General features: G+C 41.6%; 1 protein-coding gene across 1 annotated transcript; it reads left to right on the top strand.

The window, feature by feature from the left end:
• Nucleotides 1–37,059: 37,059 nt before the first annotated feature.
• On the top strand, nt 37,060–37,998 carry LOC146772585 (olfactory receptor 1L1-like). Its single transcript, XM_085639063.1, has one exon. It carries the CDS (start codon nt 37,060–37,062, stop codon nt 37,996–37,998), a length of 939 nt encoding a protein of 312 aa, XP_085495189.1.
• The last annotated feature ends 34,091 nt before the right edge of the window (nt 37,999–72,089 follow it).

Raw genomic sequence — 72,089 nt, 5'->3', positions numbered from 1 at the left:
GTGGGCGGGTGGAAGGCCAGCTGGTGTAGCGCACGGACTCCTGGGAACTGGAGTCCCGTGCTGAGGCCCGTCTCCCAACAGCAACTGCTCCGGCCGAAAACGAAACGGACACAGCCCCTCCTGGGACAGCAGCAACACGAAGCACCTGAAGCAACCAAGTACGAAGTGGGATCCGCGCCAGCGGGTTCCGCGAGGTCCTTTATACAAAGAATGTAATTGATGGCAGGTGGGCGGGTGGAAGGCCAGCTGGTGTAGCGCACGGACTCCTGGGAACTGGAGTCCCGTGCTGAGGCCCGTCTCCCAACAGCAACTGCTCCGGCCGAAAACGAAATGGACACAGCCCCTCCTGGTACAGCAGCAACACGAAGCACCTGAAGCAACCAAGTACGAAGCGGGACCCGCGCCAGCGGGTTCCGCGAGGTCCTTTATACAAAGAATGTAATTGATGGCAGGTGGGCGGGTGGAAGGCCAGCTGGTGTAGCGCACGGACTCCTGGGAACTGGAGTCCCGTGCTGAGGCCCGTCTCCCAACAGCAACTGCTCCGCCCGAAAACGAAATGGACACAGACCCTCCTGGGACAGCAGCAACACGAAGCACCTGAAGCAACCAAGTACAAAGCGGGACCAAGATACAGGCGATTTCCTGAGGAAATTGGAAGGGGTTTGTTGGGATTCCGCCTATTGGTTGATCACATTGGATGTAACATCCCTCCATACTAGTATTTACCATCAAGATGGCCTAAAAGCTATCAACCATTACCTGGGAAAGAGGTCCATCCATCTGTTTAACCACAACAAAATGTTGTCTGTAATGATTGCTACATGTCTTAACAACAATTTCTTCATGTTTTCAAATCAATTTTATCAACAGGTCAGAGGAGTTGCCATGGGGGCTTGCTTCTCTCCAAGTTATGCCTGCCTTCATATGGGCAGGTGGGAGGAGCAAGTCCTCTATGGCACACATCACGCAACTTTTACTAGACATGTATTTCGATGGTATCGCTACATTGATGATATCTTCTTAATTTGGCAAGGTACCAAACAACAGGCCTTGGATTTTATTTCCTTGATTAATGTAAACAACCTCAATCTTCAGTTTACAGCCAATCTAAGTCAGGAATCTGTATGTTTTTTAGATGTAGAGATCTTTGTCAAAAATGATAAAATTGAGACTTTGCTGTTTGGAAACCTACGGCGGGTAACACAGTCTTGCATGCTGCAAGCCACCATCCGGCACATCTTATACGCAGCATCCCATAAGGGGAGATGTTGCGCATTAGACGCGTCTGCAGCACTGACTTTGAGTGTAGCCTGGCACAGGAAGCCAGCAAAGTTAGATTTCTGGCCAGAGGTTACACATCTACAATGATTGACAAAGCCATCGCCAAAGCCAATTGTGTTCCCAGGATAATGGCCTTGCAAAATAAAACATCTATCACTAACTCAGTACAAACTAGGGAGCCTGCCAGACTTATCCTGACCTATAATCGCCAGCATCAGGCCCTTCGTAAGATCTTTAAGAAAAATTGGAGTCTGATACGGAATGATCCTGTCATTGGGGATCTAATGACAGTCAGTCCTGAGATTACATTCAGGAAAGCACGCTCTTTGAGCAATGCTCTGGTGAAAACCAGTCCAGACCTACTCAATAATAAATCATGGCTCCATTCTAGCAAGGGTTTTAGAAGATGCACTAGCTGCAAAGCTTGCAGACATGGTGTGAATAAAACAGAATATAATACCCCTTTCTGTGTAATTCCTAAACCCATTTTTAGGATGTTTACATGTAAAACTGAGTTTGCCATCTATGTGCTGGAGTGTCCATGTGGCCTGCAATATGTTGGGAGTACCAAGTTGCAGGAACACAAACGGATACTCCAGCACATTAGGGCAATCAATGGCAATGACACATCTTATCCAGTTGCTCGTCATTTTAAGGAATGCCATGAGAACAAAAGTGAGCTTCTCAAATATTTTGTCATAGACTCAGTTTTACCCCTTAAACGTGGAGGTAATCGAGAGGCCCTTTTACGAGCCCTTGAGACAAAATACATCCTGGAACTTGACACCAAGACGCCACGGGGTTTAAACTCGAGTGAAGATTTTTACACATATCTTTAACCGGGCTTGTTCTGTCATACAACTGCACTTACATTACATGTCCTTTAATTGTGGCCTAGCCCTCTAAATCTATGTTATTTTAACGTTGTTGATACTGCAATATTTTTCTTAGCACTTTTGGCACTTTATTAGGGACTGACATTGGCTATCTGGGCATAGCTTAATTATTGTCCATTAGGGCACTTATTAGCTCGACATGACTTTAGCACCTACATATGTTTTTAACAGTTTTTTTTCAGATATTTTTATTAACATTTTAGGAGATTCTGCACTTGGCACAGATATATTGGTTGATCGAATGGCCTTATTGTGTACCTGTAAAATTGAGGTACATGTCCCCTCCTTTGGGTACGACAAACTTTAGACTAATATTTGGGGTCTTAGTGTTGAGGCATCATGCACAAAATTCAATAGAACCAAGCCAAAGTTTCCTGCGCAATTTCAACCCACTTGGGTCATATTTATTGCATATTTTGCACGGTTATCTCCACTATGCGTTTGGATCCAATATTTATATCTAAATGCCCCTTTCTTTAAAAACTGTTTTTACCTTAAAAATGCAGATTAATTGTACAAAACAATTGTCTTCTAATGAAAATGTATTTTTTTAGGTATTTAAGAATGTGCTGTTTGTCATTCATGTGTTTACTTTTGATATGGAGAAAACCTCAGTTGTATTTTTTCTATGTCCATGATAGGCAACCAATCATGTCAGTTGTTACTATGCACTTTTCACTTTAAATACAAGCATACTACCCACAAGGCGCTATGTGAACAAGGCCTCCAGTAGGCTGAAACGCGTCATGGCAGGCATGCTGAACTTTTAATAAATGTTTCACCTGCACCAACTACGTGGTCTGTTATCGTCTGTTCTGGTCTTCGAATTACTTTGAGGATTTCTGGGACTGTGGTGGCGAAGTTTTCAACATATATATTAATGGAGATTTGAGTTTAAAAGCATTCAGACAACTGTCATCAGTGGCAAATCCTAGTGTAGATACACTATTAGGTACAAGATCAGGATATCTATATATATATATATATATATATATATATATATATATATATATATATATATATATATATATATATATATAATCCAAACAGGCTGTCTTCCACTTCCAGTCGGCGAGGAAGAAGCACACGGACACCAGCTCGTGCTTCAAGGTCTTTAATAAAAGTCAGCACCCACACAGCACGCCATTACGCGTTTCGGCCACCAGATGGCCTTGATCTTATATATTTGCTACTGATGACAGTTGTCTGAATGCTTTTAAACTCAAATCTACATTAAATCCCACACACCCTCCGTGTGCAATTGATACTTTTGAGGCACTGATGGTAAAGGATTTGAAATCTTTAGCTAGAAAATCAAGTTGGAAAAACGACAAATCTGACTATAAAAGAAAGGCTAGCTGTAAAAAATCTACAGGATGATCATGGGATCGTACTTTGTCAGTCAGATAAAGGAGGTAATGTACTGGTCCAGAATATTGGGGATTACATTAATGAGGGTAGGCAACACTTGAGCAATTCGGACTGTTATGTGGTGGTTTCTAAACAATTGATTGAAAGTTCCGATACTATATATAATGAGATGCTATCCAGGTGGGAGAAGAAAGGTCTCCTTGAATGGGCCGTATATGCGTTTATCCTGAACAGGTTTCTGAAAATTGCAGTGTTGTATCTGCTTCCTAAACTCCACATAAACGCTCTTAAACCTTCTGGGAGACCGATTGTCTCCAGTATAGGGTCCTTGTTAGAACATACTTCTAAATTTGTAGATTACTTTCTACGTCCGTATGTACAAACATTACCTTCATACATACGAGACAGCAAGGACTTTCTGCACAGAATCAGAAATGCAGAATGGGAAAATGACCTCTTACTTATGACTCTGGATGTTTGTAGTTTATATATTTCTATCAGACATTCGGATGGGTTAGAGGCATGTAGACATTTTCTGAATTCACAGTAAATTTCTTATTTCCAACATACTGAAATGATATTAACTATGATCAAGTTTTGCCTCGAAAATAACAGCTTTATTTTTAATGAGCAATTCTTTAGACAAATACAAGGCACTGCAATGGGCACCTGTTTTGCTCCCAGTTATGCTAATTTGATTATAGGGTGGTGGAAGCAGCAGGTGCCCAACCACTACTTGCAATATGGCGACCATGTGAAAATGTGGGTGCGCTATATAGATGACCTCTTTATTATCTAGAGGGCTAGTGAGTCTCAAGCTAGGGAATTCATTGCCAATTTGAACCCTAATGACTGTAATCTCAGATTTGAGGGTAAACTCAGTGATAGCCAGATTGATTTCCTTGATATACAGATCCAAATCCGAAATAACAAATTAACATCTAAAATGTTCCGGAAGGAAACAGCAGACAATACTCTTTTGCATGCGGACAGTCATCATGCTAGAAATGTAATTAAGAGCATCCCTTATGGGGACTTTCTACTGGCTCGTAGGAATTGTACATCTGAGAATGATTTCTTAGAAGAATATGACTGCATGTCATCTAGATTAATTGGACGGGCTATAAAAAAGCAGACATAGCAAACGCACTGAAAAAGGTTTCCAAAGTGAGCCGGGAAGTAGCACTTGCTCCTAAGGAACCTAATGAAACAACAGTAACTACTGCGGACACTTGCATTAGGTACATTACTACATACAATGCAGGGTCAAAGGATATGCAGAAAAGCTTGTCTAAGCATTGGGATGTGTTACATACAGAACCTAGTTTGACTGATGCTCTGGGCCTTCATCCCAATGTAACATTCAGAAAAAGTAATTCCCTCAGTGATAAGATTTGTCGGAATTAAATTACTCATATGAAAGCAAAGAGTATACAATATAAGGTTTTTATACACGTACGACTTGTAAAGCCTGTAAATATAGTTCGAACATCAAAAACATTTTCTCTCCTGTTATGAAATCTACTAGATTGATTGATAAACATTTGACGTGTGTTACGGATTATTGTGTGTATGTACTTACCTGCCCATGCCAAAAATCCTATGTAGGAAGCACTGTTTCCAGCTGAAAAGCGTATTCTGGAGCATACGCATGCTATTCAGAACAGGAATAAACAATATCCGGTAGCACGATATTTCGAAGAGCTACATAAAAGCAATAGAAACCTGCTTTGGTTATATGTAATTGATTGTGTTCCCCAGACAGTGAGAGGTGGAGACAGAATACGCAAATTGAGGCAATTGGAATGCAGGTATATACTTGATCTTGACACAAAAATGCCAAATGGTTTGAATTCTGATGAGGAGTTAGCCTGCTGTTTAGGAGAATGAAGCATTATACAAGGTTGTTAGTAATTTGATAGCTGTTTATTGTACGGGTAATGAATGAAATATTAACTGTGTTGCTTCTGACATTGTTTTTAAATTAACTTTTTCTTTTTAGGCACTACACACTTAGAGTTTGATTTTAGCATTATTTTTTTCTCTGTGTTTTTTGTATTTATACAGGGTGATCTATTACACATTCCATTTGACAAGAACTCTGTAATTAATCAAGGACTTATTGATTCGAGATTACATGGCAGATAAAGGCCCACTTTTGCAGAATTGGATGCTGTATTCTATTATGGAGGGCATAAATTGTTATAATCTACATCTTGAATATTGGTATTTTTCTGATTGGGGGTATGAATTGCCTGTGGAATTCATTGCATTAGTCTCATAAACATGATTAAGAGAAATCATATGGGAACTGCTAAAAATTATTTTTTTTGTCAACTTACCTTTGCAGCCATTTAGGATCTAAAGGAGTTAAAAGTGATATATGCATGTCATGGAATACACAAACATGAATTTGAAAGCATGGTGTATAGTAAGTATATCTCTATAACATGCTTATGGGATTGAATATTTAAAGGAATTGCTAACTAGGTATGTCTGATTGTATGTTATAAGATAACTGCCACGCACATATAAACCTTTTATTGATATAACATTTATTGATAAATCTTTATTGGTAAGTTGTTATCGACAATATGTATTGATGGGGTTTTTTTTGTTTTTGTTTTATACAGCGCGAACTAGACCCGCGACATCGGGTATCAGACCGCTTTACATGAGCACCAGTTTAGTTCCAGAAGGACACATTCAAGGTTTTAACATGATATAAGCCTCCTAATGAGAAGAAAATGTTCTGTGATTGCTGGCGCTTTCATCGTGATGTGATGCTGCAATGGTGCCAATTGTTTTGTTACATAGGAACTGGGAGATGTAAAAACATGTGTTAAGATGGCTGCCACCATGGGCGTTGTAACGAAAAGCTTTTGAGAGTCCATTTTTTATGTCAATATGTGTATTTGCACTTAAGTATGGCCGATAATCTTTGTCTGTTACCTGTGACCAAGGCGTGTAAATGCCGAAACCCGTTGGGTTAGTTGGCCATGAAAGAAACCCCACTAAAGGAACTACGTTGTAGTTTTAAATTCCTTTCAGGATGGAGTGCGTGTTGCGCAGGGCTCTGCGACTTGGTGAATTTATATGCATTGGGGTTTTCCTCTAACCCCGACTGACACGCACCAGGCTGTTGGTCGTTGGTGTTCTGAGGATGGTGGAACTTGTGAAATCTATATATATATATATTCACTTAAAAAACCATAGGTTTCACACATGTTATAGTTAGGTGGATATTTCATTCGTAAAAAACCAATGAAATTCCCCCGTTATAGTTAGTTCAGATAACTATAACTCGCACTCTGCAATCCTGCTCATGACGTCACATATTACATTGCTCATGATATGGTCAGTGGCATCACTCATGACATCACTGATGACATCATCCTTGTGATAGAGTGGCGGTCGCGCGAGTTATAGTTATCTGAACTAACTATAACGGGGGAATTTCATTGGTTTTTTACGAGTGAAATATCCACCTAACTATAACATGTGTGAAACCTATGGTTTTTTAAGTGAATTTGCAAGGTTTTTTAAATGCTAATTCCTAACTATAACGTGTGTGAAACCTATGGTTTTTTCAGTGAATTTGTACGGTTTTTTAAATGCTAAGTTATGTATGTATTATTTTTTTTTATATATATTTATTTTACAATAAACTACGTATTAATTTTTTTAATTTTTTTTTAATGGTTTTTCACCGTGCGCCCAAGGTGCGCGCACCCCCGCGATTTAAAAAAAAAAAATTAAAATGTTTTTTTCTGCCTTCGGGGTCCTTCAGGGACCCCCTGACAAAGGCTAGGGGGTCAGGAACTCTCTACCCTGCCCCCTTTTCACGTTCGCCACCTTCCTTTTTCACTCTCGCACTGAAAACAAACAAAATGGCGGCCGACACTTCCTGATTTCGACCGATTCGAACGTTGACTGACATGTAACCACCAATCAGAATTATGCTCGCGCACGTTAGGGTGCGCGTACCGTGCGCGCACGGTCCGCACACGGTGCGCGGCTATAGATATTTATGTGCTTTAACTGCAATTTTCTCAGGAACTACTGAACAGATTGACTCCATATATGCAAAAGGCACATCCCTGACCTGAGGACTACCTCTCTGCCAAATTTCAAGTAATTCTGTCCAGCCGTTCGGGCTGTACCTTCGACTAAGGGTCCTATGGGAAAATGCATAGGGAAAACACGTTTTGGGACCCACCTTTTTTCTCGGCCCCCGCTTGACGAATCCCCCCGAGACTTTCAGGGTAGGAGCTGAGCCGAGCGCCCCATTAGTTTTGAAAATTTCGCGAAGATTCGTCAACCGGCCCCAAAGTTATTCAAAAAAGAATTTTGAGATCTCCTATGGAAATATATATATATATATATATATATATATATATATATATATATATGTAGAAAAACCACCGCTCGCGCAGCAAGAATCCAGCACTCCGTGAGGCTAATTTTACTCAATTTTTGTTTAATGTAACAGCATCATCTACGCGTTTTGACAGCTGACTGCTGTCATAAACAGCAACAGAGGACAAAAACTGGCACAATCACTTCTTGTCAGTTCATTACACTATTTAGGTGCCATCTTTTAGCATGTGTTCTACACCAAACTTAGGTATATGTTTTTACTCATTTTGCAAGTATAATCATTCTCCTTTGCAAGTGCAAATATAGATAACTCAATTCGTGATTATTGTCACATTTCTCAGTGATTTGCTTGGCAAATCTACTAAAATTACGTGAATGCCTTTTTGTTAACATGCTTGTTTTTATAGCTGCCTTTTCTAGTAATGGCCAACAATTCATATCAGAGATCATTCTCCGAAAAATGCACATGCATAGCATTTTAACTAACTTTCTTTATCTTTTTATGACTCTACAGTACTTCGATTAATAAAGTGCTAGTGCTTCTCTATATGAAAATTCATATATATACAGTACTAAAATACTAAAATATAACAAGTGAAAGAATTTTTTTCTCCCTCACAAGGTGTAAGTGCTTAATAAATATATACATATTCTCCCACGGTGTTCTCCCCCTGAACCACCATACAGAGGCACATACAGATCCTCGGCAGCCAGGTATTGTGAAATTAGCTTTATTAAGTGAATACACATTTTCTCACGATATATATACATTTACTGTATACACCCAATCGTAGGGAGGCCAGCTGATTTTAAAAGGTGGACTTTTCAAGCATTTCTAAATCTTTTGGGCATTTGAAAAAGTCATTAGACGAAACGTGTCTAATGACTGGAATGCTGAATAAAGTGCGTTTTTGATTTGTTGGACTGGTGTGGCTCGTTCTTTTCCTTTCGAGGGGAACTCTATATATATATATATATATATATATATATATATATATATATATATATATATATATATATTCCTCTTCCAAGTGCTCCGGTATGCCTGTCACCTCCTAAGCAGAGGGCGCGTCGGCAAACGGACCGCCAAAGCCCGGCCCGAAAATATCAGGAAACAATTCCTTTTGAAAAAAGGAAAGCCGACGACTTGTCTGTTGCGCTCAGTTTTTTATTGTCAGCACAAACGTTAGACGCGTTTCGCCTGTGAAACAGGCTTGTTCACTAACAGTTCACATAAAGTTTTCTCCCATTTTTAAACACAACAGTGATAACGTGACACGTGATGAACTACACCACAATGAATAGTGAAAACAGACTAGTAGTTTTTTACGAAAATTTCTCGCGCGTCAGTTCTCATAATAATATTACAACAATGAGTGTACCATCCAGATTATTACGTGTCTCGAAACCAATTTAAATTAAATACGGTCATTAAGTAACGATTTTAGAATTTAAACAGACACTTCAAATTCTTAAATAAAATTTGCTAATATATCCGGATGTAAACAATGGTCAAGTGTATCAACAATCTTACTCAGGCCAGCCCCTGTGGGCTAACCTATTGCCATAATAGACTAATTGGTATGCATAATTTTTGATTAAACCATGGTTATAAACAATCTAGCCCAAGTGGGCAACCCTGACATTGCGCTAAAACCATGAGCAAGTTCATCAAAACCACCTTTGATTTACATTAATCTGTGTAAAGTGCATGTGCTAAAAAAAATTTTGTAGAAGGTTCACCAAATTTAATCTTTAAAAAGTTACTTTACAGATAATAGGGCTGGAGAGGAAGCGGAACCATATTCATAGGTGAGTATGGAAGTCTTCTTCCATATTAAGACCCTCAGGTATCTTAGTGTTTAGACGAATAATGTAGCTTGACTCTAGTTTTCTCAGTTTTTTCAAACGATCGCCTCCCCTAACACTCATGGGGACTGCATCAATAACACAATATTCAAAGCCCACAGTACTTCTATTGTGGTATTGGTCAAAATGTCTGGCCACGGGATAGGTCTTATCTCCGTTCTGCAACATTTAAGGGCCATCAAGAACGGAGATAAGACCTATCCCGTGGCCAGACATTTTGACCAATACCACAATAGAAGTACAGCACAAACGCGTCTAACGTTTGTGCTGACAATAAAAAACTGAGCGCAACAGACAAGTCGTCGGCTTTCCTTTTTTCAAAAGGAATTGTTTCCTGATATATATATATATATATATATATATATATATATATATATATATATATATATATATATATATAAGGAAAAACAAGAAAAAACAAGAAAAACAAGAAAAAAGAAAAAAGGAAAAAGAAAAAAAAAAAAGAAAAACGATATATAAATTAAGGATACTAATGCCAAATAAGGCAAATAAGGACCTATGTGGAGCCGAGGTTGAAATTTGCATACTAGTGCATTCTGGGAATAGTGGTCTAAAGGAAAGGCCACGTGACCACTGGGATTTAAAATCAACTCACCTGTGATCAAGGCGCGAGGCGCTGAAACGCGTAAGGACGTAAATGAGTTGTTAAGCTGCATGTATTTCAGACACAATAAAGCTGTCATCCTGAAAGGACGCCGAAGCTGTGGGTTCTTCTTTTTTCTTGTGTTTAACTAAACAGGATTCTCCATTCCTGCTCTGAACCCGCCCTGCAGAGTTGGGGGCCCCGGCAAAGTGGAGATTTGTGGATGCGATGTGATATATATATATATATATATATATCCAACTACCACTCCAAAAGCGCTTCTCGGCACCATGAACAGAGAGACGGACACCTTCTTCTTCGTAGAAAACTGCAGCCGCAGTATCGTCTTTATTATTCAAATCATAGATCAGTGCAATGAAACGGAACGACGCGTTTCGGCCAACTGTGTGGCCTTGCTCACATGAATGCGTTGCAAATAGGTAACATTTTTATACTCAATAGTAAGAAAGGGGAGGTGACATAACTTTCCTTGCTATTGGTTGACTACCCAATACACAATCATAGACATAGAAGAAATATGCATAAGTGTTACAAAAATGTGGTCATAGGCTTAGTACAGGAACCAAATTGTTAGCCACAATATAAATAAATGTGTTAACCAAAACGTAACCTCTATGAAATTCATGAATAATCAGTCTTTTGTGATTTTTAAAGTCGGAAGAACAGAAAAAAATGCCGTAACTGAATAAAGGCAATGGGGAGCCACTGGTTTCGTATTATAACAGGTACAAATACTGGGAGGCAACAGTTAATAATCCACGACCAATGAAAAATTCATGTAATTCATAGGTAGCTCACTGAAATATATATATATATATATATATATATATATATATACATACACACACTTACTTGTTCGGTGTAAAGCCATGCATGGTAAAAGCCTATTTGTGGTAAAGAAAAAGGGGGGGGAGGGGGGACAAGGAGCTCAATCCAGGTCCAGTGACTCGTGCTCCTGAAAATTAGAATCGTTACTTGAGGAGTCACAGTTACTATGTAAAGAGTGTGGGGAAGAGTTGTTCTCTTAGAATAATGTCTGGGGACAGTGTGTCCTTTTCTTGGTGCCCTCACATACCCTGAAGGATGTCATGCTTCATCATCGGGCTGTGCTCCTCATTGGGCCGGCACTGCAATGCCCCTGAAGGATCACTTTATCAGAGATCTTTTGATAAAGTTGTAGAGGTGTGTGTGAGTCAGAGTGTAGGTGATGTCCTAGTGTGAATTAAAAAATGGCTGGAGGGGGAGCTAGTGAATGTAATAGATAATAACCCCTCGGTCATTAGTAAAAAACAAAAAGGTTGTGCTGCTTGAGGGATGTTAATGGCCCCCCGTATCTAGACGGGTGTCATGTCCATCTTGGGCATGATGAAGGTCAGGTCAACATGTTTTGCGCTTCGTGGTCTCAGGAGGAGATCCTATGCGCTTCTTCAGGATCAGTGTTGTGAGTGATAGTGTGGTGTGGTGGCCTGTCAAAGTGTCACTGCTAAAGTAGTATACTCTAAATAGAGAGGGCATAGTGTCTCATGAGGTGCAGTTGAGGTAATCCTCGAAATAGTTTCATAATGAATTGCAGGTCTATTAACCTACCCGACCTCTCGCTGCGCATATACAATTACTGTATATATATATATATATATATACTTGTTTGTGTGTAAAGACATGCATGTTAAAGGCATATTTGTGGTAAAAACGTGCATGGTAAAGGCTTGTAAAGTCACTGCGTGGTAATGGACGCATGGTAAGGGCCTTGCCTTGTAATGCCTGCATGGTAAAGGGTGTTTCCCATGCAAGACACCATCCAGCTCATTATGCAGCATAAAGCTACCTAAGGTCCGCTTTCATTTCAGCATCATTTTGGTGTATACATATATATATATATATATATATATATATATATATATATATATATATATATATATATATATCCAGTTGAAGGCACAGCGCCGAAACGCGTAGACCGTCCATGTTTTCTGCATGAAATGGTGGTTAAATAAATATTTGAAATTACCTGCTCAGATTCTTCTTCATAGTGCCGTGAAGTCCGTGCTGGTGGAGGCTTGGAGAATGTGAAAATATTTATATATATTCTTATATATGTATATATATATATATATTTATCATATCGAAGAGCAATCCTAATGTAGTGTCTAAAGTATATAGTGCCCTCTCTCCTGGAGTGGTATATTTTGGAACTTAGGTAATGGACATGTCCAGATCCTCTAGTAACATACAGGACTATAAAAGAAACTGACGTGTTTTATGGAGCTGAACTTTGGGCTAAATTAAATAACTTGTTACCACCAAGGAAGAATTCCAGAGAAGAATTTGTTGCTAGCCGAAGTTCACCCCAAAAAAGCAATTTCAACTTTATTAGGTGTCAAAAGAATGATACACCCAGCCTCTGTTGAAACTATCTTATTAAGCACCAAGCAATAGAATAATTCCAGAAATTCACATTATCAATTCCCTTCTTTTAAAATGCAACTGTGTTTTTAAATTCCATGGATCACAATTGTCTGAAGAATGCTTCTGAAAATTCACGAACACAAATTGATGCAGAAGAACCTTCTGCTATTAACAAAGATAACCATCAACTTATAAATACTCCAATTTTGGAATACTGCCTTTTGAAGGATGTAAATGCAATATATAAGATTGTCCAGGGCCCCAGTTATTAATGTCTCAATCAGTCAACAGGCTAGGAAATATGTGGACAATATGATTTAAGCTACTATTCATCCTTTATGTTTCAGATTACCATCAAGATGGTATTCAAAAATCTATAGTAACTGAATCTACTCCATGGAAGCCCTTCAAATGAAAAATATTTTCTTTTCATCTGTCCTTTGTTTTTTTAATATACAAAAGACTGAAAAATCCTTTTTAATACCTTTAAAGTCAGATGCTCTGTATTTGTGTTGTTTGTTGTCATTCAGTCTGTTTTACCCACTATACAGAGTAGGTGTTGGATCAGCAGTGAAAAACTATTTTGAACTCATTTTTTTTTTTTCCACTCTGTGATTTCCCTGTTCTCCTAGGATCACAGGCTTGGCTCTGAGAAGCATTTCCACTTTGTCCAGAGATGTTGTGAAATGTTTTGGTTATTGCAATGCATTTTTAAATGGTATAGATTATTTGTATTGAAGCTTGTGATTATCTGTATTGTATTTTTTATGGAATTTTTTTTTTCCTGAAATTAATGGCTACTGGCTGACCAAAAGGAACAAAGGCAGAAATATTGTCTCATTTATATGGTAATCTGAAATGAAATGAAGCCACGACCAATGGATGGGTGCTAACAAAAAAAATCTTATTGCAGTTAAACACACTATATGCTCATGCATGTAGAGAGCCTGTATCTCACTCACCCTCAGAGTGATGTTCGGAAACAAGCAGGCTACCTTACTGTGAACGCCCTGCAGCTCTAAAGTGGTTCCCCCATTAAATCTGGCACTATATTCAGGGTCATTGGAATTATACCGCAGGGTTGTATAAATTATGCAGCAAAAAAGGCAAAATATGCAGTGTAATGAGTCAATCAATCAATCGAACTTTATTTCACATTTGAATAAATGCATAAAAAGTTTATAAAATCATAAATTGCATACATCATATAAAAATCATTGTTTTAGGCAGAGCAGGTTAAAAAACAGGATTTTAAACAACAGTATTCAATTCATAAAGGTGACAATTTAAGTAAGGTGAGAGGTCGGTAAAATCAATAGCAAAATCAAAACATTGCAGCCACAGATAATTAGTATTACAAATTCCAAAGGTATGCCCCCTATGGTGTAATGTTAACCTGTCTGATCTTTAAGACGGCGAGTAAAAAAGTAGCGATCATATAATGAGGGGTTTCTAATGATCGGAAGATCTCAAGGTCCTGATTATGCGATCGTAAGCTAAGTTTTTCAAGCAGGGGGATAGTAAATTTTTTCCTCTTTTCCTTATAAAATGTGCAGAAAAATAAAAGGTGCAAGATGAATTGACTGGAGGAGCCGTCACAAGGACATAAAGACAAATGATTTACCGAATAAACTTGGGCTGGATATCCAGCCAATAGCGGAATGTAATTCAGTCTGAATCTAATCAATGCAAATCGATGTCTACTATTTGTAACAAATGAAAGATAAGATGATTGCCCAATACTCACAGTAGGTGTTGCTATATATGTGATAACTGTGGTTTTAGTTAGATTTGTTTTCCACCTGTCTTGAGTGCATTTGGCAATAAAAAGATCTTTTAGTCTGGATTTAGAGAAAGATATGCACTCAGATGGTGAAATGAACAAAAACTCTAAGTCTAGTTCAATGAAAGACTCTTTCACATAAGCTAGTCAGGTAATTGAGGAAGCTCTTTCCGGGGATATAATATCCTTTAGCACTATTTGATTAAAGGGACCGATTCCCTTTTCCGGATTGAGAGCCAGGCTAGAAGTCGGCCATTTTCAAAATGTCAAATATAAACGGAAAGCCTAGTTCCTTATGAACTAAAATGTTTGGGCAAGCACTGGGAATGAACAATAATCTCTTTAAGAATTTGTCTTCTATTGCTTGTAAAGAGTCAATGTGTGCTGTTCCCAGATTGCTGCACCATAAGACGCTATGGATATAGTTTTTGCAGAGTGGATTTCTAACATTTCTTTCACTGGTTTATTCCCTATTTTGGTTGCAAACTTCTAGATGCCGGCCATACTTAAGTTACCCCGCATATATATGGGTCAGTATGGTTGCAAATATGAGTATTAAAATCACCAGCCCATATAATGAATGGCGGAATAGTACAGTGGGAAAGCAAACCCTCCACTGTGTGCCCCAGTTCTTCTACCACTTCTGCTGGATTTATGAAATTATTGTTATAAAAATGTATTACCAGTAGGTCCGGGCTCTTCCGTCCCCTGGCGACTATAATATGGAAGTAGGAGGAGCTATTCACAAAGTTTATCTTATCAAAATGAAAGAGTATTAGCAACCAATGTTATTGCCCTGCCTGCAGTAGATGGAGTGGCTGGGGTAAAAAAAAGAGCGATAGCCAATTAGAAAGAAAGGATTCTGTGCCCAGGTCTCCTGTATACAGATAATGCTGGCATCCAGCAGCTCAGAACCCCATGCCAAGCTACCTTTTTCATTTTTGAAGCCGGCTATATTCCATGAGAGGAGAGAAATTGCTCCTCAGGATTAGACGGGGCCTCCCCCCTGCGGGTAATAGATGGTGTGCTAGATGGATCCAAAATCATAATAGCCAAGCCACCCATCCAGGCTGGGCCCCTGGCCCCAAGTTGGTCTCCCTCAGCTCCGGGCTCTAATGTACTAGGTGGAAATAATACGTTTGGGGGGATTGAGTCAGTCACAACTGTCCAGGTCCTCAAGTACAGCATATCTATTTTCATGGAGTGTGTTGTTTTTACTACATACCAAAAAATCCTAGGGTCTAATCACATGTCACTAGTATATGTGAAACAGAAATACTCCTTAATTAAGGATATATCTAAACCAACAACTAGGATGTGCTCATGAGATTATCTAAGGGCAGATCCCTTTAAAGGACGTAATCCCTCACTCACCATAGGTGACATGCTGCATCATAGGGACTCTCCTCCCAAAGGAAACACATAATGCTGCTGCTCTCAAAAAGTGAAAAACACAAAAGTAAATTTAACGTCAATGGATATTAGACCAAGAACCAATCTCTGGTCTATTCAGTGAATAGATTTCGCCATACCTGCATTTGCTGGGTGTGAAATCTCACCTCTACCTCCGGCAGCAGGCTCACTCTGCCAAGAGTACCGACGGACAGAGCGGTGCTCCCTTCCTGAGCGGTATGCAGAATCACAACGCGGTCATTGTAACGACCGCGTTCTGATTCCATGCGGGAAAAAAGACCTTTATTCACTCTAAGTGGATGAACATTTACCATGATTATCAAAAAGGGGCATGCCACAGGTGGTAAATGCAGGGTAAAGGGGTCACTACTCTTCATAGATTTAGGAGGCTGTACACTAGCTATATTAGCATTAGAGTTAAGAGCTGTGTGTGCGCAGGGGATAATAGGCATGGGGTCCACCCGGGGTATGCCTCTAATGGGTCCAAAGGGATCTACATTCAGCAGCGATGTAGCTCGAGAGGTCTCAATATTCTCAGGGTGTCAAGCTATGATTAGCTGTGGCCAGATTTACCTTCTCTTGAAACTGAAACAGATTATGATTTATTTAGCGTGAGAGGATGTAGCCTAACGGCTAGTGTGGTCGACCTCGAAGCTGGAGAACCGGGTTCAAGTCGAGGCAATGACACTCAACATCCCGTGATTCTGGGCAAATCACTTAATCTCCCTGTGCCTAACAAAAAATGAATGTGTCCTTGTGTAACGCAACTGGTGCTCATGTAAAGCGCTCTGATACCTGATATCTTCGAGTCAAGTTTGCGCTATATAAAACTCTAAAAAAAAAAAGAAATGTCATGACTCAAATTAACATGTGTTGGTACGTGTGCTGGTACTGCTAAAGCCCCAGCCCTAGCCTATGGCACGGGCTGTGTCCTCCAATTTGTTGCTACAAGGTTGGCAAGAGTTTGTTCAATGGTATCCAAGTGAGTGACATTAAGTTCTAGTAGCTTTTTGAGATTTACTGCAATGCCCTGCCAGCTTAAGGTAGATCTGGCATTATTCTGTTGAGGGGGCCGGGATACTTGTTTTGCCCTGTGCGGGATTGCCCTTTCTTGGTTTCTTGGCTGTGGTAACTTGGGCAACCTAAATGGGCCGTTTTTCCTTTTTGGCAGTGGTGACAGCTGCCTTGGATGATGTCTGGGATACAGCAATACTGCCTGGAGAAGGTGGCAGAGTATGGGGAGGCTCACAGACAGTGATCTGGACAGCTGTGAGGGGTGTGACAGTCCGACTGGGCAAGGGTAAGAGGTCAGTTGAGTGCCCCTGCTCCCAGAGAGATCCTCCTCTCTGCAAGCGCAATTTCTTTGTCCAGGGCAGTAGTGGCTTTTGCCCAAAAATTATCTAATGAAGTGATTGTTACCTCAGCCATGGCCGACTGGTTCGCTTTCTTCCTACCCATTCTGCTGGTGTTGGCAAAGTAGGGACGTTAGAGGGGGCCCAGCCCAGCCTCCTCCTGGCTCTGATGGGTGCAGGACGGGCCCGCCTTCGACCCAGGCTTCACCTGGGCCTGTCCAGTGCCGCGGGGCCGTGGTGATGAATTTGAGCGCCTCCGGACGCGGAGCTGTTGTCACTGGGGACTGGGGATTCTCCTGACCCGGTCCCTGATTTGTGATGCGGGCCAAAGTGCTGAGGCAAGTCTGCTGGGTTTTGAGGCACATTTTGCAATAGTATTACTTCTTTATCTTGTCATTTTTACATTAGTTAGCACTGTGTGGGCAAAGACTTCACCTTATTAGTACCTGTCAAACTCACAAATACACAATAAGCAACACAAAGTGAACCAGTGAATCTTTGCAAAGGCCTTACGCTTTGCATCAACACGTGTCAGTGTGGCTTAAGTAAATATAGCTCTAAATAAGCTAGAAACAAAATTGTTTTTGTTGAAATCTGCAGTATCATGGTTACACTGGATAAGAACTCTAAGGTGCCGATTTCGATGTCGGGTGGACAGAAGTCTGTCTGACATCGATTCGGTTGTGAGACCGACCAACCTTCTGTCGGCGGTCCCAAACCAGCAATTAGGATGCAACCGTACACTGTTTGGTCGCAATCCTATTTTTTTACAATAGGAGCATGCATTATGGCCATAATGCATGCTCTCAGTGTAAAGAGACGAGGTGAAGTTCATCCCTGCACCCCATGGCAGGCACCTCAAGGGTGCAGGGATCAAACATGGGGTGCCCCCTCGGCCTCCAGCCCATCGTAAGCCATTCGGATATCCAGTTCAGATTCCTTTCCGACCAACTCCATCCAAATGGGTCGGTCAGAAATGAATTCGAAAAGGAGATTACAATGCCGTAGGGTCAGAGCCGTTTCTCACGGCATCGTAATCGGCCCCAATGATGGAATAATTGACAAGCTGTTGAAATGCAGTTAAGATCTACCCATCTAACTAGACAGAACGTGATACACCCAGGTTACTATGTGCACAGTGACTCTTATGAAGTTCTATAATTATTCATGAACTTTGGGGGAATATCTTTTTTCGAGAGTGGAGACACTTTAAAACGTTATATTACATATGAAAATGAGTATTAGAACATTGGAATGTTGGGAGCTCCATTGAAGACAATGGAGGGCTCCCTGCTTCTACGGGCCGGTAAAGGCCCGCAGAGCAACATTCCAATGTTTTACAAAGGCCTCTCGGAGCTCAAGGGGATTTAAACCCCCTCGAGCTTCCAGAAGCCTTTGTTTGAACATTCTGCCCTCTAGTGGCAGAATGTTCTAATAGCCTTATAGCCCTTCGTAGCAGGGCTATACCGGCTATTAAAGTCTCGTCCCTTGTTAAAGTCCCGCGCGAGCGGGCCTTTAGTAGCCATTATAGCCCACTACGGCGGGCTATAAGGCTATATTATGGCACTATTGCCAGTGCATACAGTTGTTTGCACAGGTATCTTAAATTACCGGGCAACTTACAAACCTGCCGACAGTGTTAGTCGAAGACAAAGGAGGTGCTGTGTGTAATTACGTCATGTTCCATTCACTCTAATGAATAACACTTAATATAGTAGAAGACTGTGTTACAGAATTTACCTTGTCTGTTTAAATCACAACACAGACCAATTATGAGAACGACAATTACTTTTTAAAATTTTTCTAATGAATGGGCAGACAGCAAGATTGTTTACATTTGTTAAAAAAAAATATGTCTTTTGTTTCTAGGTATCTTACACTTTGTTGTCAATTAATCACCACAAATGAGTTAATGATTCTGGGCTTGCACCTGCTGGTACCCCAGGGGTGAGTTCCCAGGGGGAGGATCATTCTTTTAAATATTTGGACTGACAGAGGGGCACTGAAACAGAAGCATTCCAGGGCTGCTGTGATCATCAGCTTTACATCTAAAATCAGCTGTGCTTCAGCTGTGCTTCATCAGATCCTCAGCTGTGCTTCAGCTGTGCTTCATCAGATCCTCAGCTGTGCTTCAGCTGTGCTTCATCAGATCCTCAGCTGTGCTTCATCAGATCCTCAGCTGTGGTTCATCAGGGGCTAAGGACCAGCAGGTGAGTGGGAACCATCTCTTGAAAGCCCTTCATGGAGCGAGGGTGAGCATCGAAGCCACAGTGCTGTAAAGGGGAAAGAACTTTAGGTCACCTGCCAGAGCAGCACTGAGCTTGAGGGATATATCTGGGGAGTCGATGACCAGAGATGGCTGACCAAGGACTAGGGGATTGGAGGATGGACTAAAAGTTTGATTGAAAGACATGTCATTTTAGTTAGCGTCATTGTAAATAATTTATTGGGAAATAAACACGAATTTCCAACACACTCGCTGAATACATTTGAAACAATTGCAATATCAATAGAAGAGAAACAAAGTAGCAGCGTAAAGCATAAGTTATTATGCTTTACTCTGCTACTTTGTTTATCTTATACTAATATTGTAATTGTCATTTGTTCCCAATGTCATTGAGTTACAGATACGCAATCTCGCTGATTTCATAGGGGCATATCAACAACAACCGCTGAGATAGCGTGCTATTAGCAACGCTTATCTCATCAGCGATAAAAATCCTAGCGCTAACTGGCTAACGTGAGATTATCGCTGGAAACCCAGCGATAATCTCACGTTAGCTAGTTGATAGGGACTCACAAACTTAGCCATGATATCCTCCTTCCAAAGGATATCATGGCTAAGTCAGTCCTGAAGCAGGTGTTAGGAAAGTAGCGATAACAGGTGTTATCGCTACTTTTCCTGACGCTATGCTTCATAGCGTGGGGCTTGATGATAGGAGAAATGTCGCTTAGCGACATTTCTTCTGTCATGTCAGGTCAGGAACGCCCACTTTGCATCTCATTAGAGATGCAAAGCTGGGCATTAGAAATCCCCACGCTAAAGCAAGGTTTCACGCGTTAGCGTGGGCTTGCTAATATAGCGATAAAATTATCGCCGCTTTTCGGCCAAAAACGGCAGCTAAAGCGGCGATCATTTTTTATCGCCTTGTTGTAAATATGCCCCATAGTTTGTTGGCTTATAAACATGGCTTCTACCATGCACGAGGCTTCTTGGTGCTAAGAAACTGAAGCACAAAACACACAAGAGGAAAGAACAATAGGCCAAGGAGAAATTAGGCATGGACTACAGTGCTATCAAGTGCTTTCCAAAAGGCGATCTGATGTTCCTTCACCCTGACATCCAGAGGGATCGTCTTTCGGGCTTTGCCATCCTGGACAGAGAACACAGGATATCAAACCTTGCTTTTTAAAACGTTAGGTTTAACCTGGGTGCTCTTAAATCCACTTATGGGACCTAATATGCACCCAAGGCCTCACCGGATCGTTGATGAAAACCAGACACTGAGCACCACCTGCTGTATTTTGTAGGTAAGTTTAGATATAGGGGCATAATGATGATAAAATGACGGAGCGTGGAGCTGCACAAAATTTGGCAGGGCCCGGCTCCAACATTTTCAAAATGCAGGGATACGCCGTATTCACAAGAATGGCGCACCCCTGTGTTCTCCATAGCGCTGGCGCTAGAATTAGCTGCCTAGCGCCAACGCAGGCTTGCTTGCGCCATGGTGCAAGGATGCCTGCTTTGCAGGGGATGATTGTTTATGATGTGCAGGAAGGTGTTCCTTCCTGCCCATAAACAATCACTAATGGCGATATGTTACTTCTATGTGTGCTGCAGACCTTCCTGCACTTCATAAACAATCATTAATGGCATTTTGCTCTTTCTCTGTGTGCTGCAGGATGCAATACACAGAGAAAGGCAAAAACGAGGAGAAATAAAAGTATTTCTCTTTGTTTCGTCATTCTAACACATGCTCTTGCATGGCGTTAGTTTTTAGTGCTGCCTTAGATTTACACATCCTTGTAAATCTGGGGCAGCATCAAAAAGCAATGGGTGTTGTGGTGTAACGCTCACAGCAACACCCATTGCACGTCCCTTTCATGCTAAGTGATGCACGTAAAAGGGACGTATTTACAAGGCAACATTAAGTCACAAAACGTGGCTTAACGCCGCTTTGTAAATATGGAGAACGGCATATCACCACCAGAATGTTGCTTAAAGAGAAGTTCTGGTGGCTCAATCCCCTTGTAAATATACCCCCTAGTTTGTTGTGAACTGGAAGCCAACTAGGGTGTCTGGTACCAGATATGCTCGCATTATTATGATCTGAGCAGCACACAGCCTGCTCCTTCCTACTGTCTCTGTAACAGATCTATGGGATAGTGAGGTGATATCATAAAAGCACTCCTGGAACACAGAAACCTGGACCATCTGAGTCTATTCATCAATAAGCTGCCAATACACATAAGACAAGTAACCTGACATTGACACAGTATTTACTACCACGTAGATGCATGCCAACCATCATGTGTTGCGTCACCTCTGCGTCAGAGGTAAGGCAAGATCAAGGGGCGGAGTGTCACCTATTTCTAGCATCACAGATCTTAAACTTATGATCACAGTAGTCAGGTAGGATAAAAAGGGTTCAGAGGGCACAGACAGTTCTAGGTGTGTGGCCTTGATCATGTAGTGTGGATATGCAAAGCCCACAGTTGTGTAAAACCTTTGCATGTACAAGGTGAGTAGGATCCATCATTGGTGCTTTTTCTGTCCCCCCCACACAGGTGCCAAGTCTCACTCATTCTGCCTTCTCGACTCTTTTTTATCTCCCATGAATGTCCTGAAAGGATTTCAGGTCTGCACAGAAGACCCACCTGCGTGAACTTTAATCCGTAGAGCATGTAGATCCCTCGCCCTCTTGTTTTTTAATCCATGCTTGTGTAGCTGATGCACTTTGAACTGCATGTTTCTCTTTCGAGAGGCTCTTTTATCTGTTTTTCATCCAGTCTGTTCACGCGTTTACCACGCTCTACAACCCTGATTTTTGTTGATCCTCTAGAAACCTTTCAAATGTAGAATGCGCTCTTCTGATGATAACAATCTAAGATCATTTCTGATAGGAAAGCTTGAGTTTTTCAATGTGCCAGCAAAAAAAAGTTTAGATGTCTTCGCTAATGCTATGCTGCACTGTCCAGGTGGGATGTCCGCATGCTGACCCAGTGATGCACATGTTGCAGGAAGTACGCACTGCACACTTCCGTGAATGTGTTTGTCCTGCAGAAATCAATGTTTCCTTCGGTCAACTAATTGAAGCACATGTGCCCTCTGTACACCCCCCCCCCACCCCCGTAAGGCACGCGAGCAGCATTTAGTCTGTGACCATGTGCCCTGTGCATAACAATCAGACATAAATTAGTACACTGGGGAGAAGAGATACTTCAAACTCATTAGTGCCTAATCACCACCTGCTGTGTGGGGGTGATTATTACGAAGCAAAGAATAATTCCGACCCCTTTGTTAGGACAGGGTTTGGCAATACAAATTCTATACATTTTAGTGCACTCCGGGCAATAACACCACACCCTTGTAATTTCCCCGGGTACAACTCAGCAGGTCAAACCTGGTAAAACATATCACTGGAAAAAAAATCCCATAACATAACTGGACATGCAGATTTTGTGAGAAAGTACCAAAAGCTACCTGTTTTCTACCATTTTTAGGGCATCACGTGTAATATGCGGTGTTTATCACACCTGGTACATCCCAGGCCATGTGCGCTAGACAGAAGATGAGAACCACTCACGCACGCTTGGTGCACATTGCACACCACTGTCACAAAGCTTTTAGGGCCAGTAGTGCAAGAAATATCAGGAAACATGACACGCACTGCAGGCGCAGCAATGAAAGAGGGCAATCAATAAAATATAAGTGTGAGATGATGAAATACAATTAGTAATAGGAAACTTTGTCTGAAAACCATGCACTACGTTACAACCCTTATGAATAACATATAATATGCTCATTATCAGATGAGGTATGCAAAATGCGGTTTGTATGTTGATGGTCACTCTTTTGTATTTATTGGATACACCCCGCCGCTAGCCATGACATTTAACAACAAAAAATACAGAGTTGTCTTTTACACGTAAAATAGCGAGCTGTGTTGAGTAAAAGTGTCTACAAAGGAGAAGTCCACTGGAAACAAAGTAACCCTTTCTTAACAAAGACAACAGTGCACTCCAAGACCCACATTTGGAGATGTAGAGAAACAGACCCTCGAAGACGATGTGACCCTGAGAATATAGTGGGCATTCTTACTTTATTTATTGAACAGGAGTTGGGAGCCCGACTGATGGGTAAAAAGGGGGAAACTGTGGGAGGAACTCTTGGACATGAGGACTCTGCCTCACCACTTACACTTGATTAGATTACTGCAAAAGGGGGATTTTGCCAAAGTAAGGTGTGGAGTAAAAGGAGAACTAACAAATGCCTTCCCTATCAACCAAGGTGTCCCCCAGGGATGTGTCCTTGCCCCTACCCTCTTCCTTCTTTATATTAACAGCTGCATTGCCTACTTATCAAACTGTGCCATTGATTCCCCCACCTTGGCGAGAGTAAATATACCGGCCCTCATCTTCGCGGACGACACGCTGTTGCTGTCCAGAACTAGGAGCGGGTCTTCAAAAGCTGGTTGACAGCTTTAACCAGTTTTGCAGTGATTTCGATCTTGTAACCAACACCTCTAAGACCGAAAATATGGCATGCACTAAGAAGGGCAGGGTGAGCGGGGTCGTTAAGGTGGGGCCTGAAGTACGCGTAAGGGTCCAGGAGTTTGATTACTTGGGCATCAGGCTAGATGAGTCTGGATGCTGGGACCCGCAAATCTCAAAAAATACCCTAATTGTACAGCAGCGGGCTGGAGCTATACTCAAGACGGCTAAGAAAGCAGCCTGGTCAGCCGTACGGCCAGCCGTGGAAATGTATAAGTCCCAAGCTAGGGGGGCTGCGCTCTATGGGGTGGAACTATGGGACCATCATAACACCAGTCCCCTGAGCATAGCAGAAAATAACTTCCTTAGGAGCCTGGTGAGCTTAGGGGCGGGTACGCTGTTGGTCCCGCTCTGTTTGGATCTGGGGATCCATGGGATCTCGGTCATTGTTGGTGTTGAGACCCCTATTGTGTTGGATTTGAATTTGGGGCACTGATGAATTGCGCCACCTCAAGGAGGGCCTGTACGATGTTATTTTGGCCAATGGGGCAGGGAATATCAGATGGCTAGGGGCACTCAAGAAGGGTTGGTTTGAGTTGAGTCTGGGGAAGTTCTGGAGTGAGCATCAATTCATCCAGAGAGGGGATGCCGCCCTAGTCATAAAACAATGAAAGAGAAAGACATCAGATGTAGGGACCCCTCAGCCTCACAAGGGAGTCTGGCGAGTGCCCTTCTCCTACAGAAATCACTGTGCAAGGCCGAGGATGTCCGGCTCGTGCTCGGTCCCTGTACCTCCAGTTTAGGTTTGGGTCCCTTCTCGTAGCATCCTTTACCGTCAATTGGAGGCAGACAAACCAGGGATCTGATTGTTGCTTTTAATGCACATACAAGCGAAGAGCATGCCTTGTTTTTTTGCCCTCTTTATGCACAACCAAGGTTTAAATGGATTGCACCAATGTGCAGGGCCCTGAGTTTAACTAATAGAGGAGAAGCATACACACAGAATGCAAAAGCAACACCTCCTCGATTGTGGTCGTGGCTGTTTCTAAATGTTTGCACCTAGCTTGGTTAATTAGGCGTAAAACATTAGATACTGTATGAATTATGTTCCAGATATGCTTTCCTCTTATCTGATTTTAATGGTCTGAGGGTGGAGGCTGTGTCCAGATTTTTGAAGATTGATTGGTCAATTGGATGTAAAGCGGCTGCGTCACTAACGCACAAAATCATGCACTAGAATGTATTCTTTTTTACCTGTTCTTAACTGTCTGCGGTAATTTTAATCATGTTAATAGATATCTAATGTTGTTTTATCTTAAAGAGTGCAATTGTTTTAAATGTTTTATTCTTGTACTATCCTTTGACGATGTAACTATCAATAAACGACAAATGCATGTTTTTAAAGGTTAACAGAATCTTGCACAAACACCTAGATTTTTATCTTGTGGATACAAAGGCAATTTATTAAATTGGGTGTGCACAGAAAATGCAAGAAAATTGTCTTCATAAACATAGAACTAAGAGCGGTAGTGACCCTTGCGTTGTGTGGGTGCTCGTCACGTGGTAGGACCACAGGGCATGATGGCAACTTAGAATGCTACCTTTAGTCTTGTAATGAGTCCCCAACCAAAGCTGCTCCTTCTACTGTTGAGATTGCTTGTCTCTCACCGTGTTAACCTTCACTTTCTCCCAATCTTCTTAGTTTTTTCCCTGTGGCCAGCACTGTGTTAATATACTGTAATAATAAATGGGGTCAACCCAATAACCCTAAGAACCAGGGGAATATCAGTATATCAAATCATGGATTCACTCGGGAAAATTAGAGCAAAGATAAACAAAGTAGGTAAGCCAAAATGTGATAAATACACTTACCTAATAAATAATTAGATGCACACTGCAAAAGTTCAAAGATGAGTAGTGCAGGCCAAATTATGAATAATAGTCAACGTTTCAGGCCTTATGGTTAAATTGACCAGGGCCATCATCAGGACAGATTGTCAGAAGGGCATTTAGAAGAAAGCAACCTACAAAAAACAGAAAAGAGAGAAATAAGGGTCACCACGAGTGTGCATACAAAGACAAAAGTGTGGCAACCAGCGAGTACCACACCCATCAAAATAGGCTTACCTAAAGGGTTTAGCAAAAAAATACAAGGCCATAGCAATGAATATATGTCATGACCAAATTGGACCTAAAGAAATTCAACAAAATAAATGAATTAAGTCGATTCAAAGAGCACCAAAGCTCAAATAGCAAAGCAATCAATAAAGCCAGGGCAGAATTTTATTTCAAAGAATGACAGGGAACCAAGGTGAAGAAATTCGCAGTAGAAAGCAACCATCCAAGGCAGGGAAAACCAATCTGAATACAACCAGAGTGAAAGAGGAATTAGATCACTGTAGTAAAAATCCAAACAGAACAGCCCGACTAAGGTCAAGTGACCAGCTTACTATGTACTGCTTGGAGGCTTGCTGATTATCTAACTCAGAGAAGCTGGTACACATGCAGCATGTTTCATGGTAGCTATGGTACTTTGTTTTTTATCGTTTTCTTTATAATATCTATATGTAATTGAGATATATTATACTTATTGTACATGCTGTTTTTTTCTTCTATTATCTTTTTTGCTTAATAAACTCAAACTTAAAAAAAAAGAGAAGCTGGTACACGGAACCCAAGCCGGCACGTAAGCAGAAGAAAGCAGCGACAGAAAAATGTGCCAAAAAATCAAGTCTTGCAATCATATGTAAATATATAACATAACAGCTATTTAATTAATAGGAATAGGAATTATTTAATTAAGACACCTATCGGCTCACTCATGAGTGGATCGGATGGTTGCAGGTGGAAGACCAGGGTGCACTAGTTTACCCCAGAGGGGAGGGGACCACTAATGGTAAGCGGCATACCAAGATCCATGATTCTGATCCTTCTGGTGCATCAGTGGTCCTGGCAGTCCTTGTGGCTGAATGATAATCAGCTCACAAAGATGCTCCTGGGTCCTGTATGGGTATAACATATCTTTCATGCAGAGATATGCAATCTACCAAGGCTTTGTAGAACCTATTGTAAGATCTTGAGGTCTCACGAGATCAAAAGAATCTGCGGCGTAAATCTTTGGCATTATTCTATTTAAGCCATGCATAAATGCTTGTGCAGTGTAACATTGCTTTACTTTGAAGGTCCCAGCCTGTCACTATCTCAGTTAGTGAGCGCCAGCCCTGAACAGAACCCATTTTTCCCACCTTGGTTTCTAAGCACCTAATTCATCACCAACTATCTTTTAGGTTGGCTCCTTTCCTGGAAAAAAAGAGCAAGCAGATTTTTTGTGAATCATAGAGCTATGAGTTACCGGCATCACATCTAAACAATAATAATCCACATTTGTAAAGCGCGAACAATCACCCGTAAGGGTCTTTAGGCGCTGGGGGCCATTGGGAAGATTAAGCAAGCTTTTGCCCAGAGTCACATGGTGCTGGGCTAATCTGCCGCCAGCACCAGGGATTGAACCGTGATCCCCAGATTCCAGAGTCAGTCGCCCTGGCCGCGGAGCCACACCTCTTCCCAAACAACAAATGCACAGGGCTGTAACATGATTAACTCTACTTCTTACAAATCAAGATTAACTTTTAACCAAGTCCAAACCAACCACACAAAACAAAAATAAACTCAGCACACACTTCTAAGTCTATAAAAGAGATTAAACTACAGTTCTGCAAGGCTTGAAAATAAAATATCTTCCAGAAACACAAGTACTACTAAGGGGCCGCTTCCGATCTGGGTGGGAAAGCTCTCCAACCGAGCTGGATCCGGAGTGTTTTCTGACCAAGCCGGACCCCTGCAGTCCGACTGAGCGAGTACGATACGGCCGGACTCGGTTCGGTCGGGCTACCATAGAAGTAAATGGGAGCCGGTCGTACGACACGTACATGGGCTCCCATTGACTGAATGGGTATGTCTCGCACAAGGGCCCCCCCTACAGTGGGTATGCATCGGTGCCATCCGCACCATACATGCCTGTGTTGGGGAGACCCTTGGGTCTCCCCCTGTGTCCGAGTCGTAAGGCTGCGGGGGATGGGGGGTCCGACACGGACCCCCAAAGACAGCTTCCCGGACGTTTTGCGAGCCGGAAACTTCGGCTCGATCCGGCCATCTGACGTGTACATCGTACTCGCTCAGTAGTGAAACGTCTCCATTGCGCGGTGTGAATCGTGTCCGTACGAGTCAGTTGGAGCGGCTCGGATCTGGAAACGGTTCAGTCAGAACACACGCGTACAGTCGCATCGTACTTGCTCACTCGTACAGGTGTCCGAGACGGTCAGGAAACATGCGTCTGACGCATACCTTTTTCTCGCCGGGTCCCGTTCGGAGCCCTTCCGACCGAGATCAGAATCGACCCCTAAGAAAAGGATTTGCCCTCTGAAGCAAGCCGTTATCCAGCATGGAGATTTGTAAAGGACACTGCTGAGTTGTCATTATATTAGAAAACATATTCGATTGCTCTACCTGACGCACAATAATTACCTTATGTACTTTTTTTATTTGTATTTCAACAGAACATTAACCAAACTTTAATTTCTGAGATTTGCATTGCTTTTGATGTAGAAAAAAAGTGATATGGTGTACTTAGTACCCTGATATATGAAAATTATGCTAGCAAGTTCTTTGTTGAGTGTCAGTTATTGCTCTGAGCTCGGCTACGTCTGAGCCAAGGGTTTTTGGGGGGGTTCATGTGACTTTTACCAGCCCTGAGGTTAATGCATGTGAACATTTGCAGTTTGTTATACCAAATCAAAGGGCAGAGGGTGAGACCACAGAGTATCCTAAGGAAGGGCAGACAAGAGTTTCTTTGGAAGACAGTAGAAGAGAGGGATCAATCAAGATTGGACCACAGGATATAGGAGGGCAGGTAGTCTTTTTAAGGACTCCGCATGTGCCCGCTAGAAACCAAAGCCATAAGTGTGTGAAACATGGATAAACATATTTACTGCATAAAAAAACACTGCACGCAAGACCTACACAATCCAAGGAATAACTTTGTGACACCAGAGGGACAATGACGGGATCTAAAATCAACAAAAGGCATGGGTCATGTTTGTGAAAGATCAAGCCAATTCACACCACAACATCATGATGTGTCACACAAAATATGCTGAGGCTTTTCACTAGGTAAGTGATGCTGAAATTCCTACTTCCCCATCAAAGGACACACATTTGGCTGCTATTTGTGTAGCAGTGCTCGCATACAGTGGATTCTGTGCGCAGAGAAAGACATTGACTTCTTGGAATGATGTGAAGACTCATACTTTAGCTTCTTGACTGTGTATGACTTGTACAGACCTCTTGCAGGACAATTAGGCACAAAAATAAGGATTCGCTAATAAGGAACTGCAAATGCCTATGCATGTAGGAATCGCTGAGAAAATAGCGATTCCTACAAATTCCTTAATCGCGACTCGCAAATTGCAAGTCGCAATTAAGGAATGGCTCCCCATTCATTCCTAAGGGCCTCCAGGCCCATAGGAATGAATGGGAGATTGCATGCGCAATTTGCGAGTACCATTAGGTACTCGCAAATAGCGCATGCAATTTCAAGGGTGCAAGGGTGTCAAAATGACACCCTGTTGCACCCTTGAAATAGTGATGTGCACTCATGTTGCGCACACACATGCCCCAAGGGCATGTGTGTGCGCAACATGAAACTTTGAAAAATGCACTGAAGTGCATTTTTAAAAAGTTTTTGCAAATTATCATCAAGTTCAACTTCATGGTAATTTGCGCCCCCTATTAGCGAAATTGCTATTCTAAAGTGGTTCTTGCATTGCATTTAAGGAATCGCAAATTGCGATTCCTTTAATACATTCGCAACTTGAGAAATCGCAAATAATTGCGAATTCTCAAATTTCGAGTGCCTTGAACCTTGATGCATCGCAAATGGCCTTTATGTGGGCGCAAACTGCCGATTTTTGCGAATCGCACCATTTGTGCTCGCAAAAATGGTTGATGCATGTGCCTGAATGTCTTTTGAGATTATGTTTAGTGGCATACATACAAGTAAGGCTATGCAAAGATTTCTTTCTGTGTGAAGTGTGATGATTTCACTATCAGGCAAATGGCAAGGAATCACAGGGTAGATTCCTGGTTCAACAGAGGGACCTGGAAGTGGAAATCAAATTTCATATTTTTTTGGGTAAGCATGAAGTGGAAACTTGGGAATTGCAGATTCATGATATATATCCCTGGGGCTACAGAAAAGTCTGGTGAAGTGAGTTTTCTTTTCTCACCCACTTGCTTGCTTAGAAAGGGGCGCAATATTTTTTAACGCTCCTAATTGCGCACTAGCAGGTACCATGAGGAAAAGCCTCTTGTGATGCGTGGTTACTTCTTCTGAGGCACTGAGCAGGGAATAGCCTGGAGTCTGCAAAGTGGGACAATTAAATCCTTGTTAAGGATGCTGCCCTTGTGATGCTTGCATGCTAGGTTTCACTCAACAGCACGCACAAGAAGCCTGCAGCACGCACAACCTAGGCGCTAAGGAATGAAACAGCAATGCTCCAGTAATCTGGAGAAGTGCTGCTTGAGGTTGTCTGTTACCCCAAAGGAAATGTCAGTGATTAAAGTTGGCTAACTCTGCCCTAGCCCTATCAACACCAGCAGCTGTTCCAGGAACCTTCTTAGGAGGACATGACTCTGGACAGGAAACAACCCACTTACCCTACTGTTGCACTCACTGGAGTGGGAATATCATTTTTACCCCTACACTATCCAACCCTTACCCTGCTGTTGCCCTAAAAGTAATATGCGTTGTAATGGTATGCGTTGTAATGGTATGCGTTTTAATGGAATGCGTTGTAAATGCAGTTTCTAAAAATGCGTTGTGATGGTATGTGATGTAAAATCATGCGTTGTAATGGATGTTGCAATGTAAAAACTGTGTTGTAAAGGCATGAATTGTAAATGTTTGCGTTGTTACATCATACATTCCTCCGGACCTATTGGGATGCGAATGGTGAAGAAGCTAGATGCCCAGTTATGTGCTGGCCAAAGGGGTATGGTACCAGAATATCGCTGTCAGAATACCATCAGATAGAAATATTGTCAGTGGTTAATTTGTGCCACTGTTTGCCAGAGCTTGGCACTCGTACTGTGTCCCAAAAGTGACACTTTCTGACAATGAGTCACAAGTTGGCACTGTCTGTGTATTTTTTAGCATAAGCAGAATGTTTAAAAATTCTATATACATTAAAATTAAAATTAAATTCTCATTGAGGCCATTCTTACAGCTTTGGGGGAAGCAGTCCAAATTGTCACATTTGTTGGAGTGTAATGGTTAGCAGCTAACTGTGGCACTGGCATTTGGCTGCACTGGCAGGGGCAGAGGGTAGTGAAAACTACCAAACTAGTCGTTACTGAATATGTGGCTGTGGGCTTGACTGGAAGTGGGGAAAGGGCATTTTCTTCTTTGAACTAGTGTTTTGTTGTTTAAGAAGCTTTCAAAAGTTTGGGATCTTCAGGAGCATCAGGAAAGACATTATAGAACTTTTAAGAAAATATGTAAGATATACTTTTCTGGAGAACAAGATGCAGCTTCAGCAGCTGTGATTTGAAGGCTTGTCTGTCTCTGAGTGTTTTGATGGAAGTTTGAAATTCTAGCTGACCTCAAAAACAAGCTATCCAACATTGTGCAACCCCGCCAAGAGGTAGCTTCCATCAACTGATGAATTTTACCTCCCAATCAATTTCAGAGGTTAAATAGCAAGTGTGAGAATGTGCACAAAAGTGTGCCTGATGAAGAGAGGTCCATTGTTGCTACGGGTCGCCACCGCACACGTTTAAAAGAAAATCAAGTTAGGGGGTCCAGTGGATCAATGACATTTAGGTGTCAACATTTGGAGCACTGCTCAGCTCTGCTCTTCCCAAGGCCTCCTGAACACTTTTGATTTGCAACAACCTGGCAAAGTCTGAAGACAGAACTTTAGATCAGGACAAAGATAAGACTCTTAGCAAAACCTCACCCCATCATCCTTTCATATCATAGCATATCAAGGACCCATTGAACAGCACCCCACAGCTCCACAGTGAATTTTGCTTTTTTGGTGTGTCATATTATTGTTTCCATGGATTCCTTTTTACACTTTTAAACTATTGACCTCTAGAGCATATTTTATTCATGTTGAAGTGATTTTAGACACAAAAGCGTATTATTTTAACTATATCGGTATGGAGTTTTAACTTAAATCATTATTAAATTGCATGTTGATTTGATAATGCTTTTCATCTTCCACATGAGAAGGTAGCCCCACTGTGACAAGATATTTAGGTTACATTACTGATACTTAACATAAAAAGCTTTTTAAATAAAAAGCTAGATTCTTTTAAATTTGTTGGAGCTCAGCCCCTGGTGATATCTTGGGCCTAGTTCACACAGGTAAACGTACACTTTTGTGTAAGTTTACAATTTTTTTTTTATATTCACAAACTGCGAGTTGAATTTTATTAATAGTAATTTTTTCACTGTGGAGATTCCGCATTCATGCAAGAGACTCCACACATAAAAATATAGACCTTGTCTATCTTTTATGTTAAGAGTTCTCCACCCCAACTGAGGAGTATCTGTAGTCATAAAATTACTAATAGTAAAATCAAACTCGCAGTTTGTGAATAAAAAAAATTGTAATGTACACTAAAGTGTAAGTTTACCTTTCTGAACCAGGCCTCTTGACTCTCTCTCTCTCTATCTATCTATATCTATCTATCTCTATATATAGATATCTATAGTTATCTATATATATATGTATTTATAATATGTATATATCTGTCTTTCTCTTGCTGCTGTTGTGTTGAATGCCCTCTCATGGCTGAAAAAGCAGTGCCGCTCCACAATGGTTTGAATGAATGGTTTCTACTGTGTTTTTGACCTGTTCTTTGGATGTTTGTGATCACAGATCCAGATTCTGTTAGCCAGGAGGTGCATCCAACTTATATGTGTGGCTCCACATGTATTTTCAAACTCAAACACTGGCAAAGCACAAGCCTGCAGTACTGCAAGATAATGGCATTCTAGCAGAGCGCTTCTAGAAAGTTAGCAACCTAAGAAAAAACCCTACTTTGCATCCTCCTTTACCGTCAGAGTGAGTTGCCCCACATGCTAAGGATAGTGCAATTCAACAGTTTGTCAGAGGCGCTCATGCCAGAGAACTGGTGCTAGTGCAACGTGGTCAATGACCCACCACGCCTCAACTCCAAAGACAATAGGATTTTTCCTCAGCTCTTGTCGCTCAAGCCTCACGGGAAGTACACCTTGTTCAGGAAAGAAACCTTTCGTGAGGAAGTAGGTTTGAGAACTAATCAACCTGCAACAGGGGCGACCGTGACTGCGTATTTTTACAAGGTTCAATGAGTCAGATTCACCCACCAATTGGGTGAACTTTTAAAACGTATTGAACAGGTATATTTAGGACCAAAAATTTTTTGCAATATTGTACGATGAGCACTCTTCTGAATTGGCATTTATAGTATCCTAATTTTCCTTTTAGGAGCACGGAGCAGTAAACATAAAAGTCTCGCGTGCATCATGTCAGAAACATTTCTAGTTTCTACTTTTCCCTCCTGACCCTCTTCCCCCGGCTTGGACTGGATCGACGCTGTAACATTGCAGCATCGGTTTAGGCAAGCAGGGGTAGTGCTGGGTAAAAGCAACTCAACGACTGCACATCTGGATAGGACCACCGTGTTCCACATGGGAAAGGTAAGATTTTTATATCTGTGAGATATATTGAGCCTGACGGTGTTCAGCCAACAAAGTAGAGGAGATTGACTGCCATTCGTAAGAGGTATTTGGGCGAATGAAGGCTTGGAGCACCTGTATACAAGTCAATGGAATCCTCCTGTTCATCCGTCCCTCTCGAAGAAAGAAACCCCGCAGGTCCTCTGCTGGAAAATGTATAATTTCCTACATAACTGGGACTTAACTTTCCCTCTAACATGTGTACTTGGTGGTGTGTGTAGCAAGATGATCCTTTGCTTGTAGATTTTACTTGAGTTTTATGAGCTGTTTATAATATTGTGACAAATTCACAGAATGCCACTACGTGAGGTCTACTTCACCAAAGCATCCTGATTAAGTTGGCATATCAACTGTGGACCAGCGTCTGCTCTGATGGTGCTTCATATTGATAGCCAATAAAGACTAATATTCCGCTTGATCTCATCACAACAGTGTTCTATGATATAGAATCCATGCATCATGTGAAAGGTACCTCATGGAGGACATGGTGAGTGCCAGCGTAAAATGTTTGCCCCGGTTTAACTGGTCCTAGTCTTTCCATGTAGATGAATTAACTTGTACGCCGCTGTGGTTAGGTCTCACGATCTTCAGCCATCTTCTGTAGTTGAGGACTTCTCTCACATTTAGCTATAAATTGAGCACGAAATTTACTTTCGAATTAACCGCGCTGAAGACTGTACCTTTATGAGTGATTCTTTTATTATTTCACATGACTTTATCAAGTCATTTTCTTTCACTTTTTCTGTTATCAAGAAGGTGAGCCTATGCCATTCAATTTTTTCATTGAAGCCATGCATGTGCAGCGTTAGAGCTAATATACATCTTGTTTCTTCCGTTTTAATCCCTTTTCTATGTTCCCACCACAAAAATGAATCATTGCTTATTCTCATACAGTAATATCATCCCACTTATGTTATGTTTTTGTCTTTGAAAGGTATACTACTATTTTGGGCTGTATTATTCCTTGCAAAATTGCTATTCTTTCCCAACTGCCGTTCTATGTTGTCATTGACACCAATGCTTCTGGCTCAGTAAGAAATTGGGTTTGTCACATACACAGTTTATCCAGTGTTTCTGGATAGCTGGATTCCTACACCTATATCTGTGTTTATTAAATGTTTTGTGAACTTGCATACACAAGAGCTACATAAAGTAAGCCATGGTGGATGCGAGCTCTAGAAGGTGCTCTGGCTGGATGTTATTTCTTGGCAGTCGTCATGTTGCTGATCTGTACCTGATGTTAGCTCTCCCTTTAAGAAAAATCAAGGATTTTAAGGGTCAACTGGACTCTTTAATCAAGACTGACCATTTTTTATGAGTATGCACAATTTGATATAGTTCAAAGGCCTTGAGTACTTTTTTTTAATCTTTCTTCACAAAACATTCTGTGCGGATATTTTGTGAGCATGGTGCATTGGTTTTCTGGGGTTCATATCTCTTACCATGAGGATATTTTATTTTTCATCTTCTACTTCTTTGAAATTGTCTTCATGATAAATTATTCCACAGTGCAATTGGGTGGAAACCTGAAAAACAATCACAGCATTATGTTCTGTAACCGTAAAGTGTGCGATAGCACGCTTCATCATATATTAATAGGTCCAGATAATGAACAACTTTATTGTTTACTTTTCCTAAAACATCCAAAGTAGGCTTCAGGTCCCTTCACCATCGTATGAATGACTCTTGATCTCTCTTCTAGATGATACAGATGCTGTCAAATTGCCTTCATCATTCAGGCACTATGAGGGTTGTCACATGTCTGATCTACCCTCCTCTCATTTCTTCCACCTTATTTAAGAGACCAAAGAAATAAGGTTTTCCAGAAGACAGAACGAGACAAATCCCAACATGAACATAAAAGCTATTAGTCATTTCCGGCAAATGGTGTATTATTTATTAGCTGGCCAAAGTTTAGTATAATTTCTACTTTTGACCTTTGTTGTGTAACTGGTCTGGTTTACCACATTGCCCGGATTTGTTAGGGAAAAGAAAAAAACATTTAAAAAGTTTTGTGTAGAGTTAGTTGGCATCTTTGTAGTCTCATTATATTTTAACTATTTAACAAATTTGTGTAGGAAATTGCAATTATAAACTAATATTTATAATCTACCCAGGTTTGTCTGAGAAACTACAACAGGTTTTCGGATCAGAAAGTTTAGTGTCAGTGTGGTAAAGTCTTATGTTAGCTTTTTTATTGAAGAGTTTAAAAAAATATATATATTACATTAGCTTCTTGAGTTCTCTGAACACAATGAATATGATTATCTGAACACTTTCTCTACTGTTTATGAGTATATTCTTTGGATCTAATCAGCAATGCAAGTGGCTGTAGTGAAAGGTAAGTGATTTCCCAGAGACCCTTATTTAAGACTTAGAGGCCCATTAGTATAGCGGGCGGATCGCCACCACCCGCATGGCGGTGGCGATCCGCCCGTTAAAAACCTCTGCCCGCTGCCAATTTCCCCCCGCCACATTCCCATGGCGGGGGGACCCCGGCGGACGGGAAGACCGTCCGTCGTTTTTCCGCCGGTAGGCAATCTGCCTAGCGGGCGGAAAAGTATTTGATATGGTGGCGGTGTCTGGTAGACACCGCCATCCATATTATTATGCTGGCGGTTTTTGCCATTGGGGGCCCATAGCGGGCCCCCAAGGATCCCGGGTAATGGGGGGTGCACATGGGGGGTACCTATGGTACCACACAGCAGTTCCACGCACAACATGGCAGGCAACGCGCGGTGCCTGCCATGTTGTGCATGGAAGTGCACGAAATGCCTTCTTGGCATTGTGGCGGGCGGTGCTTTCTGCACCGCCCACCGCAATGTTAACAATGCGGATGCGCCCGCCAGTGTGGCGGGCGCATCCTAATTGTAACTGCGGGACCGCTGCATGCATTGCAGGCGGTCCCATTTCCCGGGGCTATGGCGGGCGGACAAAGTCCGCCAGTCATGCTAATAGTGCCCTTCGTATGACTAGACAGTAAAATGTATTCCCTAGAACCAGATATAGAAGTTAGGTTTCGAATAGCCAATAATTCCTATTGCACGAGATTGGCACTTAAAATCTTGACACCAGAATTGGGGTAGGAAAGTGTCACTCCAAAGATACTATCATGGAAACTTACTGCTTGTGGATTCGGCTAACAAGAATCCTCTGTTTAAATCTTTCAGATGAGTCTCAAAATGGAGAGAAGAAACCAGAGCTCTGCCACAGAATTCATCCTCCTGGGGTTCTCCAGTCATCCGGAATATCAAATACCTCTATTCTTTACCTTCCTATTTATTTATGCCATAATCCTGCTAGGAAACCTGTTGATCTTCATTGTTATCAGAATAGACTCTCGACTCCACACACCCATGTACATCTTTCTCGCCATTATGGCCTTGGGAGACATCTGTTCGACAACTATCATAGTGCCAAGGCTGTTGGTGGACTTGCTGTCAGTGAAGAAGGCAATTTCATTCGCAGCTTGCATCACACAGCTGTATTTTTTCATTTCTTTTGGCAATATGGGCAGTTGCCTGCTGGGAATTATGGGCTTTGACAGATACATGGCGATATGTCACCCTCTTCATTATATGCGGATCATGAATCAGAGGTTCTGTATAACATTGGTGATCAGTGTCTGGGTGATCATCTCTATACATTCATTGGTGCACAGTATCTTGGTCTCCAAATTAATCTATTGTGGATCCAATGAAATTCAGCACTATTTTTGTGACATCCCACCTCTTCTGAAGCTATCCTGCTCAGACACCTCCACTATCGAGCTTTTACTCTTCACCGAGACTACTGCAATCTTGCTAGCACCCCCTCTGTGTGTTCTACTCTCCTATGTTCGGATCGCTATAGTCATTTTTAAAATGAAGTCTGCCGATGGGAGAAGGAAAGCATTTTCCACCTGCATATCCCACTTAATATGCATTGTCTTAGCTTATGGACCGCTGCTTTTTACATACATTCGGCCATCTTCGGCGTACGCCCTTGATAAGGAAATTGGCATAAGTTTATTGTATATCATGGTGATCCCTATTCTAAATCCATTTGTATATAGTATAAGAAACAATGATGTGAAAGAGGCATTGAAGAAAATGAGAAGTAAAATGCAATGTCACAAATAGGTCTTTGAGAAGAGAAAATAAAATGAACAATATTTTTTTTAACTGAATTCGGTACTAAATATGGAAAGGATGAATAAACAACATCTACCCCTGGGAGACAGATTACTGCAGCCTAGATGTCATTAAATCATAGCACACAAATGAGCTTGTCATTTCCTTAAAAATTAAATAAAATCACAGGGCCCAATTGACAAAGGTAAATACATTCATGAGTATAAGTTCACAATCAAAATTATCCTTTTTTACACCCCCTAGGAATCCACAAACAAATTCCTGGTGGAGATAAATTAATGTACTACTGCAGTTTTCTCTACCATGAATGCAGAAAATCTGTAGTTGTAAATCACACTCAAGTTGTAAGAAGTGGGCATTCCAAATCAAGCTCTACTATCTTTGTTTGATGCGATTATAATTGAAAATTGTATTTAAGGAGCACTTACTACCCCAGACAAGGCATTGTAGCGTTTTGCGGTGAGTACCACGCTATTCCGAACCCAAGATTTGAGGTTAATAGTTAGTAGATTGGTAATGTGTTTTTATTTTATTTTTTTCGTCTGCATTACTTGTGTTAGGTTTGTGCTCTTGATTTCTTTTGTGTTTAGTAGAGTTTAGAGTAGGGCTAGAAATATGGGAATGGGTTTGAAAGGGAAAGTAGGAAGAGGTCTTTGTAAGAAGTGGTTTTGTGTGCCAAGTAGTTTACAAAACACCAATTCATACACTTTCCATTATGGCTGAGGTAACTTCACACACTGGATGGTAAGTGTTACGGGTTACGCCAGACTTGTTGGGCGTATAGGGTGAGGGCTTTCTGCATAGAGAAAAAATAATTTCCCTGCAGAGGAAAAAATATGCATTTGAATAGGAGGCTCCTACTCCTGTCCTGAGTTTGTCACTATGGAGTACTCTGCACAGTGGACAGAGAACATTTTTGAAATATAACAGGACATTCTCAGAAGTATGCAAGGAGACCTGCATATAGCACAGCTTCCCAGGTGTGCTTCGGAGAGTATTTCTGAATTCCCAAACAACTTAAAACTATGTTCTAGTGGAAATCGAAATCTCCACCCAAACATTGGCTACAATCACAGGAAGGGTAACCTGCAAGAGAAAGAATAGCAACAACCCTGTTTATGTATTAGAAATTAGAAACAAATTAGACAGACCAAAATCCTTAAAGGAATTAGTGTGCTTTAAAAAAGAGATCTCAGTCTCAGAACACTTTAGGGAAAGCAGGTAGTGGTCCCTTGGGTCACTTCCTCCGCCCTCCAAGCTGCCACCCTGATTCACATAGAGGAAGGGCTTCATAGGTGACGCCTACTCCTTTACGAATCGGTTACTTTCCCAAGTTGGGAGTAGGTAACTAATCAATGCATTGCTGCTTAAATTAGTGTGGCAAACCATTGATCAATACAATACAAAAGGGTCACTGATAGAATATCGACCCCCAAAATATCCCCATACAAAAATATTGAGTTATAAATATCGATGTAAAAAATATCGACATCCTATATTTATAATGGTAAGTACAAAAATATCGAAAAAAAATATTGATGTAAAAAATATAGTTGTACAAAATATTGATTTTAATTTAAATTATATATAAAATAATATTAAATATATTAAATAATAAAATTAACTTTAAAAAAATAATTAGATTTAATATACATTTTAACAAACATATCAAATAAATTTAATTTAAACATACATATATAAAATGTAATAGTTATATATTTTTACTTTAAACAATCAATAAACTATTAATTTTAATTTATTTTATAAATATATAAAAACTAAATTAAATATATATATTTGATTTAGTTTTTATATATTTATAAAATAAATTAAAATTAATAGTTTATATATACATAAACCAATAACATAAAATCTAATAAAAAAACATTATATTATAAATTAAAACATTGAACTATTTAAAAGTCTTTAAACTTACTTTTTTCACTCCAGTGAGTACAACAGTAGGGAAAGTGTTGGATAGCGGAGGGGTGAAAATTACTATTCCCACTCCAGTTAGTGTGCAACAGTAGGGAAAATGTTGGATTAGCATTAATTAACAAATAAGTCATAATTAATTAAAAATAGATTACTTCCCACCCTTTACCCATATAAACCCCATCACCCACTCCTAAATAAATGACACAATTAACATAATTAATTACCAATTAAATAGTAATAATAATTAACAACCAATTAATAAGGAATTAATAATATATTACTTCCCACTATTAACACCGCACAATCTAAATTAAATAAATACTAATAAATAAAATAAAACAATTAATTTATTATAATTAAATTACTTCCCACACTATTCCCCTGTAAACCCACGACCCACTACAGAACTAAAACATGCAAAATGTAATTAAAATAAAATTAATAACTACAAAAAATGTAATACATATATTAAAAACCAAAAACAATATTTATACAAAAAATCGATCACATACATTTAAAATGCATACTAAAATACATACCACTAATTTAAAAATCGATATTTTATATGTATATTTACATATATATATAAATATATAAATATATATTTTTGCAAACTATATTAATGACTTCGATATTTTTGTAAACAATATTTTTTGCCTTAAAGCCAATATCCTTGACCACGATATTCTTGCTGTCGGTATTTCTGTGTCACGATATTTCCAACTCGATATTTGTGTAAGTCGATAGTTCCAACTTGATATTCTGTCTGCATACCAATACAGAATTTGGTAGGAAAGACCCTTACACCCCAATTTCAAATTGCAAACTGGTATGTTCGGTAACACCATTCTACATTAGAAAGAACGTTCTGAATGACAAAAAGAGGTTATTATTCTAGAGAAAGGGGTTCCACGTCATAAAAACTTGATTTTACAAATCATGGAATTTGCAACCACAAACTCACTTAGTGCACCTTGCCCCAAAACGTCTCCACAAATATCATTTGTTGACTTTTAGGAAATAAATTCATAATTCTATGTATCCCATCATTTCGCAGATGTTGCCTTTATGCACGAAGGTACTCGGACATTTGCTATTCATAGCTATTATAAGACTGCTATTCCTGTCATAGAGCAATCAATCCATAATAGACCGATGTAACCCCATAAGTGTATGAATTCTTCTTGAGCAGGTCACCCTTTCCACATTCCTGATAACGCCATTAGGTGTTTTAGTTGTACCCTATCATGTAAAGGATAAGGGTGGGCGTAGTTCGCGAAGTAGCACTTCGCGAAGCTACGCAAAGTGAAGTTCGCACTACGCGAGCTACGCGTAGCACTTCGCGAACTGCGAAGTAACATGTTCGCACTGTGCAAGATGTTGTTTTCAATGATTGCACAGTGCGGACAAGCAACCGGCACTGTGCAATCATTGAAAATGGCATCTTGCACAGTGCGAGCTGTAGTTTTCTGCTGCTCGAGTAGATTTTTACTCGAGCTGCAGCTTTCTCAACGCGAACTGGTAGTTTCTCATCGCGAGCGGTCGCGAGCATACGCGACCCCTCGCAATGAGAAACCTGACCTTCTCGCGTTGGGAATCTCGCCGGGAGGTTTATTTTCCATGCTCGCGATCGCGAACAAGGAAAAAGTCTCGCCAGGATGTCATTTTGCTTGCTCGCGGTCGCCAACTTGACGTTGAGGACCGCGAGCAAGCAAAAAATGACCGCAGCACTACGCAACACTACGCTACGCGTGTTCGCACTGTGCTACGTGCAGTTCGCGTAGTGCGAAGTAGCGCGAACTTCGCAAACTACGCGAGCGTAGCGTAGTGCTTCGCCCAGGCCTAGTAAAGGATAATGCATTATATGGCCTAGTTATCTCACATATTGCAGTCAGTGTCAATGTGAAGCTAAGGTTCTCTCATAGTTCAGTCAATTGCATAACAGACCTTTATGGACCTAATAGAGTTTCTTGAGCAGAGGATGGTGTAGTCAAATTTGCATGGAACATGAACTATTTATGAGGTGGGCACTAAACTTTAGATAGACCTTATCATGATAACTCAAGGCAATCATAAGCACATTTCACTGCATTCCATCAACCCTGTTTCACCTGTTCAAACTGAACCATCAAATATAAACAGGCCACCTCATCAGCCTCCAATTTATAATCCAGGCAATGTCCCTATAGCAAGCCAGGCATTTGTTACTTTAGCCACATTATCAGTGTCTTTCTGTACAGGTATGAACTCAAATCCCCGCAAAACTGTATTTGCAAATGGCCTTTGGTGGAATATTCCAAACCAAACTGTAATCCTTGCTTTCGCTCTCGAAGTTAGGCATGGACCTAAAACGTATTTATGTCTTCACAAAGCTAGTTTGTATCGTCAATTAAATGGTATGTTTTAGTGTCCGAGGGAGGCTGACTAAGAGATTTATAGTCTCCAAGAGATTTGCCAGATATATGTTGTAGCACTAATATTTAACACATTTTTCAGGAATGATTTTACTTCTATGGAAAATAACACAGTTGTAACTAGTAATACAAATGTACTAAAGGCCCTCTCAGACAAATTAGTACACTCCAGAGAAAGGGTACATTCTCACAGTCAGTAAGATCAAATACAAATGCTGCACTCAGGAAAAAGTTTGAAAATCTTACATTTTTTCAATTAACCAGAAACTGAATCAGATAAATAGTTTACATTTTCTAAGTGTTCAGTTCATTGATAGCATATGCTGGACAGGGGAAAAAAGAGTCTCGGTGCCAGACCCATCAGGCAACATCTTTGAATGGTTTTAAATTGACATTTGGAAAAGCAACAGATTTAACAAAATTTGGAAGAGTATATAGACACCTCAAGCTGGTCTCCCTTCTTCCTCAAAAGAAGGGTTTATGCTATTACAATTGGGGGCCGATTCCAATCCTGGAAAAAGGCTGTACAAATCGTTGTACGGAGCGTTTTTCCCATACGACTTGTACCCGGTAAACTTTTCTTACAACCCAGGAAGTACGATTCGTACAGAAAGCCTTTTTCCGTACAAATCGTACAAAAGACCATACGGCTAAAATAAACCAACGATTCTGATCCGGAACAACTTGTACGCAACGTCCGTACGTATTTAAGCAGCGGTTTCCTGACCAGCAAGTACGATTCGTCCCTACGGCACTCCGTACGGCTCTTTTCTTACGGGAGCCAAAAACAGCCGTAAAAGCAGAGTCTCAAGGGGTACGAGTCGTACAGGCATACACCCCCGTGCGTTGTGTATGTACGGTGCATACCCCCAATATCGCGTATGTACGGTGCGTACCCCCAACATCGCACACCACAACATCGTGTACCCCAACATCGCGTACCCCAACATCGCGTATGTACGGTGCGTACCCCCAACATCGCGTATGTACGCACCGTACATACGCGATGTTGGGGTACGCGATGGGGGTACGCACTGTACATACACAATGCACGGGGGTGTATGCCTGTACGACTCATTCCCCTGTACGACTCGCACCCCGGGAACAACTTTTCCCGGGATACGAGTCGTACAAAGTTCGCTTCGTAGCGGGTAATGGCATTCCCCGTGTACAGAACGTTTTCTGTACATATCGTAAATTGGAAAGCCGGTCCGGATCGTACTAGTACGGTCGGACTGCATTTTTACGATTTGTTCGGAAAAGTGTCCGGGTCCGTCCCGTACAACTTTACCCGATCCGATTTGTACGGATCGGGCCAATCTGTGTGTATTTTTCCCGTACGAATCGTACTTCACAGGTCGGACGGGACTTGTACGATTTGTATGGAAAAATTTACAGATACGAGTCGTACGGGAAAAAAAAATACAGGATCGGAATCGGCCCCTTAGTGTGGTAGCAGAAAATGAACTTATCAATATGTTTTCTTGGACGCCAATCTTCATTAAAAATACTGGCAACAGTATTGAAGAGAGCCATGTCTCAACAGTTGTATAACCACAGCCTAGTTAAACAATGCGTGTTGAAGACACAGCCACTCTACTCCCTTGTGTTCATGTCTTTCTGGGTTGACACCTTGGGTGCTATTGCCTATATGCCATACTAATGATGCTCTGGAAGGAACATTGTAAGGATATCAGGTCTTCTATTCATTAAGCATCTAATGTGTTATGCCTAAACCATCAATGTGTTAAAAAAAATCAGAGGCTGATTCACAAGACATAGAAGAGTATGTAAAACAGTACTCTTATTAGTCTTACATGCCATCCTGAAGTGGACCCAAAAAGGGAATAAAATGTGAATATTCTGGGCACATTTATAAACAATTAGTAAAACTGGAAAGGGCTGTGCCCTCTTTGCACTCGTACTAATAAGAGCATAGACAATTCAGAGCTGATTATTTATAACGCCAGGTAAGTATATGTAAAAATATACTCCTGTACCAGAGCTTTGTATACTCATGAAAGCTTCCGGCCTTAAGTCATTATCTCTACTAGAGAGTACTTAAAGGGAATCAGTGCAAATCTCTTAGGAAGGAATATAAAATATGAACTTTGGGAGTTTAGTAGCAGTTTAAATATGCTTCAATATAAAAAAAATCAGTTTAAGGGAAACTACTGGAATTCAGGTTGGAAACTCAGAAAGAGAAGCACCCCTTGGAGTCCAAGCTCTGGACTTCAGACCTCTAGAAAGACCAGGACAGAGAATAAAATACTGAGAAAATGTGCAGTGAAACCACGGGACCATCAATTAAAAGCTGTGAGCCAAAGCTGTGCACACATCTGAAAATCAAAACAGAATGCCACATGAAAGATTAGAAAACTAAACGGATAAATAAAAAAGGCATAAGTGGTCATAAGTAAAGAAAAATCAAGACAAGGAGAAAACAAAAGAAATAGTGAAGGAACGAAATTTAAAATTTGTCGGACGGTGCACATGGAAAGGTGGTTATGTGGATTTGCCATGGTATTTTGAAGAAGAGACATCATATCTAAAAAAATATCCATGGATGAGAAAGTTGATGGAGAAAAACTTAATGAGACATAAATGATCAGGAAAACAGTGTAGAGGCAATGACCTAGGTGTGTTAAGTTAGACTTAATGAACTAGTCAGCTTTCCATACATTTGTGAGACTCCATCATTAGCACAAATTGCAGAAGATAATTTACTCTTTTAAATAAATGTCAAGTGTTTGATTCTGCTGATCTTGCTAATTATCGGGAGCCTGTTTGTCCGTACGCCGCAGGAGGACTCTGGCCGCCGCGTCTGCTATCCCTTTATAGATCTATTCTGTATTGGTCTGAATATGCGCCATTGAGCGCTCTTCTCTCTCAGAGATTGGACTTACGCCTTGAATCATCTTGCATTTTTTACCCCCATATTGTGGAGCCTGAAGAGCGTCTTGCTCGCCCACACCTCAGCTGTATCCATCTTATTTTCTGAACCCTGTTTGTTGAGCTGGTCTCAACTAATTTTTCTATTGCTGTTGACCTACTTGGATGCCCACTATTAAGGCGCATCTTCTCTTGTGTCCCACATTTGACCTGATCGCCCTGACTAAGATGTGACCCACATTGGGTTAGACACCGAAAAGCGCTTTGTCTGTGGAGAACCTTGTGCCTCCGTATATTTCCATCTTCTACAATAAAAGGATGCAAGAAAGACTACTAACCACTTTGATCCTTATTGTATATTTTATATGAATATGAACCAACTTGGATCTTTGACCATATTCCTAATGATGAATTGCTCTTGAGTGTGTAGAGTGTATGATTATGTTTGTATTTGTGGTTGTTAGTATGTTCTGAGTGTGTGAATGTGGGACCTCATTTATATTTATGCACGTTGTAATGAGATTATTTTATATGTCATATGTTATTTGTGCAAATCTTGATAAAATATTATACATAATAATAAATACATATATTTTCTCCTAAACCTCTCTCCTATTTGGGGGAATTGTTCTGTTTGTAAAGAGATGTTTTAATATATTAGTGACTTCACCAGCAGCCCAATATCATTTTCAGGCAAGTTGGGTCTTTCTTGACTGTTGTTTTGGCTCTCTCTCCCCTGTCCGACCTGCCTGCTATCCACCCTCAGGGGCCCCCTTCTGTAGTAGTGGTGATTCTGATGATTAAACTGGTGCTGAGGCCAAGTGTCATATCATTATCATCCTCATACTTTGAGTAACTGTTTTGATTGTTTTGAGTGCCAATTTGTCTCCAATACTCACTTCAAGAAACACATGTATTCAAATATAAGTGACCCAAAAAGCTATCTCATTGATATTCCATCCTATGGTCAACTGCAAATTCGACTTCCTATACAAGGCAAATTCTCTTTGCATAACTACTGACCATGTGAGTAATGGCTGAGGCACTCCATTTAGGAGTAATTTGCTAATTTCTTTAAATTTGCACTTTAATGGGTGTACCACTGTGGGCCTGATTACGAGTTTTGGTGGTCCTGGAGCAGGCAGCATGCCACTGCTCTGCTCCCGGACCGCCGGAACTCACCACCACCCACCCGCCAGATTTCAAGTAATTTTGCAGTCTGCCAGGCAGGCGGTGTGGCAGTCTCACAGCAGTGCTGTTTAAAGGTTCATTGTGAACCTTAAACAGCACTGCAGCTGCACTGCCAGTGCCCGTTCCTGCATGGTAAGAAATGCACCATGTTGTGCCGTCCTTGCTGTGGAGGAACTGGGGGTACAGATCTACAGGGGGCACAACAGGTACCCCCCTGCATGTACCCCTGTGCAGAGGGGCAAGAGCCTGTAGGGCCCCCTTTCTTTCCTCACCAGCAGCAGTTACATGGAGGAAGAACCTCCATGAGACCGCTGGCGGTGAGGAAAGTCGTAATATGCTTGGTGGAACCTCAGGACACCACCAAGCATATTGCAGCCCTCAGAATGCCATGGGAGGACCAGAGAATGCAGATCCCTGGCGGTTGCAGCGGTGCAATGGCATTTCTCAAAGTCCTAATAGGACGGTTGGAACGACGGTGTGGCAGTGGCTGAACCACCCGCCCGCAGGTCTGGCGGTCCTCAGACGCCAGACTAGTAATCAGGGCCTAAGTGTTATGTAAGAATAATGAACAATAGCTGATTTAAAAAAGATATTTTAGAATTTGAATTTGAGCTACTCTGTAGCCAGTTTTTTTTATCATTTGTAAATTATATTTTTAATGTTATTGATTTTCTATGGTTATCTATGGTTATCTAATAATGTAGTAGTTTGACAGATTGTTTTATCTAAATGAACATTTATCATGACAACAGTGTTGGAGCAGTGTTGACAGTGTTGTAGCGGTGTTTCAGTTAAGGCCTTTGAAGGTGCGGTTATCACTATAGTGAGCAAAAACTAGCCCAAAAATGCTGAAGAATTCTATAGATTTTGGCATGTTTAATGTTTGACTTCTATTGATTGACCTCAAGAAAATTTCTTTACCGAACTGTCAGACATTTTCCTCACTTCAGTATTGGTGTGTGTTCACCCTCACTCCTGGTGCTCAATAGGAGTCTGTGTCTTTTGACAGGAAAGCTGTTCTGCACCTTCTGCACAGTTGACTTTGCAATGGTGGCTTGGTCCATCAGTCAAATCTTAAGGTTTACCCCAACAATTGGTAATAGGTTTGGATCCTACATTTTTTAACAAAGTAATCACACACATGAAAATCAATGTTCGGTGAGGGCTGTTGCATAGGAGTGATGGTTTCAAGGCCCTGTTGCCATCTTGCTGGCCACCTGATGCGGCCAGCTTCCTCGACCAAACTTGCTGCACATAACTATAAGAGGGTGCAATGGGCAATCCCTCTTTCGTCGACTCCAATATAAATACAAGCAAGATAATTTTTAGGATGGAAGGTATACTCTATATTTAATATTTCGAGACTCTTATTTGGCTTGGCTGAAATGTTTTGCCATGCACCAGGACAAACAAATGTCAAGATCTCTATTTTATGTTATTCTCATTGTTACTTAATCTGAGCATTAAGGGTGTGGTCAGCTTGGGTTGACTCTAGGTTCCTGTGATACACTTCAATCTCATTTATTATTGAAATAGCTATTGTAATATGATTCAACTGCGGTGTTAGCCAACATTTTCCATATCATAGAAACTCATTTATATGGAATTCCAACAATTAACGACTCACTTTGTAACAAGCAGATGGGAAAGTGCAACAGGGCACATATTATGGCTCAACTTTAAGCCAGCAAGAATTCACATAGGAGTAAATGGAATAGCCAAGTTCTTCACGTGTGGACATCATCAAAACAGTTCAAATCATCTTCAATTCCTATCTTTCTTACACTGCCCCTTTTGTACATTCGTCCTATGTTGGTTGCAGTGTGATTTGGAACTGGACAGTCCTCAAGTTGAAACACTTTTGCAAGTAAATAAGGTGAGACTACCCGTAGGGACCTATACTCAGAAGTCAGCTGACCACACAAAAGGAAGCGGTGATGATACTGCAACTACTAGCCAATCTCCTTGGCTGACTAATGTTGCAAATGCAAAAAGGAACATAATATAGATTCATGCTGCTGTGGGTTGGATTTTGTTGGAGACCTAACAATATTCTTGTACTATTTTACAGATGCATATGATGATAGGTGTCTAGGGTCTTCTACTAAAAATGGTGTTGTTTGTGTATTCCTGAAAATTCATTCAGGTTTGTCACAGGTATTGTGTGTTCTTGGTTAGAACATGTTTCATTCTTAACATGTACTTCAGTAATAAAGTTTATTTCATGTTTTCAATCCTCTATCATTTCAGATACACTCATCTAGCTTCAGACCTCACTATTGCTCTAGACTACATCATTGCACCACTCCTGTTTATTGACCCCCTCCGTTAGGGTATTACTATTAATATGCTGCTGAGCTACAGCCTTGATGATAGTACTCCAAGAGATCATGGATCTTTGCCACACAGGTAGTTTGGTGCATCAAGCAGCTTCCTCAGGAGCTTGCAGGCAAATGATCATGCATATTTTTTTTATATGACCTGTTGGACATTTAAATTAATTTCAGGCAATTCGGGTAGAAGTGGAAAAGAGGCAACATCCATGCTGGACGCATGGATCTAACTTGTCATTTTTATGCATCAATTCAAGCATTTGTGATCTAAGTGATAATGTGCTTACATTGACTTATAAGAGTTTTTTCTTTCTTTAGACTTTGACAATGATGTCTACCACACCCTCCTCAACACCCTTGCCACCAGAATGGGTTTTGATGGTGTCATCTTGCAATGCTTCATGTCCTGCCTGAACAGACATCAGCTCATCCAAATGGACCCCTCTGGATCATTGTTGTACAAAATGTCCATCTTCTGAATGTGACCTTCGACCTTTTCCTAGAGCTCATTGGGATCCATGTGCACCTCACTTAACTAGTCAATAGGTAACGACCCTGAACTCTAAATAGACATCAACCTCAGCTTTAGGACTCATGTCCCAAAAGAAGATGAACACACTTGGCACCAACAGTACCTGCTTTACACAGTAAATGTCTTTCTGTGAGGATTGAACTTCAGAACTGCTCAGAACTGATTCCATCCCATCTCAATTGAGGGACTACTCTGCAGGATGACATCAACAAAACATATTGAACAGCCTGATAAGCAACCTCCACCCTTTTGCTGGCATTAAGAAAAGTATCTAGCCATGTGACAAAATGACCATCGTATTCAAACAACCCACAGATTCTTACTGTAATGACACATCACCTTTAATAACTGGTGCATGGTCTACAAAGCATTCAGCTCTAAGTAGCAGTGGTCACCATAACACTAGTAATGGCCAGAGTAATGGCGGGCTGGCCACAATTAGGCATGTATGCTCCAGATATGTCACAGGTGACAAATGTTATGCATGACAGCCACAATTAGGTCAAATATGCCTAAAAATATCTACAAAGATCTCTTTTATGCCAGGATGTAAGTAGTAGCCAACACTGTGCCAGAAATGGCCAAGATTATGCCAGGATAACAAAGGGGCACCAGATGCCGCTGGAGATGTCATAAGCAAGAGATTGCTGCCAGACATTTATGACTAGGGAGGGTCACTACACTAGGCACACTCACTCACACATGAAGGCGCCAACTAGGACACATGAATATACTCACATGTACAAAATGCACACAGCCGTGCACAAACGGACAGATGTGCCCATAGGCACTCACCTTACACCCATCCAACTCAGCAAGTGAAGTCCATAACAGTCTCTTCTCCGGCGCTAACTGCTGATGTTCCTTGCTCCACAGCTGCCCCCGCACCAGGCCTACACAAATCACTTTGGCTTCTTTAGTTCTGCACTCAAACTGAATCTTCTTTGCTCTGTGCGCCACACACCTTTAGTTTTGTCACAGCTATTTTCTCTCACTCACAGTGTGTGTGAGTTAATGTGAAAGAGAGAGAGAGAGATAAATTAGGTAAATGATGTTGTCCTGCCACCAGTTTTATGCTTTCCACTCCTAAGATCTGTAATCAAGATGCAGTGATTCCACTGTGTAAGAAGCAATATAAGTCAACTTCAGCCCTTTTAATGAGAGTCTGGGCAACACTTCAATGAGCTCATTACTGGCACTTCATGAGCTACTTGTTGGGGTCTCTTGGCCCAGATGTAACAAAAGACATGCATAACCTACCACTAAATAAAAGTAGATATATCAATGTGAATTCAAGTGGGAACATTCGGAAAAACGAGGCAAGAGCCACGAGGTCCGAAAGCCCGCAAGCGCAACAACGACTTGCCTGAACAACGACTTTGCCTTAACCACGCATGTGCTTGGTTAAAGCAAAGTCGGTCTAGTGTGGGCGTGAGAAAGAAAAGAAAGAAAGAGAAGAGGGCAGGTAAGAGGGGTTCGGGTAGTTTTTAGGGGGTGGGGTGTCGGGGTAGTTTTTAGGGTTGGGGATTTGGTGTAGATTTTAGGGGGTGGGGGTATTTGGGGTCGTTTTTATGGGTAGTTTTCAGCAGGTTACCGCCCAACTTACCCCCATCTGGAAAACCACGGACTTCTTGATTCCTCGCAATCAGAGTTTCGTTCGGCACACAGTACCGAAACGGCAGTAGTAGAGATGGTTGATAACATCAGGCTGGCCCTGGATAAAAAAAAATCAGCTATGCTAGTCCTTTTGGACCTGTCAGCGGCTTTCGACACCATCTCCCACTGCATTTTAGAACAGCGGCTCTGGGAGGTGGGAGTCAGGGGGAAAGCCCTGGACTGGTTTAAAAACTACCTGAAGGACCGTTCAACCACTGCACATACAGATACCCTTGCCTCATGCAGCAGGCCAGTAAGCATTGGAGTTCCCCAGGGATCAATCCTGAGCCCAATGCTTTTCAACCTCTATGTAACACCTTTGGCCAGGATAGTCAGGTCCTATGGTTTTGAGGCCGTGTCATACGCTGATGACACTTAGCTGTTGATTACATTCGGTCCTTACCTTACAGACACAATGATCCGGTTTAAAAACTGTATGATCCATATTAACAACTGGATGGGCAATAACAAACTGCAGCTCAACGGTAGCAAGACAGAGATCATTCTGTATGGCAGGGCCGAAGAGCATTGCTCTATTAATTGGTGTCCACAGGCATTGGGCCCATCCCCTATACAAGCAGTCCATAATCTTGGAATAACTATTGACAACAGGTTATCCATGAAAAATCACGTAAATCTTGTGCTAGGCACCTGTTATGGGATCCTGCGGAAACTACGTAAAATTTTCAAAGGGTTGCCTATTGAAGCCAGGAAACCTCTGGTACAGGGTCTAACTGTAAGTCATCTGGACTATGGGAATGACTTATTAGCTTCCCTAAATGAAGATCTCTTTTCCAAATTGCAGATCCTGCAGAACACTGCTGCCAGACTTATCCTAAATCTTCCACCCAGATCCCCCTCAACCCCCAGCCTGAGGTCTCTTCACTGGCTTCTGGTAAGAAAGAGAGGTCATTTAAAAATTCTATGCCTCACCCATAAGATCATATATGGTACTGGGCCCGGTTATTTAGCGAAAAAGCTCAAAAGATACCAGCCAGCAAGAACGTTAATATCTAGTTCAAAATCTCTTCTCACTCCATTGCGAGTCTGTACTGTACGAAATGGGGGACGATCTTTCTCCTTTCTTGCCCCCTGACTCTGGAGTAAGCTTCTGTCTCATCTTTCCTCCATTGCTGATAACAAGTGCTTTCGGAAGGAATTTAAAACATGGTTATTTGATCAGAAATAACGCTGTCTGGATATGACCATCAGTCTATTGGAGTTTCCGCTGGCGCCATGAGACCTTTTTGGTGATATGTGCACTCAATAAGTTCCTCTGACTTGACTTGACAGGTGGGAGTGGGCTCGGGTAGTTTTTAGGGGGTGGGAGGGTTCAGATTTGTTTTTAGGGGGTGAGGGGGTTCAAGTAGTTTAAAGGAGGTTGGGGTGTATTTAGGGCTCAGGGGAGGAGGAGGGGGTGGTAAACGTAGCCACAGATAGCTGTTTACCATGCATGCCTTTACCCTGAAAACCATGGTAAAGGAATGCGTGGTAAAGCAATTCAGGGTTAAGACACGTCATAGCAGAGACCGCGTTGGTAAGGTAGGCGTTGTAAAGGAACTTGTTGTTCCGACATACAACAGCATTCAAGAAACATCTCAGATACATCAAGAGTGGCAGGAGAAAGTGGTGCTGTTTGCTCCATAACCTTAGGCCAGACATGGGGTACAAACATGGACATATTACACAAAGTACACTAATACAGAGTCAGGAGTGAGGATATGAACTTGGATGGACTAATTTGGTCCTCAAATTTAAGCTGATAATTATTTCAATTTTTGTGATAACTCCCCCATAGCGACAAATTGAGACACTTTTACACAGTGCGCTATCTGGACACAGAGGCGGTATTAGGTAATCAGCAGAAAATACATTGCTCAGAGGCAGACATATGTTTTTTGTAATGGGAAACAGTAAACATACAAATGGTGCAAGATTGATTCATGACAATCTGAAACTGGGACTTCATTTCTTTGGTTGGTTGGAAAGAGTGGGAGAGCTGAGTAAACAGGTTTCAGAGTGTGAAGACACAGGAATGATGGAGGATATCTGACGGTAGAACTAAAAAGGATTTTTCTCATCCTTGCAGATCGGTACTGAAATGGAAACAGACGAGCAGAGCATTGTCACCAACATCATCCTGCTGGGCTTCTACAACCTTCCAGAGCAGAAGACCCTCCTTTTCTTTGTCTTCTCCACTAGGTGCATAATGATCTTGCTAGGAAAGCTGACAATCTTATTTTTAATCAACATCAACTCTAGTCTCCACAGACCCATGTACCTTCTGCTGAGCATGCTGGCATGTGTAGACATCTGTCTGACTTCCATGTCAATGACGAAGCTGCTAGTAAACCTCCTTTCAGTGCAGAAGGCATTTTCATTCTTGACTTGCATCCTCCAACTGAACTTTCTGTTTACGCTTGGAAACATGGACAGTTTCCTTCAGGGAAACATGTGCTGCAAACAATATGGGGCAATACGGCATCTTCTGCATTGCGTGCAGTTTCTGAGAAAGCGCCTCTGCATTTCACTGGTGGTCTGTGCATTGATAATCACTGCTGTACATTCTTTAGTGCACTGTTTGATGTCCTCCAAGATACCCTATTATGACTCGAGAGAAATCCATCAGTACTTTTGTGATACACCATCTTTTCTGAAGTTGTCATGTTCAGACACCACCAATGACAAGCTCCTGCTATTTGTTGGGTTGACGACATTTATTCTGATGCCGCTGTGTATACGTATTGCTTATGTTAGGATAGGTTTGGTCATTCTGAAAATCAAATTCTCTGATGGAAGTACGAAAAACCTTTTCACTTGGATCTCCCATCTCATCGCCATGGCTCGATTTTATGTTCACTGGCATCTTGTATACCTCGGTCCATCATCAGCTCTCTGCTGTCATAAGGACAAACCGATTAATCTAATGTACAGTAGGGTGACTTCTAAACTGAACAAATTTGCATACACAATCAGAACCAATAAATTGAAAGAATCATTGAGAAAAGTGAGGAACAAAATGAAATGACTTTGATACTTCTTTTTGAAAGAATCAAAGGATTACGTAACCCTAGACTTCATCTAATTTTTTTTAAAATTCATATATAAACAAGCATTGGCAAAGGCAATATGTTTGGCAATGGATACCAGTGTTTCAGCTTTGCCAATGGTTGTTTTCTTTCATTATAGCTTTTATAATAGTCTATTGTGGCAGAAACATTCGAGTCCTCACCCATTTTGTCTTAACATTGCCTGAAAGCAAAAATATTTTTGGTTCAAAAAGAATGCACTGTCATTGCAGCCTCTAGCATGAAGGGACCTACTTTGTGTGCTGATGTCCTCCTTGTGAACGGGAAGACTGTTGTCACTCAAAGTGAAACTAACCAATGGATGAAGCTGGCTGACCAGTTGTCCCATGTTGTATGTTGGAGCGGGCAGAAGAAAAATGCAAACATCATAACAACAGACCAATGGCTATCTGAAAACCTACTTTGTAAATATACTGTCTATAGAATTTTGGTAAAATCATTAGGTCTTGGTTAATACTAGATCTAAAAAGAGAAAAACACTCAGAAAATAACTAATGACGCTCATCATTTATCTGCCCTCTTGTAACTACCACAGATACCACCTGCTAGAGCAAAATCTGTAGTTACAATATGCAGAATGCTGTGAGCTTAAGAAAGAGGTGCACCTTTGTTTTGTCTGTTTATTATTACCTACCAGATGATGAAAACCTACCACTTGTTTATAGGAAAATTACTACATACACTAAGACGTTTGTTGACCATTAAACCGAACCGAACTCGGTCCTATTAGATCCTGTATACTGGGGCTTAAATACTCTGGAGCCACGTGCTCACTTTTAATTGGACAACACAATATTGACCAGCCAGGTTGGAAGTAGAACCGGCAGAGAGGTGAGAGCAACTGAAGGATCGGCTAGCTGTACAGCCCTGAAGAAGTCGCGGGGTACTCCCCTATCGAAAAAACACATGTTGACTGGGCGAAAAGAATTAAAGACGAAGATCTGAAAATAACACATTGTTCTCTTTTTGTATAATCTTTTTTTTTTTTAAGTTCAATGAAATTTTTATTAGTCAATGAAAAAGAGTGAATCAATACATAACATCAATTAGGAAAGGGAAGGGAGAGGGAAGGAGGGGAAGAAAAGGGAAGAGGGGAATAACAAAATGTAATATGTAAGAGAGAATATACAACAAAACAATGATCATGGGCATTTGAACATGGGCATTTGAAGAGAGAAAAAAAAAAAACAGTATGCTAGAAAATCTTGGATGTGGAAAGGGTATCATGGGGGTTTAGGAACCTCTTGTTGAGCAGGCGTTGGACGAGAAGAACGGGCAGTACAGTTATCTAAATATAGCGTAATGGGGAGCCATAAGTCTGCTCGTTTAGTTGCTAATTGAACAGGAAAAACAAAAGCATTATCGAGTCTAGGATTGTGACAGACATTGTACCACCACGCTTTGAAAGAAATATTAGATGTATTTTTCCAATTAACAGTAATCTGCTGAAAGGCTACAGCTAATAACAGATCTACAATGCGAACACACATACCTACATTATCCCAACCAGGGGATAAACTACCCAAGAAAAGGTGAGTGGGAGAGAAAGGAATACAGGCATGAAAAATAACATTGACTTGAGCCCACACCTGTAACCAAAAATCATGCACATATTTACAGAGAAATATCATATGAAATAAGGTAGCATTGGGGGAGCCACACGACCAGCATGTGTCTGGGGTAGTAGGAAAGCGCTTGTGTAGTGTAGAAGGAGTATGAAGTAATCTGTTGTAAATAAAAAATAAGGATTGCGTCAGGGAGGCCGCTCTGGAAGTTTTACGGAGTTTTGCCCATATCTTATCCCAAAGAGATATCGGCCAGTCCGTTTCAAAATCAATCTCCCATTGAAGCTCAACCTTGGATTTAGGTCTGAGTGATTTGTGTGAGTGAAGGTATTTATAGATAAGGGATGCTTTGGGAATAGTGCGTAGGAGAGAATGGAGTTGGAAAATAGGGGTTTGTTGAACAAGGGAAGGAGAAGAACCCGAGAGCCGCTCGTAAACCTCCAGAACGGCATTTCTAAGTAAGAAGTATTTAGAGACAAAGGATAGAGGTAAGCCAAAGGAAGAACTAAGATCAGGAAAAGAGAAAAAGGTGGAACCAGAGAAGAGCTGCGAAATCCAGATCAAACCTCGGGATCTCCATGATTTCCAGTAAAAGTGTTTACTACCAATTAGAAGATATTTATTATGCCAAATGGTGGAGGAGAGGAAATCAGCAACAGTCGTGGGAGGACCAGGGGCAGCAGATAGCAAGAGCTTAAGGGTATATTTGTGAATAGGAGTAGGAATCAAAGAAGGTTTACGAGAAAAAGCAAGATACTCTGTAAAAGAAAATGGAGAAAGGAGAGTACATTCAACCTTAATCCACAAAGGGCAAGTAACAGTAATATCTTGCAACCAGAGGGAGGCTTGACGTAACAGAAAGGCCTTCTGATATGCAGGAAAATCAGGAAAGTTAACACCACCCTCAGAAGCGGGACGAATAAGTCTAGCAAGAGACATTCTGGATTTTTTAGAGCTCCACAAAAATGAAGATAACGTTGAGTTAATCTTTTTGAAGAACTTCGCTGGAATAGATACCCGAATATTGGATAACGTATAAAGAATGATGGGAGAGATCATCATTTTAATGGTATCAAGACGGCCCCACCAGGAGAGGTATAGGGGATGCCAACTTGCAGTAAGGTCCGCAATCTTTTGTGCGCATTTGGACAAACATAAATAGACAGTGTCAGGAATAGAGGGGGTGATATATAATCCCAGATATTTAATGTGGGAGGGACACCAAGTAAACTGAGAATCACAAAATTCTTGTTTGAAAGTGAATTTGGTCAGGGGTAGGATCTCACATTTATCATGGTTAAGTCTACACCCAGAGATAGAGGAATAATTTCGAACTTCATCCAGAAAAGCAGGGATAGATTCCGTGGGGTTAGAAAGAAAAAGTAAGATATCATCTGCATAAGCAGCAAGTTTAAGATGAAAGTCCGCAATCTGGAAGCCATGAATAGCGGGGTTTTGACGTACTCTGGATAAAAAGGGTTCTAAAGCAAGGTTGAAAAGAAAGGGGGAAAGAGGGCAGCCCTGACGAACGCCTCTACCCAGACTAAAGTAAGAAGAAATTTGACCATTGGCAACTACTGCGGCTCTGGGGTGCGAGTATAACAAGGAAACTAAAGAAATTAATCTAGGGCCAAAACCAAACCAAGTAAGAGTGTGAAAAAGATAGCGCCACTCAACCCGATCAAACGCCATTTCGGCATCAAGGGCAATCGCTGCAAGCGAGTGCTGACAGCGGGAAGACTTTGATAGGATATTAAATAAAAGTCTAGTGTTGTCCGTAATATGTCGACCCTTAACAAACGCGGATTGCTCTTCACCGAGAAGATCAGGAAGCAGGTGGTCCAATCGGACCGCCAATACTTTAGCGAAAAGTTTATAGTCAATATTGACTAAGGATATGGGCCTATAATTTTTGCAATATTGTACATCTTTCCCAGGTTTAGGTATTAAACAGATATGAGCATCTGAAAACGTCCCTGAGGAGGCACCTTGAGCAATAAAGGTATGAAGAAGGGAATGCAAACGTGGGATCAACAACTTAGAAAAATTAAGATAAAATTCGACGGTAAAACCGTCAGGGCCTGGAGCCTTATTGAGTTTAAGGTGTTGCAATGCAGTGAGCAATTCCTTTTGTGTGACGTCAGATTCTAAGGAGGAAAGGTCAAGAGGAAAAGTGGATGGCGTGTGAATGGTGGAGAAAAAATGAGCAAGGGAGTTGGGAGAGGGTTGAGTTTCAGATGTGTACAATGTTTCATAAAAACGGGAGAACTCAGCAAGAATATCAACATCCTTATGTTTCAGGGTGTCATTAGAGTCATAAACAGATTCAATATTCAACTTATTATGCTTAATCTTTAAATAGTTAGCTAGGAGCTTCTCTGCTTTATTCCTACCCCCATAAAATTTAGCAGTAGACTTTAACAAGTATAAGGAAGCATCCTCCGTAGATTTCTCGTTAAATTTCAGTTTTGCAGCAACAAGGGCTGTCAAGCTATCATCAGAGTGGGAGGTGAAATATGCGTGTTCCAATTTCTTAATATTTAAAAGGAGCTGTTTGGTGGACCATCTGGCAGTCTTGCGTTTATTCGCAACGTAACTGATGATAAAGTCACGTGCAGCCGCTTTAAAAGCATCCCAGATAGTGTGTTCCGGGATATCGGTATGGTCGTTAATCAGAAAAAATTCATCAAAACTTGGGATCAGTTAGGAGGGAGTTATTAAATCGCCATCTTCTGGGACCACTAACCTTAGGGAACACATCAACGCTCGTAAGGACAGGAGCATGATCCGAAAGCAATATCGGGCCTATCTCGGAATGTAATAGTGATTGAGCAAGGTTGTGGGAGACAAAGACATAATCAAGTCTTGACTGTGAACGATGACAGGGAGAGTAGAAAGTGTACTCCCGTAATTTGGGATTGCAAAGACGCCAGGAGTCTACTAACTTATGCTGTGAGATAGCATGGCTAAATAGCTTATGGGGCTTGTTGGTAATATAGGGGGCCATGGATTTCCTATCAATAAAGGGATCAAGAGGTTGATTGCAATCCCCCGCCAAAATAAAGTTGTGATCCTGTGGTAAATTTTAATTACCTAGACTTAATTTATGCGGTAAAATACAATACGAATAACTCAGTAAAAATAAGAGGCAGAATCCGTGGTATTCGAGGGTATAATAGGGTATTTATTCCTTACAAAGGAATGATGATGGTTCGAACCAGGCAATCGAGTTCCGTCACCACGAAGGTTCAGGAAGGGATCAGCAATACATTATTGACAAGTTGTCATATTTATATTGAAGTGCATTACAGTAAAGACAGATGCAGGAGGCGTAACAGCTGATAAGAATACACATACGTAATAGAAAAGGCGTTTACAATAGGCGTGCATAGAGGCGTATACTAAGAACGTCATTATGATGATGACACAAGTGGGTGGATCCATAAGAGAATCCTGCAAAGTCAGCGGAAATACATGGCAGAGATGCGCGCGCAGCCGCATGACGTGTGATTGACGTGTAACCAGAGGGTGAAGGGAACTTGACATTTTGCCCTACATGTGGAGACAGAAGTCTGGGGTGTCAGGACAACCTAGTCCTAAATCATATCTAATATCTTGTGTTTAAAGAACTATATTATCTAGAAGGAAAGGTCTTCTCGGACAGATCCTATTCTATACTGACTGCTAGTGCGTGTACAGGCGTCTAAGTGTCTATATGAGATGCGAGGGGGGCATGGGCCTACCATGGTAACGAGAGTCATGAATTACTTGCACGGAGACAGTAAGGCCGGGCCCTTTGCTCTGCAGCTAGAGGGATGTTTACCTAAGCTACTTAGACAGGAATGCATTTCTTGAGGAGCGGAACAGATAACTGGAAGGCTGAATACAGTTTTGGCAGGCAACAGGCCGGGCTAAGCACCGTTAGCCGCGCAGGAAGTAAGACAAAGTTCATGGATACAGATGCAGGTCCAGGCTGGAGCATTCAGAGGCAGAAGCAGGAAAAGGCTCGATGGCAGAATTCAGGGCCTACCTTGCCAGAGCTGGAAAACGTGAAAAGTATACCATATAAAGACGGTGGCAAGGCATACTTAGGAACGGAATATCTGACCCATTCATGGCAGATATGAAAGAGTACATATTAACGTTGGACACAATTGTATTTGCGTCTTCATAGCTTGAAGCGGAGGGAACATACATGTATTTGTAGCATGTACATGGAGCCGTTGGGGTCTAGATAGGGGACACAATTGACCATAAAAATTCATATTTCCTCATTCCCTCCTTGTCCCCTACGGACCCTCATGAAATATCGATCCTCAGGAATCCATCAATCTGTTCATGTAACATCATTTGCTCTTCTTTCTTCTTCCGGGATCTTGAATGAAAACTTGAACGTGGAATACACGATGTGGCACACAGGCCGCAAATCGCTGGTCCACATTGTAGACATAGGCAACAACTGAATACTATGAGAAGGCCAATACCTAGGAAGGATAGGACTTTCCATCCCCAGGCTGACAACACGCTCCAGAACCAACTGGACCATGTCCAGATGCCTGCATTCTGATGTATCTGATTTGCAATCTTGTGAAGACGAGTTATGGCTTTATATACGGATGGCGCGTTTTCTGGGATGAAAACACAGCAACTTGATCCGATGACCCTACAAGCTCCGCCCCTATCTGCTAGGATGACGTCAAGGACAAAGACGATTTTGGAGAACAACAATCCGCATCGCAGACTGCTCCTCTGTTAAGTTGCCTAGGGCAGAGGTAGTTTCATTCACTACTGCTTCAAGGGTTCTGGTTAATCTACGTATCAGTTTACTGTTTGAGACAACACCTATGTAAGGAAAGAGACCTTTATTGAAGTCTGTATATTGTTCCCATGCTGTTTCGGTGTAGTCAACAATCGGGATATCTCTCTGGGGTCTATGGTGTACTAGATTGGTATTTCTATGATAATCAGGAGGGGCTAGGAAAACAGGTGGCAGAAGGAATGCAATGTAACAGGTACCATCCCAATCTAGGGGTAGGCGTATATATGCGGTGTGACCACAGATGAAGTAGGAGTGACGGGAAGCTCTAAATGTAGACTTGCCTTTATCACTGAATTCGATCACAGTAGTACATTTACTATGACCCAGGTGTACTGAACCATTCTTTCTTACACATAATTCACCTTTGACTGGTAATACGGACATAGCAGGCAAGACTAGTGTAGCTTCAGATTCAACATTTAGAATCATGAGGTTAAGTGTAAAATTACCTAATCCATACACTTCATTTTCTAGGTCCGTTCCTGTTCTTTTGGGAAGTCCCTCCTTGTTAGGATGACAGGCTTTAAGCAAAACTAAGTTCAGGTTTCCCCATACCCAGTTGCTCTGGTATACTACAGTGTTTGAATCTAAGGAGTTAATCAAACTAAACCATGCTCCACAGGAACCATTGTGTGTAAATGGGTACGGAAAGAGAGGCAGAACTCCTTTGTATTTCTGATAGGGAGGGAGTCGGCCACATATCCAACAATTGGTAGCATTGCTGGTCTGATGGGAATGATGTAACATACTAATAAATGTGTTGTTGCGCAGCGCAAATCTATAGGACAACTCATGTGGAGGTAATTCACTAAAAGAATGTTCGGCAGTAACATTGTAAACACGCTTGAAAATAGGATAGTACATATGTAACAGTATGCTTGCAGCAATAATAAAAAGACTTAGAAAAAACATAATCAACAGTGTCACTATACAGTGACTATGAAGTGATTTACAGTATGTATGTTTCTTGAGCTGTTTCTGTCTATTTTTCTCTCTAATTCGGTCTAGAGGATACATGTCAAAGACTTAATTCAACCGATTCACCTTGGAGAGGACTTAAACAATCGAATTGTCTGACTTGCTAGACCTTAGTTTCAGTTTGTATTCCTGTGTTTCAGTCTGTTCAACCAGGGGGAGTTTTGAATCAGTCTCTGGAAGGGGGCAGGGCTGAGAGTTCAGTTCGGATGGTAGTCCATGAAATTTCTTGATATGACTCGAGTGTAACCAACCCTTGCGACCTTCGACCTTTACTGCTGTCCTCGTCGTTAGGAGAACCAGCTTTGGTTGTAGCCAGCGAGGCTCCAACGGACTCCTCCTGTTGAAATTTCTGACGAAAACGAGATTTCCCGGAACCACTTCATGGGGTTTTACCTCGGTGTTGTCGGGAAAGGCTGCAGCTACCTGTGAACGGCAAGATTGTAGTGCAGACATCAAGGAAGCAAGTTAATCTGTCAGCATATTACAATCAACATCAGTTATCTTACGAGGTATAGGCGTCCCCCACATATTTGGTGGCCTACCGAAGACCACCTCGTACGGGGCTAGCCCTGTGCGAGAATGTGCTACCATTCTCATGTAAAATAGTGCAACCGGTAAGGCTACTATCCAGTCGACACCTTTCTCTCTACAGATTTTAGAATGCCGTATTTTCAGGGTCTGATTATGACGTTCCACGAGACCTGCTGCCTCGGGATGTCGGACACAGTGGAATTTCCATTGATAGCCTAACAAGAGTGAAATGTGTTTCATTAGCTCGGATGAGAACGGCTGGCCATTATCTGAGTACACGATACGGGGCAAACCATACCGTGGGAAGAATTCACAAACTAATTGTTTGGCAGTAGTCGGGGCAGTGTAATCTGAAACGGGATACGCCTCTGTCCAACGGGAAAGAGCGCATACAACTACGAGGACATATTTGAATCCTCGACATCGTTCCATCTGGATATAATCCATCTGGAGGACTTCAAAAGGGTGATCGGGAGGTTGAAAACCACCCTGTTCTACAGGTACGCCTTTACCTGGGTTGAACTGACAACATATCATACAAGTTCGGACTTTCTGTTTGGCTGCAGCTCATAAGTTTTTGTTGAACCAAATGTGTTGAATACTGTCTAACATAGCTTTTTCTCCTAGATGTGCTGGACTATGTATTGTGTTAATGATAACTTGGACCATTGAGTCGGGGAGAAACCATATAGATTTTCCCTTCGTCATCCATCCCTGATCGGTTTGGATCCCTCCTAATTCAGTCCATTTCTTTATTTCCTCTGGTGTAGCATGTGTCTGTATGTCAATTACATCAAGAGCGGGATCCTTAACTGTCATGCAGTGTGTCGGCGTCGGAACTATTGTCTTTGTCAAGTCAGTTGCATAAGTCTGATTCTGTGCTGTTTGCTTAGCTGTTCGGTCTGCTAGGTCGTTACCCTGGGAAATGATATCGGTGATTTTTGTATGAGCTTTGCACTTCATGATAGATATTGAAGTAGGTAGATGTATTGCATCTAATAGAGCTTGAATGAGGGGACCGTGTTGAATGTTGGCACCGTGAGAAGTCAAATAACCTCTCTCTCGCCAAAGGACTCCGAAGTCGTGTACTACTCCGAAAGCATAACGTGAATCTGTGTATATGTTAACTTTTCTATTCTTGGCTTGAATACAGGCTTGTGTCAGAGCAATAAGCTCTGCTGCTTGAGCTGATAATGTGTCGATACAATTTGTTTCAATGACTTCGGTGTCTGTCGTGACTGCATAAGCGGCCACTAACTTTCCTGTACTTGTTCTCATACATGAACCATCTACATAAAGTGTCAGGTCTGAATCTGGTAATGGGACATCGTTCAAATCTTGTCTGGGTTTCGTCGTAATAGTAATGACTTCAATACAATCATGTGCCAGTGGGTCTGTTCCACTTAATGGCAAAAGTGTGGCAGGATTTAATGTACTACAACGTCTGATTTCTATGTGTGGCTGAAACAATGTGAGTTCGTAACCTGTCAGTCGTGCTATAGTCAAGTGTTGTGTCTGTGTCCGGTTCAAGAGAACCTCTACTGCGTGTGGTACTTGTACTGTCAATTGATGTCCTAATACTATGGAATCGCTTTGTCTGATCGCTAGAGCTGTCGCTGCAACTGATTTCAGACACGCAGGAAGAGCTTGAGCTACGGGATCTAATGTGCTAGAAAAGTAAGCACATGGCTTGTGTGATCCTGCTTGTTCCTGAGTGAGTACTGACAAGGCAGTACCTTCACGTTCTGTAACAAAGAGTGTAAAAGGCTTACTGTAACATGGTGTCGCTAAAACAGGTGCTTGGCATAAAGCTTTCTTTAAGTCTTCAAAAGCTTGTGTATGTTCTGGAGTCCAAGGGAGGACAGTCGATGTCGCTGCCTCCTGGGTTGTCAACTGAATGAGTGGTTTAGCTAAAAATGCATATTGGGGAATCCACTGCCTACAGTACGAAGTGAGGCCTATGAAGGCCCGTACCTCCTTTTGGGTCTTGGGTGGTGGCATGTTTACAATTAACTGGATGCGGTCAGGTGTGAGCTGTCTCCCCCATTTGGACAGCAAGTGCCCTAGGTACACAACTTGCTGGGCACAAAATTGCAGCTTTGAAGGGGACACCTTGTGCCCCTTGTCGGCCAGAAAATGTAAAACCGTCAGTGATGCTTTTTCACATTCGGGTTCGCTTCGGGCGGTGATCAGCAGATCATCGACATACTGAAGCAGTGCAGTGTTAACTGGCATGTGGATACTGTCAAGTTGTCTTTTCAGTGCTTGGCTGTAGATGCTAGGACTTTCTGTAAATCCTTGAGGTGCGCGTGCAAATTTAAAACTTCGTCCATTTAAACTGAATCCGAACAAATATTGGCTTTCCGGATCGATTGGGACGCTGAAGAAGGCGTTCTTGAGGTCGATTACAGTAAAGAACGTTGCCTCTGAATCAATAGCTGTCAGTAATGAAGAAATATCCGGGACCACGGGATATTGTGGTACAATGCATTTATTTAATTTGCGCAGATCAATAACTAATCGGTATACTGGAGGTGCTTTTGGATCGGTACGTTTAAGAATCGGAATAATCGGAGAATTACATACATTGGAGTCGGTTTCTACAACCACTCCTTGTGCAATGAGTTCGTCAATGATTTGCAGTAAAGCCACGACAGCATCTGGCGGTAACTTGTATTGTCGCATTCGTGGTAATACCACTCCTGTTTTGAGTGTAACTCGATATGGTGTAATGTGCATACAACCTACATCAGTGGGGCCTTGTGCCCATAAGTGTGCAGGTAGATTCTGTAACCGGTGAACCATGTCTCTAGACACGTAGTGACCTTTAAAGTCACGCAAGAATAGTCGTACTCCGTCCGGAGAACAGCATATTATAGCTCCTAGAGCTTTCAATGTTTTAATACCTAACAAGTTTTCTGGACATGATTTCGTAAGCAATAGATCTGTAGTCCGTGTTAATGGACCGACTGTGAATGCAAGTGGTTGCGATACTTCGTTAATAGTGGGCTTTCCTGAAAAACCAAGGGAAATATTTTGTGAGCCTGAGAGGGGTGCCCCTGGAACTTCATCGTGACTTATAGTTGTTCTGCTTGCCCCTGTATCAAGTAGAAACTTTCTGTCTTTCCCTAATACTTGACTCTGTACATAAGGACCCTCTTGATCTACAGGAACCTCAATAAGGGGTAAGCCAACTTCCCTCTCTAGGCTATTTCATGTGTATCGCTGATACTCTGGATAGTCATTTTGTGCGTACTGGTACATCTGTTGTGTCGTGTTCTGTGTTGCGGCAATAGGCTGTGGCTGTGGTACCGCTATGGTCTGTTGTGCAGCTTGCATAGGCTGTACATTCTGAGGTTCTTGTTGTTGGATCTGATCCTGTCTAGGCGGACGCGGTCTCTCCTTTGTTGTACCCGTGGAGATATTATGTTTTAGAACTGCACAATCGTTTATATAATGACCTGGCTGTTTACAATAGTTGCATGTCCCTTTAACGGGAACCGCTGAATTACTGGACTGTGTCGCACCCTTTTTATGACCGTCAGCTGGAACTGACTGAGCGACAAGCATTTTCATTTTCGTGTCTTTCATACGTCTTTGTTCGTGTTCTTGTTCTTCTCTAATTCTATTTTGGTGATATTGTAACATTTGTAACATTTGTGACGGGGTATTAGCTTGCCAAGTGCTCTCAACTTTCAATACTCTGTTTTTAACCTGCGGCAGGGAATTCTCGACTAGTTTTGTTACAAAAAGGTGTGGATATGACTCACTATTTGCTTTCAAGCCGCTATTAATACCAAAACATTTTTCAAATCGGGAATAGAAATCACTGGTGTCTTCCTCGGGTTTCTGTTTACAAGCTGAGATTGCTCCCCAATCTTCCTTTTTCGTAGTTAACAAACGTGGCAATACTTGTACTAGTAGACCTGGCAATGCTTTTGTTTTGTCCCCAAGCCCTACGCCTGCAGTTCGGTTATTTTCTTCATTTTCTAATGCGGTCCAATCAATCTTTTGGTCTCCCACCTCCCATTCTTTTTCCTTGAGTTTCTCATAAATACCGGCAGGCAATAATACTTTCAATATTTTCATAATGTCAGGATAGGTATAATCACCCATGAGTAACATGTCCTTTAGTTCACGGTGGAAACCTGCTGGATCTTTGTCATGGCTGGGCACTAATTTTTTCATTTCCAATAGTTCTATTTTGGTTATGGGCGTGTACACAAACACGCGTCTAAACGTATTGTCATCATTCCTGACTGGGTGTACTTCGCGTAAGGGATTCTGTCTGTCTATGTAATACGGGTTTCTCTCCATGGAAGGAGCTGGATCATGTTCTGGACACAAAAAGGCACTACATCTATGTCGGTATTCTAGAATTACTTTAATTAGATCGGTACCTAAACCTCTCCATTTATTCGTGAGTAGTTCTATCAATATATCAGGTAGGGGACCAGGATCGGAGTGTTGGCCTTTATATAATATAAGGAGATATTGTATCATGTATATACTAGCTAAACGCTGTTCGTCTGGGGCGAGATTCAGAAACGTGTGTGCTAGCGCATCATCACTGTATTTTTCGGAGCTGTCAGCCCATTGTACTGCTGACCTGGCTAATTCTTGTTCATCCATAGAATCGAGTACATGGTACCCCCTTCGTTCTCGAAGTAATTTATCAGTAGCCTGGAATAAGTGTTCAGGGGTCCTTGGATTTGTAATAACTGTTTGAAAAATTCTGTTACATTCTGGACGTATCGGACGTATTGTTTTATTAAAGGATCTTCCTTTTCCTACATAAGCTATCATTTGTTTAGCTGGTAACTCAAATTGTCCTGTGCTCATTTCTGACTGTTCTTCCTCCTCTTCCTCTGATTCAGTTTTATCTGCTTCTACTCTGCTTTCATGTATTCGTTCTACTTCTTTTCTGATCCTTCGGCACATGGCTTCTATACACTTCTGTTTATCATGTCTCCCGTCTGTTATATTCTGACCCCATTTGGTAAGTGCTTGCATTTCCTCTGAATCTACCTCAGGCCTGTCTCTATTTCTGATCAAACAGTTTATAAAAAAGCGTAACAGTAATTTTTGTATGTCTACTTTCTGGTATTCCATGGCTTCGGCAATACTTTCAGGACCTTGCCCTGATTGGATAAAGCGATATATTTTGTCTAGATGTTCAACCATTCCTGGTAACGTCATTAAATAGTTTGCAGCTCGTCGCAAACGTACTGAAGACAGCAACATTCTGTCGTGTTTTCCTGGCACTGGATCATATCTACAATCGGAAAGAGGCTCGTTTAATATACTGTCTGATATTCTTTGGGGTGTGCGTCGATATGCTAAATCCCTATAAGTCAATCTAGTGTTTGGCGGTGGCGTGGAAAAACCTCCTGTCGCACCCCCTGAGGTGCCAAGTCCAAAAGGATTTGTTGGGTGCAGGGTAGAGAGTGTCGGTGCAGGAAGGACTGTAGAAACAGATGGAATTGTTAGAACTTGAGTAGGAGTTTGTTGCTGCAGAGGTGAGTGCAGCTGGTTTTGGGGTTGAGTGTCGTTAACGGGTGGTGTGCGTGGCTGCACACCATTAGCATATTCGGGGGCTGCATCGTCTAAATAGGAAGAAAGGAAAATGTCTTTTGCGGTCTTGGGATGTACTTTAATCGGGAGTAACGGAGGTGGCAGATCTTCTGGTACCTCCGAAGTGGCTTTAGGCAAACCCTCGGCCAGAAGAGGATACATACCATTCATAAGAGTGTTTCGTTGTCTGTCTACTTGTTCTGTTTTTATTCGGGTACCTTCGTCAATTAATATGTTTTCTCGGGCCTTTTCTGAATCTTCCCTACTTTTCTCTTCCTTTCTGAGCGCTTTCTCTGTGCGCCTATGCGATTCTTTACGCCATAGTTCAATGGCATCTTTCTGTGACTGTCTGGCTTTCCTTTTCCATAACGCTTCTTCTATTCTCATGATGCAATCTGCATCCCATGTTCCAGCAGCGGGCCATCTCTGACTCTCTGCCAAATCCTTGGTGTAGTCCACCCATAGATCAAGATATAATACGGCATCTAGGCCATGTTTATGGTACATAAAGTACCCTGGAGTGTCCCTAGGTGGGATAGGAACAGCTTCCTCTAGTATCCCTTTTCTAGTTTTTATCTGTCTTAATTTTGAAAATAACGGCATTTTGAACCTTGCTACTTGATTCTTATTCTTACTCGGACCTGAACACAACTTATACAATAAACACAATAATGAAGATCGAACAATCACTCATACCACGACATTTAAAATATATCAAAACAGTTTAGAACGAACAATAATAATTAGAATAAAACTAGTTAACTGCATAATACTAAATATACTGTATGTACTGCTAAACAGTACAGATACACTGCTAAAACAGTGCAGACCAGGTCTGTGTACCCAGACCCGTCTTGACCGGCACAAACTAATGTGCACGTCTAGATGCGTCCTCAGCAACGGTACTCACCGGGAAGCACGGAACGGAAGGCCTCGGAAGTCTGGACTGGACTAGACCAAACTGGACTGGACTCGACTCGTGACTTGGATACTTCGGAACTTCGGAATCTGGTGGGCCTCTGTATACCTCGGATCTTGCTCTCTCAGCTAGGCTCTGGTCGGGATTCTCCGCACTCCTCACCGCCTCGTCTGGGTGTTGATCGCAGCCTCAGTCGCCCCCGTTGGCCTGAGGGAGATACAGGAAATCCTGCGGGTACGCGTAATTGTCCGTCCGGCTGTGGCAGGAGACCGGGTCTGCAACGCACCTCCGGCGCGTGGGGTGTGAGAGGTGTCCCTGTTCGGGCGCCAATTATGTGGTAAATTTTAATTACCTAGACTTAATTTATGCGGTAAAATACAATACGAATAACTCAGTAAAAATAAGAGGCAGAATCCGTGGTATTCGAGGGTATAATAGGGTATTTATTCCTTACAAAGGAATGATGATGGTTCGAACCAGGCAATCGAGTTCCGTCACCACGAAGGTTCAGGAAGGGATCAGCAATACATTATTGACAAGTTGTCATATTTATATTGAAGTGCATTACAGTAAAGACAGATGCAGGAGGCGTAACAGCTGATAAGAATACACATACGTAATAGAAAAGGCGTTTACAATAGGCGTGCATAGAGGCGTATACTAAAAACGTCATTATGATGATGACACAAGTGGGTGGATCCATAAGAGAATCCTGCAAAGTCAGCGGAAATACATGGCAGAGATGCGCGCGCAGCCGCATGACGTGTGATTGACGTGTAACCAGAGGGTGAAGGGAACTTGACATTTTGCCCTACATGTGGAGACAGAAGTCTGGGGTGTCAGGACAACCTAGTCCTAAATCATATCTAATATCTTGTGTTTAAAGAACTATATTATCTAGAAGGAAAGGTCTTCTCGGACAGATCCTATTCTATACTGACTGCTAGTGCGTGTACAGGCGTCTAAGTGTCTATATGAGATGCGAGGGGGGCATGGGCCTACCATGGTAACGAGAGTCATGAATTACTTGCACGGAGACAGTAAGGCCGGGCCCTTTGCTCTGCAGCTAGAGGGATGTTTACCTAAGCTACTTAGACAGGAATGCATTTCTTGAGGAGCGGAACAGATAACTGGAAGGCTGAATACAGTTTTGGCAGGCAACAGGCCGGGCTAAGCACCGTTAGCCGCGCAGGAAGTAAGACAAAGTTCATGGATACAGATGCAGGTCCAGGCTGGAGCATTCAGAGGCAGAAGCAGGAAAAGGCTCGATGGCAGAATTCAGGGCCTACCTTGCCAGAGCTGGAAAACGTGAAAAGTATACCATATAAAGACGGTGGCAAGGCATACTTAGGAACGGAATATCTGACCCATTCATGGCAGATATGAAAGAGTACATATTAACGTTGGACACAATTGTATTTGCGTCTTCATAGCTTGAAGCGGAGGGAACATACATGTATTTGTAGCATGTACATGGAGCCGTTGGGGTCTAGATAGGGGACACAATTGACCATAAAAATTCATATTTCCTCAATCCATAAATTTAGTTAGGAGTGGAGAAAAATCAGCCCAAAAAGAGGGTTCACCTGTAGTTGGGCCATAAACATTAAGAAGAGAAATTGGAACACCTCTGAGTGATAGCTTGGCATAAACCCAACGACCAGAAACATCCGATTCTTGGGTAAGAACCTGAAATGAAAGAGACTTGCGACAAAGGATTGCCACACCATTCCGTTTGCCTTCACCCTGTGAGTAAAAGAGTTCACCCACCCATCCACACTTGAGCTTAACTGATTCTACATCATTTAAGTGCGTTTCTTGGAGGAATGCAATATCAACATTCAATTTGGCTAAGTGTGACAAAATTCTTTGACGCTTGATCGGGGAATTAATACCCTTCACATTCCATGACAAGATACTCAAGGACATAACAATAACCTATCTACAAAAAATGTGAAAAACATGACCAAAGAATCAAAAGCCCATGCAACGTAGAAAAGACATAGAGAAAGAAGAGAAAAGAGAGAACCAGTTTAGATATGCTGGAGAAGAAGAGAAGAAGAGGATAGATGAGAAGCTGAAGGACAGGTGTAACAAGGGGAATAAGGAATGCAACTCTTACATAAGCAAAAGATTCCGGTCAGAGATAACAGGTCAAAATATAAACATGTGAACAAGAATACGAACAAGAGAAGAGGAAGAAGGGAGGGATAAAGGGAAAAACCATCAGATGCGCAAGGAAAACAAATAAGGGAATAGAGAAAAAACATACCTACGAAGGAGGGGTACGAGAAAGGGTGGAGGAGGGAAGGAACCACATGGGTGGGGCAGCACATCCAGGAGCAGCAAGGCAGGGACCAAGAGACATCATCAAACACGAGTAAAAATTCCTGTAAGACGAAAAAGGAGAACAAGAATTAAAACAAATCAGGAAGTCATGCGGAAACCATAACTAACAAGGAAACAAGGGACAATCATCATGCATAAACAATAAAAGGCCAGCAAAGTGGGCTTCCGGAAAATCAGAAGAATACGAGTGAACTGCAACTAAGAGAGAGTCTCTGAAGAAGTACAAGATAAAATGCAACAACCATATAAGGATTATGAAAGCATTAGTCAACCATGGGCAGAGGATGATGGTCCCGAGGCATCCATGGCAGATGACTTGTGCGCATTGATGAAACTTTGTAAGCGCACTGGATCTTCATAAGTTGTAGTCTTGTTGTTGTAAGTAACTTTAAATAAACATGGGTGATAAAGGCCATATCGCGCACCCATCGCCCGTAGATCTGCTCTCAAGCTCAGAAAAACCTTACGACGAGTGGCAGTAGCTTTAGCATAATCCTGTGCGAAAAACAAGGGCGAGCCAGACCAGGCTAAATTCGGAGAAGATTTAGCCGCCGCTAAAACCATCAAGAGGTCAGTGTATTCCAAAAAGTAAATAATGACCCCTCTGGGACTCTGTGAGGAAGAAGCAGAAGAAGGTGGTCGACCCAGCCTGTGAGCACGTTGAATGTTGAGGGCCTTGTCCTGTGACAGATGCAAAAGCTTGGGGAGAAACGACTTGAAGAAGGCGATTGGATCAGATCCCTCAAGTCCCTCAGCCAGGCCATAAATACGGAGGTTATTGCGCCTATTCCTGTTTTCCAACTGTTCCACTTGTTGTTGAAGATCTGAGACTTGAGACTCCAGGTTTGAGACCACAGAGGATGTCTCTTGGAACGACTGAACAGATTTTTCAATCGAAGTTACCCTAGTTTCCATTTGCGACCAATTATCCGTAAGGACCTGGAGTTTAATATTAGTTTCTTCCATAAAAGGACGCAAGGACCTTATCTCTTCTAACAATAATTCCATGGATACTGGTCCTGAGTGCTTTGGAGGTGAGAGAGAATTTGACTTGAGTCTTTTCGTGGTAGATTTAGAATTATCCGGCGGATTTCTAGAAGGATCCATTGGCGTGTCTGAGCCAGATGAGTTAAGAGAGTCTTCCAGTTGCGAAAAAGCAGAGAAAACCTTAGAGTTCTTCACAAGCTGGGGTTTGGTCGAGCGAGGCAGGTGCGACATTGACTTAAGTCCACCCATGTAACAAAGTTGCGGAATGACTGACACAGTAGATGTCACAGGAAGCAAAAATGAAGACCACAC

Source organism: Triturus cristatus, chromosome 12 (assembly GCF_964204655.1).
Source record: "Triturus cristatus chromosome 12, aTriCri1.1, whole genome shotgun sequence".
In the NCBI taxonomy this organism is placed as follows: domain Eukaryota; kingdom Metazoa; phylum Chordata; class Amphibia; order Caudata; family Salamandridae; genus Triturus; species Triturus cristatus.
Note: the sequence above shows the minus strand (reverse complement) of the source record. Positions and strands in the feature narration are given on the sequence as shown.

Excerpts from the sequence above, each read along its gene's own strand:
- LOC146772585 (XM_085639063.1), top strand. The coding sequence starts at position 37,060 with ATGGAGAGAAGAAACCAGAGCTCTGCCACAGAATTCATCCTCCTGGGG.